Source organism: Bos mutus, chromosome 2 (assembly GCF_027580195.1).
Source record: "Bos mutus isolate GX-2022 chromosome 2, NWIPB_WYAK_1.1, whole genome shotgun sequence".
Taxonomy (NCBI): Eukaryota; Metazoa; Chordata; class Mammalia; order Artiodactyla; family Bovidae; genus Bos; species Bos mutus.
In genome coordinates this window covers 57,714,827-57,786,915 of record NC_091618.1, presented here as the reverse complement: position 1 = coordinate 57,786,915, position 72,089 = coordinate 57,714,827, and the positions used below count along the sequence as shown (strand labels likewise).

Genomic DNA, 72,089 nt, shown 5'->3' with positions numbered 1-72,089 from the left:
ATATTTCATCAGCTCCCCTGGTCTTCTGAATTTTCATCAACAGAACATACATCATGCAATCTTCCAGTGTGGGGGAAGGTCATAACAACACCTTCCGGCGAGTTCTGTGGTGATGACATTAAAATCTGAAGATACATTCATTTCCTGAGATATGCTGTTCCCTTGTGAAATGAGGAGAGACCAAGGGTTCATCCTGAAGAAAATAAGACCAGTCTTTTTCGGTCTGCCCTTAAATCATGCAGAACTTGTCACTGCCTTCTGTATTCACTTTGCATAATACTATTTTCGTTTCCTCCTATGCATTTCCCCTCCCCACTATATTCACTGTATTCAGACATTGATCAGGCAGGATAAGTGAGCCCAACATATATCTTAAAAAATTATGACTGTGCTCATTTCTTTAAGACCTTGAGTTTATATCTAGAAATAGCTAATTCACCCCAAGAGAGAAAGCTTCACTGAGTTTATCATTTAAAGGGCACAGGTAGAGGTGAAGCACAGAGAGACAGCAGGAGCTCCATGGAAAATGGTCTGGGATGGAGCAGCTGCATTTGCGTTTCAGCTCTGTCACTTTGCAGCTGTGGGACTTTGGCAAACTAATCCATCAGAACCTTTGATTATTTATCTTTACATTAAGGAGTATGGAAAATAAAAGACAAAAATTTATGATGTGTAGAAAACATCTTAAATTGTCAGTATTATTATTATAAATGTAATCCTAGGCATGAAGTTTATTTTAAGGGTAAGGATTATTAAAGGTAAGGATTCTATTATTGACTTTCATATTTTTTTAATGTAAACATTGGTTAATGAGTGTAATTTACTATTGAACTTAGCATTAGAAAGTGTGCTGGAAATTTGATTCTATTATCTCCCTACTACATTTCTCTAAGCAAGAAGAAACTGATTTTTAACTTTGCTATTTTTAAAATGTGGAATTAATATCTGCTTCAAATGTATAACATCAGCATGAAATGAGACTCATGTAAGACTGTGAGCAGCAAGTGTTTGGTACATGATAGGGATATTTTGAAATATATATATATATTTTTTCTCCTAAATTGAATTGGCTTTAGATAAATTTATTACTATCAAAATCAAGGTATTTAAAATATTATAAATTTTTAAAATACAGGATGAAAGGTAAAAGTGACAATTACAATGATAGATAACTTTTTATCACTGACTAAAACCAATACAGAATATACAATATCAATGCAATCAGAATCAAAATCCCCACATAAGTTCCTAATACGTATGCAACATCTAATCTTAACACGTTGGCCTTTAAGTTTTATGGCTGATGATATCTATAGATTGATTCTCAAAAAGCTTTATACTTTTCTGTTTCTTACATTCTAAACCGAAGATAAATATTATTATTTGCAACCTGTGAGGAAATGGGGAAAATTTAATATATGTGATTGGGTCAAGATGTGGAATTATAGAAAGGCATTTTGATTAGAAGTCATGCAGTGTAGATCTGACCTCTGAGTCAAAATCATAAAATCACCAATCTGTAGTAGCAACTGTTCCTTTTGCAAGATTCTCAAGATATATGTTCTACAAAGTACTCATTTCTTATAATATTAATAGTCATCATAAGGGGAAAATATCAATGAGAAATGCTTTGAAAAAGAATTAACCCCCTTTATGGATGAAATTTGGTATTTTGGTATGCTGACATGATGATGATATAATTGAAATGCAAAAAAAAAAAAAATCATCATGTGCCTGGATCTACAACCACCTGCTCAAATTACTATTCTTTCCCCTGTTGCTCACAAAAATCCATCTGCCCTTGCCTTCCAAATGTCCTACCCTTTATCTATGAGCAACAAACCCTCCCTCAAAGCTTTGTATTGTTTTGTTTATCTTTGTTTATCTTCTTCCACGTGTAACCATGCTTCCTTCACTTTATTCAAGTGACTGTTCAAAGGGCACATATTCAGAGATACTTCACTGTCCATGCGACATGAAATGCTACTCCGGTCAATCTTTAGTGCTGCACTTGCTCTCTCTCCCTTCCCTCCTCCTCTTCTCTATCCTTTCCTCTCTCCCTCCTTTTTTCCTTTTTCCCTTCTTCCTTTTCTTTCTACCTTCCTTCCTTCCCTCCTCTCTTTCTTTTTCAAATTTACAGGTACTTAACCTTGATCATTGAACTATCTATGCTTACTTAGACACTCAGTCATGTCTGACTCTTTGCAATTCCATGGACTGTAGCCCACCAGACTTCTCTGTCCATGGAATTCGCCAGGAAAGAATACTGCAGTGGGTTTCCATTTCTTATGCCAGGGGATATTCCTGATTCAGTCTCTTTTGTCTTCTGCACTGGCAGGCATATTCTTAACCACAGTGTCAACTGGGAAGCCCTGAACTATCTATATTGTTTCTTAATTGTCTGGTAATTGTCTTGTTCTCCAACTGATCCATAAGAACAGGACAAAAGCCCTTTGGCTCATGCCAAATCCTGAACGTGAGCTCTAGAACAGTAGTCTTTACAGAGTACATGCGCAAGGAGCATTGTTGATAAGCAGTCTGTGGGAAAAAGTACAAACGTGCCATTAGCAGACCTTCATACATGGAGAAGAATTTCCAAATTTAGAAAGCAAAACAAGCCAAATACATAGATAAATCCAGGTAACAGCACAGCTTAAAATGCAATAAAGAGAAGTCCTGGGAAATTTCTTACCACCAGACAAAAGTCAGGAAATAAAAGGTTTGTACTGAGAGAAGTTAAACCTTCACGTGCCTCTGCTTACGTTGCTCACATGAAGGAGCTATCTGCAAGGGCTTTTGCTCAGAGGTCATACCGGTCGTAAGCTGCTCCCTTAGCCTACTCAAGGCAAGAAAAGAAAGAATATTCTCCACATCCTTAGGAAAACCTGCTATCACCTGCAGCATACACCCTGCCTACCACCACCTCAGCTGGCAGGTTTTAGCACATAACACAGACAGTTAAGCAGGAATTTGACAAAACAGAATAATTAAAATTCACTATGAAAGGAGCCAAAATCAACAGAAAAGAATGTCTCATATTTGGGGAGGTCACATCTTCCTAGAGGTACCAAGAATATGCCTTCTGGTTTACAAATTGTTAAATAAAATCATTAGAATTTGAGTATTTATTTCCAAAATTAAGAGTTAGAAAATTTAACAGACTGGTTGTTGAATAGAATGGGTACAGATAAAGAGGCCATGAGTTGGAAGATGAATCAAAATAATTTTGTCTAAAATTTAGTTGTTGCTGTTATCAGTCACCTATGTGTGTCCAGCTCTTGGTGACCCCATGGACTGCAGCACATGAGGCTTCGCTGTCCCTCACCATCTCCCGGAGTCTGGCCAAGTTCATGTCCACAAATTGGTGATGCCATTCAACCAGCGTATCCTCTGTTACCCTCTACTGTTTCTGCCTTCAGTCTTTCCCAGCATCAGGGTCTTTTCCAATGATTCACTGTTCACATCAGGTGATCAAAGTATTGGAACTTCAGCTTCAGCATCAGTCCTTCGAATGAACATTCAGGGTTGATTTCCTTTAAGATTGACTGATTTGATCTGCTTACAGTCCAAGGGACTCTCAAGAGTCCTCTCCAGCACCACAGTTCCAAAGTACTGGAATTCCAAAGAACTGGAATTCCAAAGTTCCAATTCTTTGGCACTCTGCCTTTGTGGTCCAGCTTTCACAACCATACATGACTACTGGAAAGGCTATAGCCTTGATTATACAGACTTTTTTCAGCAAAGTAATGCGTTTGCTTTTTAACATGCTGTCTAGGTTTGTCATAGGTTTCCTGTCTGTATGTACAGACAGACTAAGATATGGTATGTCAGAAAGCAAATTTAGAAAGAATAAAGCCTAGCATATTATCTGGATGCAAAAATAAATGAGACTTATTTTGCCAGATTTTTGTATCTGAGAAAGTTATCATTTAGATGAGAAAATAGGATTTTCTACATACAAACACGTACAAAAGCACATACCATAAATCTCTGAAATATCTTCAAATGGCATGGGGTCTTCAAGCCCTAAAATGGTAGTTATACATAAATTGGGGTCTCTTCCCAAGCACAAGGGACATTTTAATGTGCCTGAAGAATTTGAGGAAGAGAAGTCTTCCTCAAAATAGACTTCATGGAATGCAGTCTATTAGGTGTATCATGAAGGTGTCATTAGTGGTTTATTTTTAATGCACTATCCCATGAACACAAAATATATTTCATTCCTGTACATATTCACAATAGCCAGTGATAAAGAAATATAAGTAAACACTGAATACAAGTTTTGATATGGTGATACATTGTTTGGGAAAAGTGAATGGGAGAGGCAATAGCAGAGAAGAATAATAAAGAGAAACATCTTCCCAGAGTAAGAATGTCTGATCTCGGGGACATCAGACAACCACTCACCAGAATTACTTTTCTATACCCCTGTCTTGGTCAGAATGTAGACATAATTTGGTGATGCCATTTGTGTCTTGATGTGCTATCCTAAGAACAATCAGTTCAGTTAAGTTCATTTCCACAGTTTTGCCCAACTCTTTGTGACCCCATGAATCACAGCACGCCAGGCCTCCCTGTGCATCACCAACTCCCGGAGTTTACACAGACTTACGTCCGTCGAGTCAGTGATGCCATCCAGCCATCTTATCCTCTGTCATCCCCTTCTCCTCCTGCCCCCAGTCCTTCCCAGCATCACGGTCTTTTCCAATGAGTCAACTCTTCACATGAGGTGGCCAAAGTATCGGAGTTTCAGCTTCAACATCAGTCCTTCCAATGAACACCCAGGACTGATATCCTTTAGGATGGACTGGTTGGATCTCCCTTGCAGTCCAAGGGACTCACAAGGGTCTTCTCCAACACCACAGTTCAAAAGCATCAATTCTTTGGCTCTCACCTTTCTTCACAGTCCAACTCTCACATCCATACATGACCACAGGAAAAACCATAGCCTTGACTAGACAGACCTTTCTTGGCAAAGTAATGTCTCTGCTTTCGAATATGCTATCTAGGTTGGTCATAATTTTCCTTCCAAGGAGTAAGCATCTTTTAATTTCATGGCTACAATCACCATCTGCAGTGATTTTGGAACCCCAAAAAATAAAGTCTGACACTGTTTCCCCATCTATTTCCCATGGAGTGATGGGACCAGAAGCCATGATCTTTGTTTTCTGAATGTTGAGCTTTAAGTCAACTTTTTCACTCTCCACTTTCACTTTCATCAAGAGGCTTTTTAGTTCCTCTTCACTTTCTGCCATAAGGGTGGTGTCTTCTGCATATCTGAGGTTACTGATATTTCTTCCAGCAATCTTGATTTCAGCTTGTGTTTCTTCCAGCCCAAAGTTTCTCATGATGTACTCTGCATATAAGTTAAATAAGCAGGGTGACAATATAAAGCCTTGACATACTCCTTTTCCTATTTGGAACCAATCTGTTTTCCATGTCCAGTTCTAACTGTTGCTTCCTGACCTGCGTACAGATTTCTCAAGAGACAGGTCAAGTGGTCTGGTATTCCCATCTCTTAAAGAATTTTCCACAGTTTATAGTGATCCACACAGTGAAAGGCTTTGGCATAGTGAATAAAGCAGAAGTAGATGTTTTTCTGGAACTCTTGCTTTTTTGATGATCCAATGGATGTTGGCAATTTGATCTCTGGTTCCTCTGCCTTTTCTAAAACCAGCTTGAACATCTGTAAGTTCACGGTTCACGTATTGCTGAAGCCTGGTTTGCAGAATTTTGAGCATTACTTTACTAGTGTGTGAGATGAATGTAATTGTGCAGTAGTTTGAGCATTCTTTGGCATTGCCTTTCTTTGGAATTGGAATGAAAATTCACCTTTTCCAGTCCTACGGCCACTGCTGTTTTCCAAATTTGCTGGCATATTGAGTGCAGTACTTTCACAGCATCATCTTTCAGGATTTGAAATAGCTCAACTGGAATTTCATCACCTGCACTAGCTTTGTTCATAGTGATGTTTTCTAAGGCCCGCTTGACTTCACATTCCAGGATGTCTGGCTATAGGTGAATTATCACACCATCATGATTATCTGGGTCATGAAGATCTTTTTTGTACAATTCTTCTGTGTATTCTTGCCACCTCTTCTTAATATCTTCTGTTTCAGCCATTAAAAAGAATACATTTGAATCAGTTCTTATGAGGTGGATAAACTGGAGCCTATTATACAGAGTGAAGTAAGCCAGAAAGAAAAACACCAATACAGTATACTAACACATATATATGGAATTTAGAAAGATGGTAACAATAACCCTGTATACGAGACAGCAAAAGAGACATTGATGTATAGAACAGTCTTTTGGACTCTGTGGGAGAGGGAGAGGGTGGGATGATTTGAGAGAATGGCATTGAAATACGTATAATATCATATATGAAATGAGTCACCAGTCCAGGTTCAATGCATGATGCTGGATGCTTGGGGCTGGTGCACTGGGATGACCCAGAGTGATGGTATGGGGAGGGAGGAAGAAGGAGGGTTCAGGATGGGGAACACGTGTATACCTGTGGTGGATTCATTTCAATATTTGGCCAAACCAATACAATATTGTAAAGTTTAAAAATAAAATAAAATTTAAAAAAAAGATAGCTATAAGAATGAAATGAAAAGTCACAGACTAGAGAAAATATTTGTAAATTATATGTCTGAATTAGAACCTGTATTTAGAAAGTTAATAAAGAACTCTTGAAACTAAAAAAAAAAAAAAAAAAAATCTTCTGTTTCTGTTAAGTCCATACCATTTCTGTCCTTTATTGAGCCCATCTTTGCATGAAATGTTCCCTTGGTATGTCTAATTTTCTTGAAGAGATCTCTAGTCTTTCCCATTCTGTTGTTTTCCTCTATTTCTTTGCATTGATCATTGAGGAAGGCTTTCTTCTCTCTCCTTGCTATTCTTTGGAACTTTGCATTCAAATAATCCAAGAGAAATTTAACCTGCTGTGTCTGATCACTTTAACTCACTAACAGAGTCTGTTCTCTGAGGGTTTTCATGCCTACAAAGCTGACAGAACCTTTCCAATCAGTGAGCAGGGAGCATACTTGTTCTAGAAATCACACAAAGACAACTTCAAAGGATTCGTGTTAAAGTAGAATATTAGGTCTTAAGATATTTGAATAGTGCCTTAGCCAGAGTCAATGGACCATTTTCTCCCTTGCTTTATATTTTGTGCAGCACTCATTTGTTGCATATCACTGAATACACCCAACAGCTCTTTAGGAGATCAAATGTCTGAATGGGAAAGATCATTAAAAAGTGATTTGTATCTGTTAAGCCCAGGAAATAATCCTGCTAAATAGAAAGAAACCACATGGGGTGAGAAGAATACATCCTCATTCATTTTGTAATGTGGGTTGTTAGGGACTTTAAAAATTTCCTAAAATGATGTGTAAAAACTAATCTGCAGACCTTATAACCTTAAAAATTCTCCTTCAAACGGAGCTCAAATCTTTTTCCCCCCTGTGGAGTGTGATGACAAGCCAGGAGCTGTAAGAGAAGCTAGATCTAGCAGAAACCTATTTCTTGGGAATTTTCAAGTAGTTTAAGAAACAAAACTCTGGGAAATGTTAGTTTCCAAATAAACAGTGTTTGGTTGGTTGGTTGTTTTTTTTTTTTTCCCTCAAGGTTATCATAGATGATACAGTTCTATCTTCTGCTAGGTGTAGGTACTGCTAGGAGACTAAGGCAGCACCCAGTGAAGTAAAGTTCTTTTTTATAAGATCATGGATATGAATTTAAATGTAATTGGAAATGGATTCTATACCCCCATCTCATCCATCTAGGTCACTATAGAGCACTGAGCTGAGCTCCCTGTGCTATACAGTAGGCTCCCATTAGTTATAAGTTTTACATATGGATTCCCTGACAGCTCAGTTCGAAAAGAATCCACCTGCAATGCAGGAGACCCCAGTTCAATTCCTGGGTTTGGGAGATCTGCTGGAGAAGGGATAGGCTATCCACTTCAATGTTCTTGGGCTTCCTTGGCTCAGCTGGTAAAGAATCTGCCTGCAATGAGGGAGACCTGAATTTGATCCATGGGTTGGGAAGATCCCCTGGAGAAGGGAATGGCTACCCACTCCAGTATTCTGGCCTGGAAAATTCCATGGACTGGATAGTCCATCGGGTCTTAAAGAGTTGGACATGACTGAGCGATTTTCATTTTGGGCTTCCCTCATAGCTCAGTCAGTAAATCATCTGCTGGCAATGCAGGAGACCCAGGTTCAATTCCTCAGTTGGGAAGATGCTCTGGAGAAAGAAATGGTAACCACTCTTCAGTGTTTTTGCTTGGAGAATCTCATGGACAGAGGAGCCTGGAAGGCTCCATGGAGTCATAAGAGTTGGACAAGACTTAGTGACTAAATCACCAAACACCACCATTCTTGCTCTGCAAATCAGTTCATCATTTTCTAGGTTCCATATAATGTGTTAACTTATGATGCTTGTTTTTCTCTTTCTGACTTACTTCACTCTGTATGACAGACTCTAGGTTTATCCACATCTCTACAAATGATCCAATTTTGTTCCTTTTTATGGCTGAGTAATATTCTCTTGTATTTATGTACCACATCTTTATCCATTCCTCTGCTGATGGACATTAAGGTTGCTTCCGTGTCCTGGATATTGTGAATAGTGTTGCAATGGACATTGGGGTGCATATATCTTCTTGAATTATATCTTTCTCAGGTTATATGTCTAGGAATGGGGTTGCAGTGTCATATGGTAGTTCTACTTATATCTTTTTAAGTAACCTACCTACTGTTCTCCATGGTCCCTGTACAAATGTACATTCCCACCACCAGTGCAAGAGGGTTCCCTTTTCACTACACCCTCTCCAACATTTATTATTTGTAGATTTCTTGATGATGGCCATTCTGAGTGGTGTGAGGTGATACCTCATTGTAGTTTTTATCATGTCTCTAATAATTAGTGATGTTGAGCATCTTTTCACGTACCTCTTGGCCATCTGTATGTGTTCTTTGGAGAAATGTCTATTTAGTTATTCTGACCATTTTATATTATTGGTTTATCTATTTATTTTTATATTGCGCTTTATGAGCTGTTTCCCACTGCATTTTTGGCACTCAGCTTGGAAGAGATGACATCCTCCAGGGCAATGGTATGAAAGACATGCTAAAGTTGCATCACTTGGAAATGTTTCAGCCTGAACAAACAAAAGGTCCTTCAGTCCCAATTAGAACCAGTCCTGGGAGCATCCCTAACTGCAAGGGATGAGAACCTGTTGTCCTCCCAACTTCCTGGAAACAGAAACCATTGAATATGAGTGACTAAAAGTTACTCTCAAAGTGGCACGCTGAAATCACCCACTGTTTCCTTTAAGTTAAAACAGAGCTGGGCATTGGGGTCTGAGAGTTTGAGGGGCTTTCTCCATGTTAGGGTCCATAAATCCCCCTCAGACAGCTTGGTTGGGGGGGGTGGGCGGTGCCTGTACAGTAGCTGAGAGAATTGCCCTGTATGGGGAAGTGCATGGTCAGTAGTGTCAGATGGACTGGGCTTTAATCCTAGCTCTTGTGCTACAAGCAGCATGGCTGTGGACAAATCACAGACCTCTATGTGCCTTAGTCTCTTGTCAGTGCAATGAGAGCCATGGCATTAATTTCCTAGGATTGTAAGGATTAAACTAACATATGTAAATTGTACTAACTACTCTAGCATACAGCAAAATTTATATAATAATAAACTATAATAATGATTGCTATTATTTAAATTAGCTATATAAAGCTACTATATCAAGCACCTGGTGAATATGGTTTAGCAAAAGCTCTCTGGGAAGAAAGAATACCTCTTTCTGCAAGGTAGTAGCTGTCTTATGTCTGCAGATCACTTTTACTGAATCAGGGTGCCAATATGTTGATAGAGCTCATGACAGTGGGGTTCTCAGGCTGCTCCGTTTACATCCACAGTGTAAAGAGACGCTTGACTTCGGACATGGTGACCGGAATCCACTAGGGCTGAATGGTCTGGTTTTCACTACTGACACCTTGTGGTAGGGAGAGTAACTGCAATGTGAAAAGTTCCAACATGAGATGAAAGCAGTCTCCTTGTTCCCCTTTTCCCTGTATTCTGACCACGGCTGAATCCTTTGATAGTGGTCTCAAGGACAATTTTAAACCAGAGCAAAGATTTTTGAAGATGGGAAGAAAACATTCTTGCAGGGTGTTGTTCTGGGCCTCCAAGACATTTAGTTTTAAAATAGAAAGGCCTGTGTCTTTATATTTCTTGGCAATAAAATGGGATATACAAATTAATTATATATTCAACCGTATATATTTATTGAAATGGATAGATGCAACACTGCTTATGTTTATTTTTAGGTCTTATTTTATATTTTGTTGTTTCACACCTTTTGATGAACAAAACTGAGTAACTCAAAAGGTTAGAATAATTAAAATAAAGTTTATTCAGCAAAGCTTGGGGGGAATATTTGTTAAAACTAAATGGTATATTGAGGGACTGTTTGCTCACATAAGCTTATGTGTCAGTCTTAGGCAGGCATCTCTCCCTGCAGGAGGGTTGTGCTCAGCTGAGTTCTCATTTTAACATTGTATTGCCTTCTTCAATCCTTCCAGACCCTGGCTTTTCTCTCAGCAAGTTTCTCCTGCTCTTGTCTAACCTAATCCATCAAGAGCATTTCACAGTCAGACAGATTAGTGAATATTTTCACTGTTGTCTCTGAGTTTCCTCTTTAATAACAGCTGGACAATCTGCAAGCACTATTTTTTTTTTTTTTTTAAAGAAATAAAGGATGTTTCTCATCTGATCTGCTTTGAGCCACTGTTCCTCAAATTTCTTAAAGACATAAAAACAAAAGTTCAAATAAATTGTAATTTTCCATTGGCTTCTTCAAAGGCATGAAGCATCATCTCTGATTTCTACTGTCATCATTCTAATCCCCAATTTCTATTAATCCAGGATTAAAAAATCAATCAGCAGGAACTACAGGGATGATTACTGGAGCTCAGGATTAGGCATTATGGGGCTGAAAAGTAGATATAACGTTAAGTTTTAAAATCAGCTGTTGCCCTACAATGGTGATAGTTCTTGTGATCACTTTAATATAGCAAACTGAAAAGGCAGCAGAATTAACCATTCAGTCACACCACCCTTACATTCATGTCTTTGTTTATATTTGGCCAGATTCTTGATCCAAATGATCCATTAACCAAGATGTATTTTTGTTCACTTTGCAGAAAAAAAAAAGGAATCTGGTTGCTTCAAAATATTTTTTTTCTTTTTGGAATTCAACTGATAAATATCAGCAGTGAAATAATTAATAAGTATATATATATTTATTTTACAATATTTGTCATGAACAGTTTCCTAGTCATAAAAGTGAAGTTTAAAAATGTGAGGTTTTGTTTTTACCTTTAAACCTTTAAAAAAAAAAAACTTATTGAAATATAGTTAATTTGCAATGTTGTATTAATTTCTGCTGCATAGCAAAGTGATTTAGTTTTATATATACATACAAATTTAGTTGTGTGTGTGTGTGTATATATATATATATATATATAGCCAAAAATTTCATTTGAATTTTTGTGTAAGTTCACCAGAATGTCCTTTTTGGCTAATCCTATATATGTATTCTTTTTCACATTCTTTTTAGTTATGCTTTATCACAGGGTATTGAATAATGTTCCCTGTGTTATACAGTAAGATTTTGTTTTTTATCCATTCTATATAAAATAGTTTACATTTGTTAATCCTAAACTCCCAAACCATCCATCCCCCACCCCTCCATCCCCTTTAGCACAAGTAATGTTATATAAGTCTGTGAGTCTGTTTCTATTTCATAGGTATATTCAATTGTGTCACATTTAAACTAGTGAAAGCACCTAAAAATTCAAGGAGGGACTTGTTTTACAAAGATATTCAAACCATTAAAAAAAAAAAGGCAATTTGAAAACTATTCAATCATAGGCTTAGCATAGTAATACACATTTTCAAGTCAAAAGAAATACCAGGAACTCTCAGAGTTAGCTCCTTTCTGCTCAGTTTTTTTTTTTTTTTTTTTTGATTTGTTGAAACCTTTTTAATGGGTAATTTTGATGTGGCAATGGAAAATAATTTAAATGATAATGTGTTCTGCAAAAATGACTCTTTTCCTTAGCCATGTCTATGAAAGATTTTCATCCAAATCATGTTTTACTCACAACACTCATGAATGCCCTGTCATTTTCAAAGAAGACATTGCTGGGAGTTTGAAATTACCTGGAATTTTGGTGATATGTTGATCAGGTTAGCAAAATTCTTAGATTATTTTTCTACCTTCAACACTCACTTTGAATCTGTAATTGTATACCTAGAAAAAAATGTTGTATATCTAGCAAAAGCCTTTCATTTAGGTTTAAAGAAACTGACATAGAACTTCCGTGACTTACTCAAGGTTACTCAGAAACTCAAGGGCTAATAATGGTGTTCCCCTGCCCCTCAGTTCTGCCTAAGACCTAATATCATGGCCTCACTGTAGCCGATTCTGTGGTCATGGAGGGAAAGAGTGAAGACGCTCAGTCATGTCCCACTCTTTATGACCCCATGAACTGTAGGCTGTCAGTTTTCTGTCCATGGAATTTTGGGTTGCCATTTCTTTCTCCAGGGGATCTTCCCAAATCACTGTGTCTCCCACAGTGCAGACAGACTCTTTATCTTCTGAGCCACCAGGGAAACCCCTTCTATGGTCATATTCCTGTTTAAAAACAAGTATCTCTTTGGTTATCTGGTAAATCAAAGTTATGGCCTGTTGTATAGAACTAGATGGAACTGAAAGGTAAGATGTGCTTTATTAGCATTTTTATTATTCATTAGGATTTTTAAATTTTGGTTTTAGTGATTATTTCTTCAGGTAAGTAACGTTATGGGAGTTTTGGGTATAATTCTGGGAGTTTTGGAAGGGAGTGATGGAGAAGGGAATGAAATTTTTCATTTCTAATTTTATTAGGAAAGATGATAATAGAGAAGAGATGTTAGCAAAGTGAAAAAAGAAGAGAAATGAAATCCCTCATGTCCATAATGCCCCCCATGTCAAGTGCAAGCTCCCACTCCATATCTGGTTGAATTTGTAAAGTTTTGTCAACTTTAACATTTTTATTATACAAGCATATCTCCAGTACTAGAAGAGAGGTGATTAAAGAAACATTTGTTCTCACAGAAATTTCCTTAGCATCAGCTTTGAGGAATCTGTCTCAAACTGTCACATCTCTTTCTACTTGGTATGAAAATATGATTCATACCCCATTAAATAAACTATTATATTATAAATGGATCAGTGTTTTCTATATTACTTTTTTGAGCTACGAGAGGATCCACAGAAGTCTTTTCCATTGAGCCATTGAGTTTGAAATGTGTTTTATGTAAAGAAAGGCGAAGAAAACATTTTCATCTTCTTGGGAAACATAAACATTTTTTTAATTTATTTATTTTGTTTATTTATTTTTTTAAATTTTTACTTTATTTTTAAACTTTACATAATTGTATTAGTTTTGCCAAACATCAAAATGAATCCATCACAGGTATACATGTGCTCCCCATCCTGAACCCTCCTCCCTCCTCCCTCCCCATACCATCCCTCTGGGTCATCCCAGTGCACCAGCCCCAAGCATCCAGTATCGTGCATCGAACCCGGACTGGCATCTCGTTTCATAATTATTGTACATTATGAGCTAGATATCTTAAAGAATTGAAACAGATTCATAGATGCCTTTCTGTCAATAATCTTCCATGGGGAAATGTAGGATGAAGGATAGAAAATAACTTAATGCTGATGGTACCTCCACCAATGAAAGGACATCATTTTCAGTATCTAATGTCTACTTCCTTTACCTGGGTGTACAACCTGACCTCTTCTATTTCTTCCATGGACTTTGCAAGTGGAAGTTTGCTGAAAGAATGAATGTGGAATGCCTTGAGGACAAATGGGATTGTGAAGCAAACTTCCATCTTATCCTTCAGGGAAATATCAGCAACAACTGTGGAGCGGGGAGAACAGTGATTATTGTATAAAGGATAATGCTGAGGCAAACAAAGACATATATCCAATCCGCCTACCATAACTCATGGTAATGATACATATGCACCCATTTTCACCTGCTGAAATGTTGTTCTTGGGCAAATGTATCGTGTCATTGTCAGGTGTCACTTTCTTTCTTCACTTGTCTTCAACACTTAGCTACATTCCCCAGTTCTGATACATCATTTAAAACTGAAAATTATTTCTAAGTGTAACTAGGCACCAGTAGTCTTTTAATCATGGGCTTGAATTCCTTTTTTTATATAATTAAATCACCCATTAATCTGTTGATATCATAAATATCAATATTTAATATAATTTGTCTACAATTTCATTGAAAAGTGAAAGTTGCTCAGTCCTGTCCTCTTTGTGACCCCACAGACTATACAGTCCATGGAATTCTCCAGGCCAAAATACTGGAGTGGGTAGACTTTCCCTCCTCCAGGGGATCTTCCCAACCCAGGGATCGAACCCAGGTCTCCCACATTGCAGGCAGATTCTTTACCAGCTGAGCCACAAGAGAAACCCACAATTTCATTGAGCAAAGGTACGAATTATGATAATGCAAATATATAAGACAAGTTTGATAATAATATTGATATAGGGAGTACATTTTATTATTAAAGTTTTGAGCAACTATTGAAAATGTGTAGTATAAACCATATTTATATCTGATATAAATATATAATAATAAATATTCTAGCACTGTACACTTTCATTTTATAAAAAATTTTGATGTAAAAATTGAGATCTAGACAATACTTTTATATTTTCAAGATAAATAACATTTTGTTGGTGAAATCAAACCCTAATATTGTTCATATTTTTTAAGAGCTTTTGATGAAGCAATACTATAATTTTTCATAATAAACTATTTCAAAAAGTAAAAGAATTCTAACTTAGAATTGTAATTTTTAGTTTTCAATACCTAGTAAATTTCATTTGTACAACCTGAGTATTTAAAAGCACTTCTTGACTTTTACTGAATTTCTAAACTGAATTCAGTAAATAACATTTTGTTAAACTTCCAACCTCTATTCATTCATTCATTCATCACTATTTATTGAGCATTTGCATGCTGTAAGGAATTCTGTTTGGTCTTATGGGTTTAAATGTGAATAAAACAAGGTCTGTGCTCAGTTCTTTCAGATGAGTAGAGGGTGGAAAAACAAGTCTGCAAAACACAGTAGTTTGTCAAGTTCTCTGAAAGTGTATTTCTGCCACCAGGAAGTCTCAGGAGATGCTTTGTGGATCAAATGAGAAAATGATGTTAGGACCCATGATGTCTCAGATTTCCTGGATTCCAGAATCAAGATTAAACAAACAAAGAAAAGACATGTAACTGTAATAGCAAGAAGAATGAAATAAGTATAGTGATACTAAACAAATGAACATAAAGTGATAATATAGAGACATAGAAACTCAATATAATTCTCTGTATTAGGGTCTATTTTACAAAAGATCTGGCATTTGAGCAGGGCATAAATAGAATGTTGTCTGTGATATAGTAATGAAATTATTTTGTACCTGGGACAGAATTATTATTATTTATTTTTATGTACAAAGTTTTCATTTTTAATATCTGGTTAAAATATATATTTTGTAAGCAAACCCATTACAGGCCAACAACAAGGAATAAAAGCAAGAAAAATAAAAAGCCTACAATTACCCCTTACTGAGCATAAAGGTCAGGCCTGCTTCTTTCCTTAAAGGCAGTGTCTTTTTGCCCTAAAGTATCAGCTTAGGTCCCTGCTCCTAAGCACCAGAATTGGATATGAACAGAGAAACCAGCCCTGAAATGTGTGTCTTTGCATAGCCCATTGGCTCATGGACTCCAAGTGCAAAGGGACTCCTTTGAAGCACCATCTGCACAGGCCCAAGCAGACTCGTGGTGAAATGTTTTCTCTTCCTCCTCCCAGGAAATGGTTTACGTTACTGACAGTGCCAATGGACCCAAGGTCCTGCTTGGTTGCACAATTTGTAATAACAAAGGCACAGAGAAATCCAACTGGATGGCAAGTTGGTTAAAGGGTTGCTTTCCTATGAAACTGGAAGACTGTGTTGCATGTAGGATAGACCAGGATGGAGAAGCAACCCCAGGGATCTAAGTTTCAGACCGCTTTTATCATAATTTGCTCCAGGTCAGTGTCACTTCAGAGTATATGCAGAAGAGGCTATAGAAACAGATTGACTGGGATTTTAGATTCCCATACTATATTATCTTGAATAAGGGAAAGGTCTTCCACCTTAGTTTCACAGTTTCTTACTGGTTTTTCTAAATGAGACCCTGCTCTTTTCTGACTCTGCTTCTCTGTGCCTTTCCTGATGTTCATGCCACTAGAGTGTCACATCCTTCTTGTTCACCTTTAAAGACAGCCTTCCTCACTCCAGGTCTTTACACATGCCGTTGCCATGGCTTTTGTTTGACCACCTTCTCACTGGTCTCCCTGAGAAATCGTCCCAAGTCCATGTTCATCAGTAGCCTCATCTTCCAACCCCTGTTGTTGTTATTTCTCCACAGACCTCCTTAATCCATTTTCATAAGTGTTTCACTGTGTGAAATTACATAATTTATTGGTCTGTGTGCATGTTCATTTTTCTTTGTGATATTGACTCCCTGTGGGTGTTCAGTGCTGCATGACCAAGGTGTGGCACAGAGTAATCTCTCACTAAATTCACGTGAGATGAGTGATGCAATCAAAATCAGCTGACTTCAATCGTCTCAAACCATCTCTACTCACCAACCAGAGAATTTAGGCCAAGAGAGTCTCCTCTAGCCCAACACACCACTGGGAAATAAAAATATATGAATGATAATTTTTAATAACATTCCAAATATGTAGTTTTTAAAAGTAAAGTTGGACTAAGAAAGAAAGGCCAACATAATGCTTTTATCCTAAGACAAATAGCAAACTAAGGTTGAACTTTGATGGGAGCCAGTGAAATATTCTCTTAGGCAATCAAAATTTAGAAATGAAGAAAGTGGTTCAGCTGTCTGCTGTCCAGTGACTTTTTTATGCAGTAACTTGTTTAAGACATTGCTGAACTCCATACCTTGAGCTTCACCCATGGGGCTATGCTCTTCAACAGTCTTACTGTCTGAAGCCAGGATGGAGGCAGCCTTGCTTCCAGGCCTGTGCAGTATGAGTCTGTGGAGAAAATGTCAGTCCTTGATTACCTTTAGGTTCCTTCTGTACTTTTCTTAAAGGATAGTGCACTGTTCACAGCCAAATAGCCCTATGGTCCCATCCAATAAATTCCAAGAAGTCCAGCTATCTTCATTCCATCTCACTTTGTCTGTCCCTTTTAGTTCTAGCTGCCAGTGACTTTGCTCTTATGATCTTATCTCTACTCTTAGCTTCTGTTGAAATGAATGATTGAGTTCATGATCCCTTTATTGAATGATTGTTTAGGCACATCCTTAGTGTTTTCTTCAAAACAAGACTCCTTATTTTTTGCTGTTTGGATAGACATAATTTTATAAATCTTCATGCTCTGCTCCTTTTTTCATAATATATATATTTTTTTTTTTCTTCATCTCTCTCTCTTTTGGAATTTTTCTTTTTTTTTTAATTTAATTTTATTTTTAAACTTTACAATATTGTATTAGTTTTGCCAAATATTGAAATGAATCTGCCACAGGTATACCTGTGTTCCCCATCCTGAACCCTCCTTCCTCCTCCCTCCCCATACCTTCCCTCTGGGTCGTCCCAGTGCACCAGTCCCAAGTATCCAGTATTGTGCATCGAACCTGGACTGGTGACTCATTTCATACATGATATTATACATGTTTCAATGCCATTCTCCCATATCTCCCCACCCTCTCCCTCTTCCACAGAGTCCATAAGACTGATCTATACATCAGTGTCTCTTTTGCTGTCTCGTAGACAGGGTTATTGTTACCATCTTTCTAAATTCCATATATATGCGTTAGTATACTGTATTGGTGTTTTTCTTTCTGGCTTACTTCACTCTGTATAATAGGTTCCAGTTTCATCCATCTTATTATAACTGATTCAAATGTATTCTTTTTAATGGCTGAGTAATACTCCATTGTGTATATGCACCACAGCTTTCTTATCCATTCATCTGCTGATGGGCATCTAGGTTGCTTCCATGTCCTGGCTATTATAAACGGTGCTGTGATGAACATTGGGATACACGTGTCTCTTTCCCTTCTGGTTTCCTCAGTGTGTATGCCCAGCAGTGGGATTGCTGGATCATAAGGCAGTTCTAATTCCAGTTTTTTAAGGAATCTCCACACTTTTCTCCATAGTGGCTGTACTAGTTTGCATTCCCACCAACAGTGTAAGAGGCTTCCCTTTTCTCCACACCCTCTCCAACATTTATTGCTTGTAGACTTTTGGATCGCAGCCATTCTGACTGGCATGAAATGGTACCTCATAGTGGTTTTGATTTGCATTTCTCTGATAATGAGTGATGTTGAGCATCTTTTCATGTGTTTGTTAGCCATCTGTATGTCTTCTTTGGAGAAATGTCTATTTAGTTCTTTGGCCCATTTTTTGATTGGGTCATTTATTTTTCTGGAGTTGAGCTGTAGGAGTTGCTTGTATATTTTTGAGATTAGTTGTTTGTCAGTTGCTTCATTTGCTATTATTTTCTCCCATTCTGAAGGCTGCCTTTTCACCTTGCTAATAGTTTCCTTTGTTGTGCAGAAGCTTTTAAGGTTAATTAGGTCCCATTTGTTTATTTTTGCTTTTATTTCCAATATTCTGGGAGGTGGGTCATAGAGGATCCTGCTGTGATGTATGTCGGAGAGTGTTTTGCCTATGTTCTCCTCTAGGAGTTTTATAGTTTCTGGTCTTACTTGAGATCTTTTATCCATTTTGAGTTTATTTTTGTGTATGGTGTTAGAAAGTGCTCTAGTTTCATTCTTTTACAAGTGGTTGACCAGTTTTCCCAGCACCACTTGTTAAAGAGATTGTCTTTAATCCATTGTATATTCTTGCCTCCCTTGTCAAAGATAAGGTGTCCATATGTGCGTGGATTTATCTCTGCGCTTTCTATTTTGTCCCATTGATCTATATTTCTGTCTTTGTGCCAGTACCATACTGTCTTGATAACTGTGGCTTTGTAGTAGAGCCTGAAGTCAGGTAGGTTGATTCCTCCAGTTCCATTCTTCTTTCTCAAGATAGCTTTGGCTATTCGAGGTTTTTTGTATTTCCATACAAATTGTGAAATTATTTGTTCTAGCTCCGTGAAGAATACCGTTGGTAGCCTGATAGAGATTGCATTGAATCTATAAATTGCTTTGGGTAGTATACTCATTTTCACTATATTGATTCTTCCAATCCATGAACATGGTATATTTCTCCATCTATTAGTGTCCTCTTTGATTTCTTTCACCAATGTTCTATAGTTTTCTATATATAGGTCTTTAGTTTCTTTAGGTAGATATATTCCTAAGTATTTTTTTCTTTCCGTTGCAATGGTGAATGGAATTTTTCTATAAGCAGCCAACAGGGTCAAAGCTGTTTCTTCAACACCTCTTGCTTGGGAATTTCCTTAACTAAAGATCTAATTTCCTTCTTCACTAGTTCTACCTTCCAAAAAACACTAGAACACTGTTTTGTAATGTCTTCATCACTTTCTAACAAGGATTGTTTTTATTTGAATAACACATTTCTCATTTTTGTCTGATACTTCAGCAGAGTTACTCATAATGTCTATATTTCTAGGATGCACCCCAAGATGCTTCCAGCATCTACCCATTACCACTTCCAAAGCTGCCTCCACATACTCAGCATACAAATATACATATTCAAATACAGGTGTATTTATTAGAGCAGCACCCCACATCTCTATACCAAAATGAGTCCCAGTCAGTTCTGTATGCCATAACAAAATACAAAATATGAGGTGGCTTACACAACAGAAAGTTTCCTTTTCACAATTCTGGAAACTGGGAAGCCCAAGACCAAAATTTCAGCATGGTCAGGTGAAGCTCTCTTCTTGGGTTGTGGATCACTGCCTTCTCATTGTCTCCTCTCATGGCACAGAGAAAGAGAGCAAATTCTCTTGTGTCTCTCATTATGAGGTTAACAATTCCTCACAGATAAGCATCCTTCTCTTACGATTTCCTCTTACCCCAAATTTCTACCAAAGTCCCCATCTCCAAATGCTATAACACTCATGAGTAGACCGTAAACATATGAATGTGGTGAAAAGATACATTCAGTTTATAACACTCCTGAAATTCAACGTCACTGTCTTCTCTCTGCCACAAAATACATTTGCCTTTTTGTGCCTTTTGTTACACTCTGAACTAGATTGTAAGGATTTAATAGCAGAGAAAGAACACTCTCATCAAATTATCAAACATTCAAATTCTACTTTTGCCATTCACTAGTGTAGTATTGTGTGAACTGCTCATGTTCATCAGTATCCCATTTCTTCTCCTAGAAAATGGGAAGGCTCCCAACTACACCATACCATTGTTTAAAAAATTAAGAAATAATATATCTCACATGCATAGAATAAATGATAAATATATCTATATCTATCATTATTAATAATAGCACAACTCATGGCTATTAGTATATCCCCATTTCAGAATAACAATGATTTGAGATCAGGGATTTATATTCATCTACAAATATGATTTGAAATAGCTCAGCTGGAATTCTATCACCTCCATGAGAGGCAATGCCAAAGAATGCTCAAACTACTGCACAATTGCACTCATCTCACATGCTATTAAAGTAATGCTCAAAATTCTCCAAGCCAGGCTTCAGCAATATGTGAACCGTGAACTTCCTGATGTTCAAGCTGGTTTTAGAAAAGGTAGAGGAACCAGAGATCAAATTGCCAACATCCGCTGGATCATGGAAAAAGCAAGAGAGTTCCAGAAAAACATCTATTTCTGCTTTGTTGACTATGCCAAAGCCTTTGACTGTGTGGGTCCCAATAAACTGTGGAAAATTCTGAAAGAGATGGGAATACCAGAGCACCTGACCTGCCTCTTGAGAAATGTGTATGCAGGTCAGGAAGCAACAGTTAGAACTGGACATGGAACAACAGACTGGTTCCAAATTGGAAAAGGAGTACCTTAAGGCAGTATATTGTCACCCTGCTTATTTAACTTGTATGCAGAGTACATCATGAGAAACACTGGATGGAAAGAAACACAAGCTGGAATCAAGATTGCCGGGAGAAATATCAATAACGTCAGATATGCAGATGACACCACCCTTATGGCAGAAAGTGAAGAGGAACTAAAAAGCCTCTTGATGAAAGTGAAAGTGGAGAGTGAAAAGTTTGGCTTAAAGCTCAACATTCAGAAAACGAAAATCATGGCATCCGGTCCCATAACTTCATGGGAAATAGATGGGGAAACAATGGAAACAGTGTCAGATTTTATTTTGGGGGCTCCAAAGTCACTGCAGATGGTGACTGCAGCCATGAAATTAAAAGACACTTACTCCTTGGAAGGAAAGTTATGACCAACCTACATAGCATATTCAAAAGCAGAGACATTACTTTGCCAACAAAGTTCTGTCGAGTCAAGGCTATGGTTTTTCCTGTGGTCATGTATGGATGTGAGATTTGGACTGTGAAGAAGGCTGAGTGCCGAAGAACTGATGCTTTTGAACTGTGGTGTTGGAGAAGACTCTTGAGAGTCCCTTGGACTGCAAGGATATCCAACCAGTCCATTCTAAAGGAGATCAGTCCTGGGTGTTCATTGGAAGGACTGATGCTAAAGCTGAAACTCCAGTACTTTGGCCACCTCATGCGAAGAGTTGACTCATTGGAAAAGACTCTGATGCTGGGAGGGATTGGGGGCAGGAGACGTGGACGACACAGGATGAGATGGCTGGATGGCATCACTGACTCGATGGATGTGAGTCTCAGTGAACTCCGCGAGTTGGTGATGGACAGGGAATCCTGGCGTGCTATGATTCATGGGGTCGCAAAGAGTCAGACACGACTTAGCTACTGAACTGAACTGAACTGAACTGACATATATGATATCCATCTAGCTAACACATAACAATCAGGCTCAGGCAACACTTGTGCATATAAAGGGCAGGGGTAATTGTGGAAGATTCTCTGAAAGAAAGTGGCTTTATTCTTGTTGACATGTGTGTATATGGATCAAGACTATTGGCCATGGGAAAAAGCTGAACTGGCCCAGAGCATGAGTAAGACTAGCTGATAGTAAGCTTTCTTTGAAGATAAGAGCATATGCGATAGTGCAATTAAGAAACAGAGCAAATATAACAAAATAAATCTTCACTTTTAAGAAGTGAAAAGGAGGCTAAAGCCTATGTATCTGTGACTAGAGAGGTGATCAAGATGACAGTGTGGAAGGTAACAGAATGATGCCTGATGTATCCCATTTTTGCCTCCATCCAGCAGATCTTTTCTCTCTCTCTGCTCTCTGACCAATGAGGCAGATTTGTTTAGATAATATCAAGGTGCTCCTGTGGATTCGACCATCAGGATCCCAGCAAAAGATTGGATAAAGAAGAAAAATTAAATCAAGGTATTTATTCCTCTGGCTTCTACTTCTTTTGGTTATTTTGGACTGATTGTGTACATCATCATGGTTTCTGTAAATAAAGGTCGATCTACCAAACTACCTTTCAGTTCAGTTCAGTCACTCAGTCATGGCCGACTCTTTGCGACACCATGAATTGCAGCATGCCAGGCCTCCCTGTCCATCACCAACTCCTGTAATTTACCCAAACTCATGTCCATCAAGTCGGTGATGCCATCCAGCCATCTCGTCCACTGTTGTCCCCTTCTCTTCCTGCCCCCATTCTCTCCCAGAATCAGGGTCTTTTCCAATGAGTCAGTTCTTCTCATGAGGTGGCCAAAATATTGGAGTTTCAGCTTCAACATCAGTCCTTCCAAAAAACACCCAGGACTGATCTTCATTAGGATGGACCGCTTGGATCTCCTTGCAGTCCAAGGGACTCTCAAGAGTCTTCTCCAACACCACAGTTCAAAAGCATCAATTCTTCAGCGCTCAGCCTTCTTCACAGTCCAACTCTCACATTCATACATGGCCACTGGAAAAACCATAGCCTTGACTAGATGGACCTTTGTTGGCAAAGTAATGTCTCTGCTTTTGAAAATGCTATCTACGCTGATCACAACTTTCCTTCCAAGAAGTAAGCATCTTTTAATTTCATTGCTGCAATCACCACGTGCAGTGATTTTGGAGCCCCCCAAAAAATAAAGTCTGACACTGTTCCCACTGTTTCCCCATTTATTTCCCATGAAGTGATGGGACAAGATGCCATGATCTTCGTTTTCTGAATGTTAAGCTTTAAGCCAACCTTTTCACTCTCCACTTTCACTTTCATCAAGAGGCTTTTTAGTTCCTCTTCACTTTCTGCCATAAGGGTGGTGTATTTGCATATCTGAGTTTATTGATATTTCTCCCAGCAATCTTGATTCCAGCTTGTGTTTCTTCCAATCTAGCGTTTCTCATGATGTACTCTGTGTATAAGTTAAATAAACAGGGTGACAATATACAGCCTTGACGAACTCCTTTTCCTATTTGGAACCAGTCTGTTGTTCCATGTCCAGTTCTAACTGGTGCTTCCTGACCTGCATATAGGCTTCTCAAGAGGCAGGTCAGGTAGCCTGGTATTCCCGTCTCTTTCAGAATTTTCCACAGTTTATTGGGACCCACACAGTCAAAGGCTTTGTCATAGTCAATAAAGCAGAAGTAGATGTTTTTCTGGAACTCTCTTGCTTTTTCCATGATCCAGCGGATGTTGGCAATTTGATCTCTGGTTCCTCTGCCTTTTCTAAAACAAGCTTGAACATCTGGAAGTTCGTGGTTCATATATTGCTAAAGCCTGGCTTGGTGAATTTTGAGCATTACTTTACTATTGTGTGAGATGAGTGCAATTATGTGGTAGTTTCAGCATTCTTTGGCATTGCCTCTCTTTGGGATTGGAATGAAAACTGACCTTTTCCAATCCTGTGGCCACTGCTGAGTTTCCAAATTTGCTGGAAATGGTTTCCAAGGCAAACCCTCAATATCACAGTAATCCAAGCCTATGCCCCAACCAGTAACACTGAAGAAGCTGAAGTTGAACGGTTCTATGAAGACCTTTTAGAACTAACACCCAAAAAAGGTGTCTTTTACATAGGGGACTGGGATGCAAAAGTAGGAAGTCAAGAAACACCTAGAGTAACAGGCAAATTTGGCCTTGGAGTACAGAATGAAGCAGGGCAAAGGCTAATAGAGCTTTGACAAGAGAACACACTGTTCATAGCAAACACCCTCTTCCAACAACACAAGAGAAGACTCTACACATGGACATTACCAGATGGTCAACACCGAAATCAGACTGATCATATTCTTTGCAGCCAAAGATAGAGAAGCTCTGTAGAGTCAGCAAAAACAAGACTGGGAGCTGACTGTGGCTCAGATTATGAATTCCTTATTGCCAAGATCAGACTTAAATTGAGGAAAGTGGGGAAAACCACTAGACCATTCAGGTATGACCTAAATCAAATCCCTTATGACTACACAGTGAAAGTGAGAAATAGATTTAAGGGACTAGATCTGATAGACAGAGTGCCTGATGAACTATGGATGGAGGTTCATGACATTGTACAGAGGTCAGGGATCAAGACCATCCCTGTGGAAAAGAAATGCAAAAAAAAAAAAAAAACAGAATGGCTGTCTGAAGAAGCCTTACAAATAGCTGTGAAAAGAAGAGAAGCGAAAAGCAAAGGAGAAAAGGAAAGATATAAGCATCTGAATGCAGAGTTCCAGAGAATAGCAAAGAGAGATAAGAAAGCTTTCCTCAGAGATCAATGCAAAGAAATAGAGGAAAACAACAGAATGGGAAAGACTAGAGATCTGTTCAAGAAAATTAGAGATACCAAGGGAACATTTCATGCAAAGATGGGCTCGATAAAGGCAGAAATGGTATGGACCTAACAGAAGCAGAAGATATTAAGAAGAGATGGCAAGAATACACAGAAGAACTGTACAAAAAAGATCTTCATGACCCAGATAATCACGACGGTGTGATCACTGACCTAGAGCCAGACATCCTGGAATGTGAAGTCAAGTGAGCCTTAGGAAGCATCACTATGAACAAAGCTAGTGGAGATGATGGAATACCAGTTGAGCTCTTTCAAATTCTGAAAGATGATGCTGCGAATGTGCTGCACTCAATATGCCAGAAAGTTTGGAAAACTATCTTTCAAGGTCCCAGTAATTATTCCCACTTTGCTATCTGGCCTTGGGTCACTGGACTTTGGGTGTGCGTGTGTTCATCTACATTCTGTCTATGTCTTTGTAAATTGATTCTTTATGAGTAAAACCTCTTTAATAAGCCTAATTTGACCATCTGGCTATTTCTATCTGGGACTTTGATAGAAGTGAGGTGATAAAGGTTAAGGAGGAGGCATTGAATAGAAGCTGGCCACAGAGACTCTATCCTCTAGGGGAGGATGGTGAGCAAGTGATTGGGCAGCTTATGATCAAAGCATCAAAGAGACAGATAGACTCTTGCTTCACTTTTCAAAAAGCTACATGATTTTAGACAAGTTATCTGGATTATTGAACATCAGATATAAATAAAATATAATGAACAGTACTATCTTCCCATGAAGTGTATTAAATGTGAAAAGAAATAGTGTCTATTCAATACCTAAATTGGCACTGTTAATGACCTCTTGGTGATCCCCAAGAAACCTCATTTTGCTAAAATGATCCAAACTCTTTTACAAACTTGTTTCACCAGGGTCAGTAAGAAGCAGGTGTCCACTTTCTTTCTTCTCTTACTCTAAAAGTATTGGTTGAAAGTGAAAAAATACTTAAAAAAATATTTTCCTTCAGTTCTAACAGTGCAGCAAAGACCTGGTGCAGTTCCAACTACTATAAAAACATTTTCTTTCACAATGATAAATCCTTAGGAGGTCTATGTTTCAACTAGTGAAAGCTTCATGTTGATTTGAAATGTAATAGTGGGTAACAAGAGAGAGTAGAAGCACTGAAATGGAAGTAAAGCCTCAATATGGAATATACAGAATCTAAATAGGAACAAATGTACAGGATAATGAAATTAAAATTGCCTTTGCCACATGCTTTTTAAGCAATGGTAAGACATAATTTCTAAGGCAATTTCCACAACATCAACATCACCAGTTATCAGAGAAATGCAAATCAAAACTGCAATGAGGTACTAACTCACAATAGTCAGAAGGGCCATCACTAAAAAGTCTACAAATAATAAATGTTGGAGAGGTTATGGAGAAAAGGGAACCTTCCTATACTGTTAGTGGGAATGTAAATTGGTGCAAGCACTATGGAGAATGATATGGGAGTTCCTTTTTTAAAAACTAAAAACAGAGTTGTCATATTATGCGGCAATTCCACTCCTGAGCACATATCAGGACAAAGCTAAAATTCAAAATGGTATATGTATTCCAATGTTCCTTGCCACACTATTTACAATAACCAAGACATGGAAAAAGCCTAAATGTCTGTTGACAGATGAATGGATAAAGAAGATGTGGTATACATATAAAATGAAATAGTACACAGCCATAAAAAGAATGAAATAATGCCATCTGAAGCCACATGGATGCACCTAGAGTTTATCATACTAAATAAAGTCAGGCAAAGACAAAAACCATATGATATCACTTAACATGTGAAATTTAGAATGTGACACAAATGTACTAGAATATAGAGAATGGATAAACAACAAAATCCTACTGTATAGCCCAGGGAACTATATTCAATTCCCTGTGATAATAATGGAAAAGAAAAACAATGAATGCATATATATGCAGGGCTAAATCACTTTTCTGTAACAGAAATTAGTATATTTTAAATCAACTGTACATCAATAAAATACATTTTTTAAAAGTTAATATAATATAAATAAATCATAAAACAGAGTTGAGATGTAACTTAATAGACTCTCAGGGGAAAACCACTCACATCATCATCGACTATATTGCACCATTCACCCATATCTTACCTACAGGATGACATTTAATACTCATAATGAGAAAGGTCATAGGAAATTATGAACTTTATTATAGATGTTAAAAATATTAGTTTAGCCGGTGCTTTACTTAAATTTGCTTAGCACAAGTGTGTGTTTAAGGAAAGGGTTATTATTATTGTGTCTTTGCAAATATAAATATCTACTTAAAGGGTCAGATCAGCCCTAGATCACTTTATCACCTTGACCTTTATCTTAGTCCCCTGACCAGGCATTGAACTTGGGCCCTAGGCAATGAAAATGCCAAGGCCTAATCACTGGACCATTAGGGAATTCATGAAAAATACCCATGCTGTGCCATGCAGCATATGGGATCTTGGTCCCCTGACCAGGATTGAATCTGCAGTCTCTGCAGTGGAAGTGTTTTAGCATTTTAGCACTGGACCACCAGGGAAGTCCCCAAACATGTTCTTCTTCTTTTGAAAATTTCATCTGTAAAGAAAACTAACCTATTTCATCTGGAGGTAAATTTAAAAAATTCATCTCTCTATTTGTGTTTACTTGGTCAGTAACTTGAGGCTCAGGAATCTCCTGGGAAGGCAGTCCAAGCTATAAATATACTAACAGCTCCTGTTACATGAGTAAGCTCAAGTAAAGGAGCGTAGAACCTTTGTAAAGAGGCTCAGATTTCAGGGAGACATTATTCAGAGAAATCAAAGAGATTAGAATGGCAAACAGCTGAATTCAGAACTAGAACATGAAATTTGGATGTGGTTTTGGGAGAGAATGGTGAGATCATATATATTCATCCTCATCTGGTCACCACTGTCACTCAGCTTATATAAGCGCACTGGGGACAAAAGAGCTGAACACACAGGTGAGACCTAAAGCAAAATGCCTCTTTCCTGCAACTTGCAATACATTGGTTCTAAAGCCTCCCTCTCTTTTATTTGTTTCAAATTTTCTTACTGAAGTATAGTTGATTTACACTGTTTCAGATATACAGCAAAGATTTACAATGTTTTAGACATTCATATTCTATTCCATTATAGGTTATTACAAGATACTGAATATAGTTCCCTGTGCTATACAGTAGGTCCTTGTTCACCTATTTTATACATAATAGTGTGTGTCTGTTAGTCCCAAATTCCAAATGTGGCCCTCCCCTGATTTCCTCTTTGGTAACCACAAGTTTGTTTTCTATGCCTATGTATCTATTTTTGTTTTGTAAGTGAATTTGTATCACTTTTTTAGATTCCACATATAAATGATATATTATTTGTCTCTTTCTGATTTGCTTTACTTAGTATAATAATCTTTAGGGCCATCTCTGTAACTGCAAATGATATTCTTTTATTATTTTTTATGACCAACTAGTATTCCATTATATATATAATGGAATATTTTCACTTATCTGTCAATGAACATTTAGGTTGTTTTCATTTCTAAGCTATGGTGAATAGTGCTGCTATGAACATAGGAGTGTATGTATCTTCAAATTATGATTTCCTCTAGATATATGCCAAGGAGTGGAAATGTTGGATCATATGGGAACTCTATTCTTAGTTTTCTAAGGAACCGCCACACTCTTTTCCATAGTGGCTGCAACAATTTACATTCCTATCAATAGTGTAGGATGGTACCCTTTTCTCCACACCCTCCCCAGTATGTATTACTTTTAGGCTTTTTACTGATGGCCATTCTGACTGCTGTGAGGCGATACCTCACTGTAGTTTTGATTTGCATTTCTTTAATAATGAACAATATTGAGCGTATTTTCATGTGCCTGTTGGCCATCTGGATGTCTTCTTTGGAGAAATGCCTATTTAGGTCTTTTTTCCATTTTTTATTTTTTTTTATATTGAGCTGTATGAGCTGTTTGTACATTTTTGAAATTAATCTCTTATTGATCACATCATTTGCTAATAACTCCCTCTGTTAACAAATGGGTACAATTTTACTTTTCTTTTGAATACTGAAAGTCAGAGAACTAAGATAGCCTGAGCTTTTGTCTGAGTGAGGGACAGAGCAGGAGACCAACTGTGGAAGGAGGAGGATGTGTGACCAGAATCAAATGTTGGTCCCAGTGAGTCTAAGCAGCCCCCCTCAATATACCTGCCTAGACACAGTCACCCCTGATGCTTGTGCACATAACTAGCTAGTTGATGATTAACTCTCTATCAGGAATAGGTAAATAAATTCTATAAAGGGCCCAGTGGTAAGGTTTTTGTGCTTTGCAGGCCTTATAGCTTTTCACAATTACAAAGCTCCACCATTTTAATGCAAAATTTACCACAGATAACATAGACAAACAAGCATCACTATATCCTCCCAAAATCTAACTGATAGTGAAATTTTCCTGTCACATATTTTTTCTATTGTGAAAAATTATTCTTCTTGTGCTATTTCTAAAAATTATTTTAAAATGTAAAAACTATTTTTAGCTCCAGCACCCTACAAAAACAGGGGGTAGGCTGGATGTGAACCACTCCCTATAATTTTCTGAAGTTTCCTATATGTCATCCAGAACATCTCATTATAAATCTTTGTAATGACCCTTCAGAAACAAACACAATGATCATAAAGGCCTCTCAGCTTGTGGTGCATTTTTTAAATTTTGTCTTTATAGTCCTACTCAGACCTGGGGACCATACTCCCTCAGTAGTCAGTCACTCCCTAAAAACAGGGGAGGGCTATTTGATTCCTATGAATGTTCTCTGTGTGGACATGTTGCACACTTCTTAAATTACAATAAACAATGGGAAAATAAATAGATTTATGCTTTTGAGACTTCTTTCTTAGTTTGTAAGAATGTCTTCCCACCAAGCCAAGTTCCTTCTGGAAAGTTCTTTCAGACCTCCATTCCTCCTACAATCATCACTTGCATAGCACAATCAGATGAAGAACATCAGGGTGTGGTGTCTGGCTACAGTTCCAAATGTTCTCCTCAGACACAGTATATACGTTTAAACTCTTCTATTTATGTTTTCCAATATAATACCTGTGCATCCCCAGTTCTTTGGCTTTGCTGATGCAAATTTTTATGCCTAAAGTGCATCCCTACTTCTTTTTTTCTTCCTTTACAAATTCTCACCAAGTTATTAGGAATAGTCCCCTTTCCTATAAGCTCTGTAAACTCCCTGACTTCTAATACAACATGTTAGCCAAGCATCAGGTAAAAGCTTGTCATAAGATGCTCAAGGAATATTTGTTGAAAGAAGTATTGAATTAAAAAAGGACTGTTTCTTATGTGTTTGTATCCCTAGTATATAACATAGCATCCTGATCATAATAAGTATTAAGTAAGGATGATTACGACAGTGTGATCACTGACCTAGAGCCAGACATCCTGAAATGTGAAGTCAAGTGGGCCTTGGAAAGCATCACTACGAACAAAGCTAGTGGAGGTGATGGAATTCCAGTTGAGCTATTCCAAATCCTGAAAGATGATGCTGTGAAAGTGCTGCACTCAATATGCCAGCAAATTTGGAAAACTCAGCAGTGGCCACAGGACTGGAAAAGGTCAGTTTTCATTCCAATCCCAAAGAAAGGCAATGCCAAAGAATGCTCAAACTACCGCACAATTGCACTCATCTCACACACTAGTAAAGTAATGCTCAAAATTCCCCAAGCCAGGCTTCAGCAATATGTGAACCGTGAACTTCCTGATGTTCAAGTTGGTTTCAGAAAAGGCAGAGGAACCAGAGATCAAATTGCCAACATCCGGTAGATCATAGAAAAAACAAGAGAGTTCCAGAAAAACATCTATTTCTGCTTTCTTGACTATGCCAAAGCCTTTGACTGTGTGGATCAAAATAAACTATGGAAAATTCTTCAAGAGATGGGAATACCAGACCACCTGACCTGCCTCTTGAGAAATGTGTATGCAGGTCAGGAAGCAATAGTTAGAACTGGAATGGAACAACAGACTGGTTCCAAATAGGAAAGGGAGTTCATCAAGGCTGTATATTGTCACCCTGTTTATTTAACTTATATGCAGAGTACATCATGAGAAAGGCTGGACTGGAAGAAACACAAACTGGAATCAAGATTGCCGGGAGAAATATCAATAACCTCAGATATGCAGATGACACCACCCTTATGGAAGAAAGTGAAGAGGAACTCAAAAGCCTCTTGATGAAAGTGAAAGTGGAGAGTGAAAACATTGGCTTAAAGCTCAACATTCAGAAAACGAACATCATGGCATCCGGTCCCATCACTTCATGGGAAATAGATGGGGAAACAGTGGAAACAGTGTCAGACTTTATTTTTCTGGGCTCCAAAATCACTGCAGATGGTGACTGCAGCCATGAAATTAAAAGGTGCTTACTCCTTGGAAGTAAAGTTATGACCAACCTAGATAGCATATTCAAAAGCAGAGACATTACTTTGCCAACAAAGGTTCATCTAGTCAAGCCTATGGTTTTTCCTGTGGTCACATATGGATGTGAGAGTTGGACTGTGAAGAAAGCTGAGTGCTGAAGAATTGATGCTTTTGGACTGTGGTGTTGGAGAAGACTCTTGAGAGTCCCTTGAACTGCAAGGAGATCCAACCAGTCCATCCTGAAGGAGATCAGCCCTGGGATTTCTTTGGAAGGAATGATGCTAAAGCTGAAACTCCAGTACTTTGGCCACCTCCTGCGAAGAGTTGACTCATTGGAAAAGACTCTGATGCTGGGAGGGATTGGGGGCAGGAGGAGAAGGGAATGACAGAGGATGAGATGGCTGGATGGCATCACTGACTCGATGGAAGTGAGTCTGAGTGAACTCTGGGATTTGGTGATGGACAGGGAGGCCTGGCGAGCTGCGATTCATGGGGTCGCAGAGTCGGACATGACTGAGCGACTGATCTGATCTGATCTGAAGGATGATTAAAGCTAATATTTGATTTGAAAGTAAAGTGGACCTCAAACCTGGTTAATAAGAAAGGAATAAGAACCAGTTAAAACAAGTTATTCTTAAGGAATTCTAAAGTTATTCTTAAGGAATAATGAGTTAATTTAATGTTCTAACCAATGTCCCAAACCACTTCCTCAAGCATGGATTATATGTCATTTTCAAATTTGTTTTGATGCTTAAAGAGCTTATATTTTACTCTAAAAACATATTGGATGAGTTTACAGATCTATGAATTATAGCTCTACCATACTAAGTAATATGTTACCCAAGGAGCTGGGCTCTATTGGGTGATAAAGGGCCAACTGAAACTTAGAAAGAGACAAAGGTCATCAGATTTTCATATGTAAGTTTCATTTATCCACTTGAGAAATTAAAATATTAACATTCATGCTTGCTTTGGCAGCATATACACACAAAACTTCCTACTATGTGTGTACTGAAGGCCTTTATTAACAATTAAGGGGAGACTGAATTAACAAAATTTTACAACCAAAGGACATTTATTGTTTAAATAACAAGAAATGTAAAGTTTGGTGGTCTCATGAATGATTTGATGACTCACCAATGTTTGCTTTGAAGCTGCTGAAATTTTGTTGATCTTTCCTCATGATCCTGAGTCAAAATGAATGGAGTCCTAGGTAACAAGGAAAAGTGAAAGTTTAGTCTCTCAGTCATGTCCGACTCTTTGTGACTTCATGGACTGTACTCACCAAGCTCCTCAGTCCATGGAATTCTGCTGGCAAGACTACTGGAGTGCATAAATCATTCCCTTCTCCAGGGGATCTCCCTGACCCAGGGTTCAAACCCTATTCTCCAGTATTGCAGGCAGAATCTTTACCATTTGAGCCATAGGGCTAAAACAGTTTTTTAACAACAATTTATGGTGTTTTCTTCTGGAAAGGGAAGTAAACACTCAGTAGACCAATCACAACTCATCCTTTGAATGCTGAGGGAGGGAACAGGGTTGTGTTAACAGTGGGAACTGGCTTTCTGATTTAGGCAGTTAGAGTGTCAAAAAATAAGAAATTTAATGTATATCAAAATCACAGATTAAATGAACATATATATATATATATATCAGATCAGGCGCTCAGTCATGTCCGACTCTGCGACCCCATGAATCACAGCACACCAGGCCTCCCTGTCCATCACCAACTCCCGGAGTTCACTGAGACTCACATCTATTGAGTCAGTGATGCCATCCAGCAGTCTCATTCTCTGTCGTCCCCTTCTCCTCTTGCCCCCAATCCCTCCCAGCATCAGAGTCTTTTCCAATGAGTCAACTCTTCGCATGAGGTGGCCAAAGTACTGGAGTTTCAGCTTTAGCATCATTCCTTCCAAAGAAATCCCAGGGCTGATCTCCTTCAGAATGGACTGGTTGGATCTCCTTGCAGTCCAAGGGACTCTCAAGAGTCTTCTCCAACACCACAGTCCAAAAGCATCAATTTTTCAGCATTCAGCCTTCTTCACAGTCCAACTCTCACATCCATACGTGACCACAGGAAAAACTATAGCCTTGACTAGATGAACGTTTGTTGGCAAAGTAATGTCTCTGCTTTTGAATATGCTATGTAGGTTGGTCATAACTTTACTTCCAAGGAGTAAGCGTCTTTTAATTTCGTGGCTGCAGTCACCATCTGCAGTGATTTTGGAGCCCAGAAAAATAAAGTCTGACACTGTTTCCACTGTTTCCCCATCTATTTCCCATGAAGTGATGGGACCGGATGCCATGATTTTCGTTTTCTGAATGTTGAGCTTTAAGCCAACCTTTTCACTCTCCACTTTCACTTTCCTCAAGAGGCCTTTGAGTTCCTCTTCACTTTCTGCCATAAGGGTGGTGTCATCTGCATATCAGAGGTTATTGATATTTCTCCCGGCAATCTTGATTCCAGTTTGTGTTTCTTCCAGTCCAGCCTTTCTCATGATGTACTCTGCATATAAGTTAAATAAACAGGGTGACAATATACAGCCTTGACGAACTCCTTTTCCTATTTGGAACCAATCTGTTGTTCCATGTCCAGTTCTAACTGTTGCTTCCTGACCTGCATACACATTTCTCAAGAGGCAGATTAGGTGGTCTGGTATTCCCATCTCTTTCAGAATTTCCACAGTTTATTGTGATCCACACAGTCAAAGGCTTTGGCATAGTCAATAAAGCAGAAGTAGATGTTTTTCTGGAACTCTCTTGCTTTTTCCATGATCCAGCGGATGTTGGCAATTTGATCTCTGGCTCCTCTGACTTTTCTAAAACCAGCTTGAACATCAGGAAGTTCACGGTTCACATATTGCTGAAGCCTGGCTTGGGGAATTTTGAGCATTACTTTACTAGTGTGTGAGATGAGTGCAATTGTGCGGTAGTTTGAGCATTCTTTGGCATTGCCTTTCTTTGGGATTGGAATGAAAACTGACCTTTTCCAGTCCTGTGGCCACTGCTGAGTTTTCCAAATTTGCTGGCATATTGAGTGCAGCACTTTCACAGCATCATCTTTCAGGATTTGGAATAGCTCAACTGGAATTCCATCACCTCCACTAGCTTTGTTCGTAGTAATGCTTTCCAAGGCCCACTTGACTTCACATTTCAGGATGTCTGGCTCTAGGTCAGTGATCACACCATCGTGATTATCTGGGTCATGAAGATCTTTTTTGTACAGTTCTTCTGTGTATTCTTGCCATCTCTTCTTAATATCTTCTGCTTCTTTTAGGTCCATACCATTTCTGTCCTTTATCAAGCTCATCTTTGCATGAAATGTTCCTTTGGTATCTCTGATTTTCTTGAAGAGATCCCTAGTCTTTCCCATTCTGTTGTTTTCCTCTATTTCTTTGCATCGATTGCTGAAGAAGTCTTTCTTATCTCTTCTTGTTATTCTTTGTAATTTGCTATTTCCTACTCCAGGGGATCTTCCCAAACCAGGGATTGAACATGAGTCTCTTTCATTGGTAGGCAGATTCTTTACCAGAACATGAATCTCTTTCATTGGCAGGCAGATTCTTTACCACCAGGTGGCATAGTGGTAAAGAATCTGCCTACCAATGAAAGAGACTCATGTTCAATCCCTGGTGTGGGAAGATCCCCTGGAGTAGGAAATAGCAAATTACTCCAATATTCTTGCCTGGAAAATTCCATGGACAGAGAAACCTGGTGGGCTACAGTCCTTGGGGTTGCAAAAAGTCAGACATGACTGAGTGACTGAGCACAGAACAGTATATACATATAGTAAAATTATGAAATTACCTAAATGTCTATCTCGATTGATATCATTGTTCTACAAGGATGTCGATAAAATTAAAGCAAGCTGTTAAAATGAAACAAAAACAAGAACAGATATCCCAGATGCGTGTAATTTTATTTGTATGTGCTCAGAGAGAGTTGGAAATCATCATTCTAACTTGTTACCATGAATTACTTAATTAAGAGGCAAGAATGTAGGTCTATAATTAAGTTTTTCTCCATGTACTTTTAGATTGGTTCATCACTTGCAATAGTTTTATGCTTGCTTTACCAAATAATAGAACTTTTTTTAATTAAGAAAGGAACAATAAACAATAGAACAAATAACATATTCAAAGTAATATGAAATGCTAATTAGCATAAGGATTGATTGCTAAGAATGAGTACAAGGCCAGAAGAGGGTGAAGTTAGAAACTGAAATTTAATGAGGACTTATTATATGCAAGAAATCACCTGGAGAAATGTGTAAATGTAATATTATTTCTATGATTATTGGGAAGGTAAGTGCATTATTATTTCATTTTGATAAATAAGTAAACTGTGCTTCAGAGAAATAAACAAACTTCTCCATGTCACAAAGTGGGGAACTAGATTTCAAACCCTGGTCCAATTGACTTCAAGTGCCTCCAACAAGCCATAGCCAGTGACTTAGAAATTAAAGATGATATCAGGAAATAGTGGTGGGGTTTATGATGAGTCTTGATAGAAAGCAGAATGTTAGAGACTGGTAACACATTTGTACAGGGAATGAGTTTGGAACAGTTAAGTTAGCTAGTTTGAGGACCAACTTGAGAAAAAAATACATAAAATATGGAAGAAATATAACTTAAAGGTCACTGCTAGAGGCAGATGCTAGATCTTTCAGGCTTAGTTTAAAAGGAAACTTAGTTTGGATTAGTTTCTTTTTGTGGAGAAATATTTAATTGGCAAATACATTAAAAGTGAATACTCATAAAACTTCTCTGCCTCTTTGTGACCCTGTAGATTGTAGCCTGCCAGGCTCATCTGTCAGTGAAATTCTCCAGGCAAGGATACTGTAGTGGGTAGCCATTCTCTTCTCCAGGGGATCTTCCCTACTCAGGGATTGAACCTGCGTCTGCTGCATTGCATGTGAATTCTTTTCCATTTGAGTCATGAGGGAAGCCCATCTTAATTTTTTAAATGTTCTAATAAAATAACATAGTCAATGTATGTAGTCAATGGATGTAATTTAGAAAATGCCAAAAAATGAAAACTATTTATTAGTGATTTCTACCTTATACCAATATTATGGTGAATATGTTTTCAGCACTTTCCCTAACCCAATGTATTTGGGATAAATCTGAGTATTCTAAGTCATAAGCTACATGTTTTCCCCTTATATACCATGACCATTTTTTATGCCATTCAATATCTTTATACAACAGCATAATTTTAATACATACTCTACATTAGATGCTGTGCAGTCCAGGAAACTGATATACCTTGATTTATTTATTTAATGATATATTTATATATATATATATACATATTTTATTCTTCATACTTATATAGATATTCCAAATTTTCATTTTCTGAATAAATCAAAGTAGATGTAAAAAGCTAAAATGAAATAAGAATAAATAACAAAAACAGCAAAAGGTAGAATATAATGCTACAAATATTTTATGGTTGGCAAAAAATTCCTTTAAAGCATTAAAAATTAAAGATAAATAAAACTGATAGTAAAGAATGATTACTTCTTTATTATATCAATCAAATGTCTAATCAACTAGCTTGATTTTGACCAAATTTCAAGCTAATATTATTAAATTCATAATATGTTAATATATACTTATGTATATATATCATCACTTCAGAATAAGTGAATTAAGCCAAATTTGAAGGAAGATTAGTAAACAATATGCTGGTTTTCAACAATTTTTACTTTGAAATAACATTAGTGCAGGTGGAGTAACAACAGTGTGAACAATGATAATAAAATGATGAAAATATTTAAAAGTAATAGCTCAACATTCAGAAAACTAAGATCATGGCATCTGGTCCTGTCACTTCATGGCAAATAGATAGGGAAACAGTGGAAACAGTGGCTAACTTTATGTTTTTGAGCTCCAAAATCACTGCAGATGGTGATTGCAGCCATGAAATTAAAAGATGCTTACTCCTTGGAAGGAAAGTTATGACCAACCTAGATAGCATATTAAAATGCAGAGACATCACTTTGCCAAGAAAGGCCCATCTAGTAAAAGCTGTAGTTTTTCCAGTAGTTATGTATGGATGTGAGAGTTGGACTATAAAGAAAACTGAGCTCCAAATAATTGATGCTTTTGAACTGTGGTGTTAGAGAAGACTCTTGAGAGTCCTTTGGACTGCAAGGAGATCCAACTAGTCCATCCTAAAGGAGATCAGTCCTGGGTGTTCACTGGAAGGACTGATGCTGAAGCAGAAACTTCAATACTTTGGCCACCTGATGTGAAGAGCTGACTCACTGCAAAAGACCCTGATGCTGGGAGGGATTGAGGGCAGGAGAAGAAGGGGATGACAAAGGATGAGATGCTTGGATGGCATCACCGACTCAATGGACATGAGTTTGGGTGGACTCCAGGAGTCGGTGATGGACAAGGAGGCCTGGCATGCTGTGGTTCATGGGGTCACAAAGAGTCAGACACCACTGAGTGACTGCACTGAACTGAACTGAATCTAAATCCCTCGAAGACAAACCATTAATTAAAAATAAGGAGGCTTCCCTGGTGGCTCAGCTAGTAAAGAATTTACCTGCAGTCCAGGAGACCCCAGTTTGATTTTTGGGTCAGGAAGATCTAGAGAATGGATAGGCTACCCAATCCAGTATTCTGGGCTCCTGGTGTCTCAAACGATAAAGAAGCTGCTTCAGTGCAGGACACTTGGGTTCAATCCCTGAGTTGGGAAGATCCCCTAGAGGAGGGCATGGCAATCCACTCCAGTACTCTGGCCTGGAGAATCCTCATGGACAGAGCACCCTGGCAGGCTACAGTCCATGGGATCGCAGACAGTTAGACATGATTGACTAACTAAGCACAGCACAGCACAACACACAAGGAAGCATTTCCATTATGTAGATGGAAAAATCAAGCTCTTAGAGTCTGCTATTTTTTATTATTTTTTTATCTTTTAGCCACCCTGCATGGCATGTGGGAACCTAGTTCCCTGACCAGATATTAAACCTATGTCCCTTGCATTGGAAATATGTAATCTCAACCACTGGACTTTCAAGGTCATCCCACTCTCGTTATTTATCTAAGGAAGCAGAAAGTGACGCATGTAGAATTTCAGTCAGTGACTTACTAATTTCAAGAGCTTTATAACTTTGTACTCACAATTGCTCTATTTTAAAACCATATTTAGAACTTTAAGACTGGTGGTGGCTGTGTGTGTGTGTGCATGTGTGTATGTTGGGCAGACGGTGCATCATTGGGAAGGAAATGTCTGAACTGGATTTGGCACCTCATTGGAATAGCGAGGAAGTTCCTAATAAAAAGTGTTCCTGGGGAAAACCTACATATCTCAGTCAATACATCTCATTGCCCTATAAATGGTTAAAGATTCATATATTATCGAAAAATTTTACCAGATGGTGTCCCATCTCCTAGTTATTGTGACTAGTGTCTGATAATAACTCATGCTTGTCCCTGTCTCACCACACGATCCCACCCACAGTCTGAACCTCAGCTAAGGACTAGCCCTGAGGAAAACGTGGCTCCATTTTCCCAAGTTGGGATAATTCGGGTGCAATTTGTAGTCTAGAGCTTTCCATTTCCAAGAATATCTGTTTGACCAGCTCCCACACCCACAGTGCATTGTCTAGCATATGCAATATTTACATCTGGTCAAGAACATGCAAATATGGAAAACTAATAGAAAATGTCATTATAGGCTCATCTTTTTATTCTTGTATATTTATGTATCTGTTCACCTACTTGACCATTCATTCGACTATTATTTTATTCAAAATATTACCTAATTGTTTTTTCTTTGTTTATTCATTTTAAAAGTACACATATTTAATATGCTAAGTTCTGTGGGTGCAAAGAGAACTGACACAGAATCCATTCATTCAGGGACTCCTGGTGTGATGAAGGAAACACATCCATAAGTATGCCAGTGTATTACAGAGTTGTTTTTTGTAGGAGAATCGATGTCTGATCAAAGAGCAGTATGGCTAAGAGGACAAAATACCATTAGAAAGGCTTTATAAAGGAGGGAATAACTGATGTACTTTTTATTAGGGGCAAGAGATGGTATAGTTGTTTCTCAAAGAAGAGAAAACAGGAAGGAGCAGGCATTCTAGATAGGTAACAGTTGATGACACAGAAGTTAGGGCTTCCCAGGTGGCTCAGTGTTAAAGAATCTGCCTGCCAATGTCAGAGAAACAGGAGATGCCAGTTTAATCACTGGGTCTGGAAGATGTCCTGGAGGAGGAAATGACAACCCGTTCCAGTATTCTTGCATGGGAAATCACATGGAGAGTGTAGCCTGGTGGACTACAGTCCACAGGGTTGCAAAGAGTTTTGGACACGACTGAGCACCCACTCACACATGACACCAAAGTTAATGAAAATTGGGACAGCCAGAGAGATTAAAAAATGGGAAGAAGAGACAGGAGAGAGGTGTCTGGAAGGAAAACTCCAGTTAGAGGCACCGAGTGCTATTTCAGAGCTGAGAATTCACAACACTCTCAGCCAGCCATCAGGAGCTTACATCAAGGGGCTGAGACAGGCTGGGATCCAGAATCCTATGCTGCAGGGCATGCTCCTGGAAAAACCTCTCCTTGAACAACAAAATACAAAGAAATTGTTGTATGGGACTGAAAATAACTGCATGCATTGGAACAAACACTGGATGAAAAGACACAAAAAGACCAAAAAACCTAACTGTCACTCTGTAGTCAGGAGCAAAAACCAGGTGTTGGGAGCAAAAGCAGAGTACTGTGCATGCTCCTCCAAACTCAGCACCACAAGTTCAGTTCGGTTCAGTTCAGTTGCTCAGTCTTGTCCGAATCATTGTGACCCCGTGGACTGCAGCACGCCAGGTCTCCCTGCCCATCACCAACTCCCGGAGTTTATTCAAACTTATGTCCGTTGAGTCGGTGATGCCATCCAACCATCTCATCCTCTGTTGTCCCCTTCTCCTCCCACTTTCAATCTTTCCCAGCATCAAGGTGTTTCAAATGAGTCAGTTCTTCACATGAGGTGGCCAGAGTATTGGAGTTTCAGCTTCTGCATCAGTTCTTCCAGGGAACAACCAGGACTAATCTCCTTTAGGATGGACTGGTTGGATCTCCTTGCAGTCCAAGGGACTCTCAAGAGTCTTCTCCAACACCACAGCTCAAAAGCATCAATTCTTCGGCACTCAGCTTTCTTTATAGTCCAACTCTCACATCCATACATGACTACTGGAAAAACCATAGCCCTGACTAGACGGACCTTTGTTGGCAAAGTAATGTCTCTGCTTTTTAACATGCTGTCTAGGTTGGTCATAACTTTTCTTCCAAGGTGTAAGTGTCTTTTAATTTCATGGCTGCAATGACCATCTGCAGTGATTTTGGAGCTCAAAAAAAAAAAAGAAGAAGAAGAAGAAGTCAGCCACTGTTTCCCCATCTATTTGCCATGAAATGATGGGACTGGATATCATGATCTTAGTTTTCTATATGTTGAGCTTTAAGCCAACTTTTTAACTCTCCTCTTTCACTTTCAAGAGGCTCTTCAGTTCTTCTTTGGTTTCTGCATAAGGATGGTGTCATCTGCATATTTGAATTTATTGATATTTCTCCCAGCAATCTTGACTCCATGTTGTGCTTCATCTAGCCCAGCGTTTCTCATGATGTACTCTCCATATAAGTTAAATAAGCAGGGTGACAATATACAGCCTTGACGTATTCCTTCCCCAATTTGGAACCAGTCTCTTGTTCCATGTTGGTTCTTGACCTGCATACAGATTTCTCAAGAGGCAGATCAGGTGGTCTGGTATTCCCATCTCTTTCAGAATTTTCCACAGTTTGTGGTGATCCACAATGTCAAAGGCTTTGACATAGTCAATAAAGCAGAAGTAGATGTTTTTCTGGAACTCTCTTGCCACAAGGAGGTGCAAAAAACCACCTAACCCATCCCTCAGGCCCAATCCCAGATACATCCCTACCCTTGCCCCATATACAGAGCCAAATCACCGCCCCCCCACTCCCAGCTCAGGTAAAGAGCCAAGGAAACTTTTACTTGTTTTCCCTCGCTCATGTGGGTGCATGGGCCACAATAAAGCATTCCCTGGATTTCTTGTCTTGCCTCTAGTCAATTTCTATTGATTAAGGAGGCCAAGAACCCTCTTTGGTATCAGCACCAGGCAGCCATCCCAGAGGCCTCGTGTCTCTTGCACTGTTGGAGTGGGCTGCAGGGTGAAACAAGGTGGTTGCAGTTGTCAGAGGGAGAGAGGACCCTTCATCTCCTTCTCTTGGGAGAGAGGAAATTAGGGAAAAAATTAACAAGATAAGGTCCCCATTTGGAGGTGGGGCCAGGAATCAAAGGATGAGGAATAATTCAGGTAAAAGAAAAAACTCAGGGTCTCTGTGAGGGTGGCTGGAAGAGGCTTAGTGAATGGACATTATCATCACATATGCTTTAAAACCTTCTCTACTGAAAGAAAGGAACTGCTTAAATTTAAACATTTGTTATATAATAAATGTTTGATAATCCATTATGCAGAACAATCCCTATCTTGAGAAGCACTAGACATCTCCCACTTCAACTGGTTTTCCATGAATTTGATCACAGAATACAAATATCTGCCTTTGTGCATTTTATTTTTGAATAGGGTGGCAGTTTTGAAACAGATTTTTCTACCCACTCAGGCTTAATTAAATCTGCAAATATAAAAGTGGGGTATTTCTAAAGATTGAGTGATTACATCTAAACACCATAGCTTAATGTTCTTTTGGCTTATGGAATAATAAGTGTCTAGAGATAAAAATGTATAAAGTTTTAATAGATCTGAGATGTACCAATAAGGAAAGTTGGAAATCTGATGGTTCACTTAGTCTAAAATCATATCTTTTTTCCTTTAGACACAAAAAACTAGTATTACAATCTGTTTTTGTTGTTGTTGTTGTTGCTGTTGTTGTAAATAGGTTCTATTATTAATGATAAATTGAGAAATACTTTGCAAATTCACTCCCCCTGAGTCATATTTCTGGACATCTTTGTTGAAGAAACAGGAACTATGTGCAGATTAAATGGCTTTCTCAAAGCTTCCTCTTCCTCTCTAGGCAAAGGTATATTATTTATAAATGGTACTTGCTGCAAAATAAGCAAACAAAATAAACATATCTTTAACATTATTAGAGAAAAATTTCTTTAGAGTGTGGGTTCAGGACAGAGGGCTGACATAACTGTCCATCTGTCATCATATGAAAATATTCAAGACATTGATACATGCACTCAAAGCGTTAACAGTTACTTTTAACAAGCAATTATTTAGCTTTTCTTCATTCTTAGTAATTGTTTCATATATTCAGCTTACCTTTGATGGTATTAAAGGGAGAGAAATAAATATTTGTAAGTACCCACTAAATGTCAGATTTAATCACGCACAGCTTTGCATGAGACACTTCACCTAATCCACACAACAGCTCAATGTGCTCTAATCTTGCAGACGAGCACACAGAGACTCAGATAGGGAAATGCTACCCAAGGCAGTGCCAGGACTCACAAGGAAATTCCCAAAACATTTCTCTCTCAGACCAAGGACCATGTTCTTTGTTTATCCCCCTTGTGTGTATATGCTAAGTCATGTCTAACTCTTTGCAACCCCATGGATTGTAGTTCACCAGGCTCCTCTGTCCGTAAAATTCTCCAGGCAAGAATACTGGAATGGGTGGCTGTGCCCTCCTCCAGGAGATCCTCCCAACCCAGGGATTGAACCTGGGTCTCTTATATCTCCTGGACTGGCAGGTGGGTTATCACTAGTAAAGGGGGATGCCACCTCATTCCCCCTTATCATGTCACATTTCAATGTATCCTAAACTAGTTTTTCAGAATTAGATGAAGTTCTCCTGCTAAAATTCTACAAGTGAAACATATCTTTTCCTTAAAATCAGACAGTTTAGAAATAAATTAAAAAAACAAAAACTAAAACTAAAACTGAACTTTTGTCCTTGTCTCAGTTCAGCTCAGTTCATTCACTCAGTCGTTTTCGACTCTTTGCGACCCCATGAATCGCAGCATGCCAGGCCTCCCTGTCCATCACCAACTCCTGGAGTTCACTCAGACTCACGTCCATTGAGTCAGTGATACCATCCAGCCATCTCATCCTCTGTCGTCCCCTTCTCCCCTTGCCCCCAATCCCTCCCAGCATCAAAGTCTTTTCCAATAAGTCAACTCTTCTCATGAGGTGGCCAAAGTACTAGAGTTTCAGCTTTAGCATCATTCCCTCCAAAGAAATCCCAGGGCTGATCTCCTTCAGAATGGACTGGTTGGATCTCCTTGTAGTCCAAGGGACTCTTAAGAGTCTTCTCCAACACCACAGTTCAAAAGCATCAATTCTTCCGTGCTCAGCCTTCTTTTTTTTTTTTTATTTTATTTTTAAAACTTTACATAATTGTATTAGTTTTGCCAAATATCAAAATGAATCCGCCACAGGTATACATGTGTTCCCCATCCTGAACCCTCCTCCCTCCTCCCTACCCATACCATCCCTCTGGGTCGTCCCAGTGCACTAGCCCCAAGCATCCAGTATCGTGCATCGAACCTGGACTGGCAACTCGTTTCTTACATGATATTTTACATGTTTCAATGCCATTCTCCCAAACTTCCCACCCTCTCCCTCTCCCACAGAGTCCATAAGACTGTTCTATATATCAGTGTCTCTTTTGCTGTCTCGTACACAGGGTTATTGTTACCATTTTTCTAAATTCCATATATATGCGTTAGTATACTGTATTGGTGTTTTTCTTTCTGGCTTACTTCACTCTGTATAATAGGCTCCAGTTTCATCCACCTCATTAGAACTGATTCAAATGTATTCTTTTTAATGGCTGAGTAATACTCCATTGTGTATATGTACCATGGCTTTCTTATCCATTCATCTGCCGATGGACATCTAGGCTACTTCCATGTCCTGGCTATTATAAACAGTGCTGCAATGAACATCAGGGTACACGTGTCTCTTTCCCTTCTGGTTTCCTCAGTGTGTATGCCCAGCAGTGGGATTGCTGGATCATAAGGCAGTTCTATTTCCAGTTTTTTTAAGGAATCTCCACAATGTTCTCCATAGTGGCTGTACTAGTTTGCATTCCCACCAACAGTGCAAGAGGGTTCCCCTTTCTCCACACCCTCTCCAGCATTTATTATTTGTAGACTTTTGGATTGCAGCCATTCTGACTGGCATGAAATGGTACCTCATAGCGGTTTTGATTTGCATTTCTCTGATAATGAGTGATGTTGAGCATCTTTTCATGTGTTTGTTAGCCATCTGTATGTCTTCTTTGGAGAAATGTCTATTTAGTTCTTTGGCCCATTTTTTGATTGGGTCATTTATTTTTCTGGAGTTGAGCTGTAGGAGTTGCTTGTATATTTTTGAGATTAGTTGTTTGTCAGTTGCTTCATTTGCTATTATTTTCTCCCATTCTGAAGGCTGCCTTTTCACCTTGCTAATAGTTTCCTTTGATGTTGCAGAAGCTTTTAAGGTTAATTAGGCCCCATTTGTTTATTTTTGCTTTTATTTCCAATATTCTGGGAGGTAGGTCATAGAGGATAGGCAAAACACTCTCTGACATACATCACAGCAGGTGCTCAGCCTTCTTCACAGTCCAACCCTCACATCCATATATGACCACAGGAAAAACCATAGCCTTGACTAGACGGACCTTTGTTGGTAAAGTAATGTCTCTGCTTTTGAATATGCTATCTAGGTTGGTCATAACTTTCCTTCCAAGGAGTAAGTGTCTTTTAATTTCATGGCTGCAGTCACCATCTGCAGTGATTTTGGAACCTCAAAAAATAGTCTGACACTGTTTCCACTGTTTCGCCATCTATTTGCCATGAAGTGATGGGACCGGATGCCATGATCTTCGTTTTCTGAATGTTGAGCTTTAAGCCAACTTTTTCACTCTCCTCTTTTACTTTCACCAAGAGGCTTTTTAGTTCCTCTTCACTTTCTGCCATAAGGGTGGTGTCATCTGCATATCTGAGGTTATTGATATTTCTCCCGGCAATCTTGATTCCAGCTTGTGCTTCTTCCAGCCCAGCATTTCTCATGATGTACTCTGCATAGAAGTTAAATAAGCAGGGTGACAGTATACAGCCTTGACGTACTCCTTTTCCTATTTGGAACTAGTCCGTTGTTCCATGTCCAGTTCTAACTGTTGCTTCCTGACCTGCATATAGGTTTCTCAAGAGGCAGGTCAGGTGGTCTGGTATTCCCATCTCTTTCATAAATTTCCACAGTTTATTGTGATCCACACAGTTAAAGGCTTCAGCATAGTCAATAAAGCAGAAATAGATGTTATTCTGGAACTCTCTTGCTTTTTCCATGATAAAGGAAGACAAAAAAAAAATTAAAACTGCAAGTACCAATTCTATTTTTCTCTTGAGTGAGATCAGAATTCTTTACTTGAAACCAAAAACCAGAAATGATACTCTGTTAGTTTGATCTATGATGTTTTCATATCTTCCTGAAGTTTCAGCTCTGAAATGGGCAGTCTCTTCCTATGTGACTGCTGGATTTCTATGTGGATTTCTTCTCTTGTTCTGCACGGTCATCATCCTCCTAGTAGACGTTCCCAGAAAGGGCAGATCTTGTCCACTTGTGTGAGATTTTAGGCATGACTCTGTGATTCAGTGGATCAAATATCCACTTACAGTCGATGTCTGAGCAACTTAATTTCACTTCAAATGGTCACTCCAGTGGGATTCCTCTAATGACTGAAATGTGGGATGACAGCTTATTTATTCTTTTTGCCTTCTCTCTTTTTAATTAAGATATTAAAAGGATAGACTCATATCAGCCATTTGTATGCTCATTGTAATAAAGCTGGCAGCAATCAAATAACCTTTAAAATATCTAATTAGGGAAACACAGTCCCTAATTCATAAGTTCAAGACAACTTAAATAGGAGCCACCTGCTTGCATAATAAAGATAGTTAGTTACTTTCACATTTTTTTTTATTTAGTAATACTTAGAGATATTGTTCTACATGCTTTATGAATCTTAGCTCATTTAGCTCCTCTGATAGTCTCATTTTTATAGCACTTCTAAATTATCACCCATTTTATAGGTGAAGAAACTGAGTCACAAGAGAGTAATGTGATTTGCCAAGGTCACACAAAGGAATGGATCAGAGATTTAAAGCCAGACAATTTACCTTACCTCCCCCATTTGTTCTGCTTTGTATCCATCAGTGAACTGTGGTATTTGTTTCAGTCCTTAAATGCCTTTATTTCCTCCTTTTCCCATGGTCATGCCAGGAGAGGTGGACTACATTAGCAGGAGAGAGAAAGCGAAGACTAACTTATGTGCAGTTGACCTACACTGCAGCGTTTATGGTCCAAGTGAAATTCTACCCAAAGATATAATAATGCCAGACTCAGGAGAGAGCCATGGCCAAGGAACATAGGAGGAAAGTTAAGGGAGATGATGCCATTTTTAGTATCTGTATTGGGCCTGACTGAAAGGTCATGAGTGCTAGCAATAAAAACGATTTCCATCATAGCCTGGAATCCTTGCCTACTGGGGAATAAAGTTGCATGCATACTTTCATTCTACTGAAGGAATGAGTCATTACACCTTTCCATTCATTGCAGAGCATAGAAGTAGTGTTACATGAGGGACTTCATTATTTATTCACCAAATGACCTCATAAAGTAGATTTTTCATGACTGTCTTCCAGATGGGTTTACTGAGTGTTAGAGATAGGATGCTGTTGCTTAAAAGTTCACAAACTCTAAGATAAGACTGAAATTATCATTTAAATGTACTGCTTCATTTTGGGGAGATACCTCTTTCTAGGTTGATTTGAAAATAACCAACCCACCCTAAAAATACAATTGTGTGAGGAGAAGATGATTTTCCATATAAAGTCCAGTGATAGATTGTCTTTGGATATCTCTCAAGGCTTCTTCTTTTATTTCTGTAATTATAAAACTGAAGACATTATGTTTAAAATTGATTCTCGGCCAGTTGCAACCATTCTGTGTCTTTATTCAGTTCTGAATTACCCTAAAGGGAGTGTGGGTCAAAGGAATAATTTTTCCCAAAGTCTTGTAATTTAGTCAGAAGCATATTTTCAGAAAACCTGTTATTTATTTATTTTCTTTTAATTTAATTTTATTTTTTAACTTTACAATATTGTATTGGTTTTGCCATATATCAAAATGAATCCACCACAGGTATACATGTGTTCCCCATCCTGAACCCTCCTTCCTCCTCCCTCCCCATACCATCCCTCTGGGTCATCCCAGAGCACCAGCCCCAAGCATCCAGTATTGTGCATCGAACCTGGACTGGCGACTCATTTCATACATGATATTATACATGTTTCAGTGTCATTCTCCCAAATCATCCCACCCTCTCCCTCTCCCACAGAGTCCATAAGACTGTTCTATACATCAGTGTCTCTTTTGCTGTCTCGTATACAGGGTTATTGTTACCATCTTTCTAAATTCCATATATATGTGTTAGTATACTGTATTGGTGTTTTTCTTTCTGGCTTACTTCACTCTGTATAATAGGCTCCAGTTTCATCCACCTTATTAGAACTGATTCAAATGTATTCTTTTTAATGGCTGAGTAATACTCCATTGTGTATATGTACCACTGCTTTCTTATCCATTCATCTGCTGATGGGCATCTAGGTTGCTTCCATGTCCTGGCTATTATAAACAGTGCTGCAATGAACATTGGGGTATATGTGTCTCTTTCCCTTCTGGTTTCCTCAGTGTGTATGCCCAGCAGTGGGATTGCTGGATCATAAGGCAGTTCTATTTCCAGTTTTTAAGGAATTTCCACACTGTTCTCCATAGTGGCTGTACTAGTTTGCATTCCCACCAACAGTGTAAGAGGCTTCCCTTTTCTCCACACCCTCTCCAACATTTATTGCTTGTAGACTTTTGGATCGCAGCCATTCTGACTGGCATGAAATGGTACCTCATAGTGGTTTTGATTTGCATTTCTCTGATAATGAGTGATGTTGAGCATCTTTTCATGTGTTTGTTAGCCATCTGTATGTCTTCTTTGGAGAAATGTCTATTTAGTTCTTTGGCCCATTTTTGACTAGGTCATTTATTTTTCTGGAATTGAGCTGCAGGATTTCCTTGTATATTTTTGAGATTAGTTGTTTGTCAGTTGCTTCATTTGCTATTATTTTCTCCCATTCTGAAGGCTGTCTTTTCACTTTACTTATAATTTCCTTTGTTGTGCAGAAGCTTTTAAGTTTAATTAGGTCCCATTTGTTTATTTTTGCCTTTATTTCCAATATTCTGGGAGGTGGGTCATAGAGGATCCTGCTGTGATGTATGTCAGAGAGTGTTTTGCCTATGTTCTCCTCTAGGAGTTTTATAGTTTCTGGTCTTACTCCTAGAGCTTTAATCCATTTTGAGTTTATTTTTGTGTATGGTGTTAGAAAGTGCTCTAGTTTCATTCTTCTACAAGTGGTTGACCAGTTTTCCCAGCATCACTTGTTAAAGAGATTGTCTTTAATCCATTGTATATTCTTGCCTCCTTTGTCAAGGTGTCCATATGTGCATGGATTTATCTCTGGGCTTTCTATTTTGTTCCATTGATCTATATTTCTGTCTTTGTGCCAGTACCATACTGTCTTGATGACTGTGGCTTTGTAGTAGAGCCTGAAGTCAAGTAGGTTGATTCCTCCAGTTCCATTCTTCTTTCTCAAGATTGCTTTGGCTATTCGAGGTTTTTTGTATTTCCATACAAATTATAAACCTGCTATTTAGTAAAATATTCCTCTCTTTTCATGTATTTTCCTCTTGACATCCCTCTGTGCCTTAAAAGTGAAAGTGAAAGTAGCTCCATCATGCCCCACTCTTTGAAGCCCCATGGACTATACAGTCCATGAAATTTTCCAAGACAGAATACTGGAGTGGATAGCCGTTCCCTTCTTCAGGGGATCTTCCCAACCCAGGGATCTAATCCAGGTCTCCCTCATTGCAGGCAGATTCTTTACCCGCTGAGCCACCAAGGACACCCAAGAACACTGGAGTGGGTAGCCTACCTAGACTATAAATGCAGCATCTACTTTGAGACTCTGGTTCTCGATTAGGTCTATGCTACTAAAAAAGGAAAAAAAAAAAAAAACTCATTATAAAGCTTCACTTATAATTCTATCATTATTTGAAAATTATGAGTAATGTTATAACGAATTTCAGTTAGTGTTATAACCAATTTTCTTTTATCCTCTTGAATGTATAGTTAATTACAGCATCTGAGTTATACAAAAATTGAGACTTCCATGATTTTGTCAGGTTTTGTAAGCATAGATTACTCAGATCCAAGTATAATAATGCCTATCTTTAAGAGATCGACTTGCAATTTGATCAAAAATTTCCAGTTGTGATCCATAATGAAAGGAATAGGGGGTTACTAAATGGCAGATAAAACTGTTTACTTCATTTGTCTTTTAGAGCCTATATGAATCTTTTCTGGGTTGATAGGTATTTAAAAATATTAGTTCAGATAAACATATTGCCATCCTGTCTTTCATTCTAAATGAATGCCATTTCTTCTGTTTGCATTTAAATTTACTTTAAGGAGTCACAAATAAAATATATTATATCATAAGAATCATAAAATGCAGGTGTTGGGATGAAAGAGCATCTTAGCACCTGCGTTTTATGGGGACATAAAGGAGATATATATTACAGTTAAAAGAAATTTGTTTTGCCTTTGTTTCCTCTGAGAAAGAATTCAAAAATACTTGGTCCCTCTAGAAAGAAACATGTAAACTAGCAATGTGTTTAAAAATGAAAAAGAGAAAAAGAAGAAAGGATAAAGAAAGTGTTGCTTCAGAGCAGGAATGCCCATGTGTGCATGCCATAAATATGATACTTTAATAAATGACATTATAAATATAAAATGTGCAAATAAATAAGAATGTGCATAGCATCACAGCCACTTATTTCACTTGTATTTCTGAAAGATCTAAGTGGAATACATATGTAAAAGTAATCACCAAACCCAGAATGTGTGCCTTCACTTTGTACACATGAGTCGCATATATACTTGTAAACCTTGCCAGAAAAAATGACAGATTAGTCCTGGGTCAGATTTGACATCTTCCAAGATCCAAACAAGAAACACCTGGAGTAACAGGAAAATTTGGCCTTGGAGTACGGAATGAAGCAGGGCAAAGTCTAATAGAGATTTGGCAAAAGAACGCACGGGTCATAGCAAATGCCCTCTTCCAACAACAAAAGAGACGACTCTACACATGGACATCACCAGATGGTCAACACCGAAATCAGACTGATTATATTCTTTGCAGCCAAAGATGGAGAAGCTCTATATAGTCAGCAAAACAAGACCGGGAGCTGACTGTGGCTCAGATCATGAACTCCTTATTGCCAAATTCAGACTTAAATTGAGGAAAGTAAGGAAAACCACTAGACCATCCAGGTATGACCTAAATCAAATCCCTTATACAGTGGAAGTGAGAAATAGATTTAAAGGACTAGATCTTATAGACAGAGTGCCTGATGAACTATGGACTGAGGTTCGTGACATTGTACAGGAGACAGGGATCAAGACCATCCCCATGGAAAAGAAATGCAAAAAAGCAAAATGGTTGTCTGGGGAAGTCTTAAAAATAGCTGTGTAAAGAAGATAAGTGAAAAGCAAAGGAGAAAAGGAAAGATATAAGCATCTGAATGCAGAGTTCCAGAGAATAGCAAGGAGAGATAAGAAAGCCTTCCTCAGTGATCAGTGCAAAGAAATAGAGGAAAACAATAGAATGGGAAAGACTAGAGATCTCTTCCAGAAAATCAGAGATACCAAGGTAACATTTCCTGCAAAGATGGGCTCGATAAAGGACAGAAATGGTATGGACCTAAGAGAAGCAGAAGAAATTAAGAAGAGGTGGCAAGAATACACAGAAGAACTGTACAAAAAAGATCTTCATGACCCAGATAATCACGATGGTGTGATCACTCACCTAGAGCCAGACATCCTGGAATGTGAAGTCAAGTGGGCCTTAGAAAGCATCACTACGAACAAAGCTAGTGGAGATGATGGAATTTCAGTTGACCTATTTCAATCCTGAAGATGATGATGTGAAAGTGTTGCACTCAGTATGCCAGCAAATTTGGAAAACTCAGCAGTGGCCACAGGACTGGAAAAGGTCAGTTTTCATTCCAATCCCAAAGAAAGGCAATGCCAAAGAATGCTCAAACTACCGCACAGTTGCACTCATCTCACATGCTAGTAAAGTAATGCTCAAAATTCTCCAAGCCAGGCTTCAGCAATATGTGAACTGTGAACTTCCAGATGTTCAAGGTGGTTTTAGAAAAGGCAGAGGAACCAGAGATCAAATTGCCAACATCTGCTGGATCATCAAAAAAGAAAGAGAGTTCCAGAAAAACATCTATTTCTGCTTTATTGACTTTATTGACTGTGTGGATCACAATAAACTGTGGACAATTCTGAAAGAGATGGGAATACCAGACCACCTGACCTGCCTTTTGAGAAACCTATGTGCAGGTCAGGAAGCAACAGTTAGAACTGGACATGGAACAACAGACTGGTTCCAAATAGGAAAAGGAGTACGTCAAGGCTGTATACTGTCACCCTGCTTATTTAACTTATATGCAGAGTACATCATGAGAAATACTGGACTGGAAGAAGCACAAGCTGGAATCAAGATTGCCAGGAGAAATATCAATAACCTCAGATATGTAGATGACACCACCCTTATGGCAAAAAGTGAAGAACTAAAGACCCTCTTGATGAAAAAAAAAAAAAAAAAAAGAGCTTCTTGATGAGAGTGAAAGAGGAGAGTGAAAAAGTTGACTTAAAGCTCAACATTCAGAAAATGAAGATCATGACATATGGTCCCATCACTTCATGGGAAATAGATGGGGAAACAGTGTCAAACTTTATTTTGGGGGCTCCAAAATCACTGCAGATGATGACTGCAGCCATGAAATTAAAAGACACTTACTCCTTGGAAGGAAAGTTATGACCAACCTGGATAGCATATAGAAAAGCAGAGACATTACTTTGCCAACAAAGGTCCATCTAGTCAAGGCTATGGTTTTTCCAGTGGTCATGTATGGATGTGAGAGTTGGACTGTGAGGAAAGCTGAGCGCTGAAGAATTGATGCTTTTGAACTGTGGTATTAGAGAAGGCTCTTGAGAATCCCTTGGACTGCAATGAGATCCAACCAGTCCATTCTAAAGGAGATCAGCCCTGGGTGTTCTTTGGAAGGAATGATGCTAAAGCTGAAACTCCAGTACTTTGGCCACCTCACGCGAAGAGTTTACTCATTGGAAAAGACTCTGATGCTGGGGGGGTTTGGGGGTAGGAGGAGAAGGGGACGACAGAGGATGAGATGGCTTGATGGTATCACTGTCTTGATGGACGTGAGTCTCAGTGAACTCCTGGAGTTGGTGATGGACAAGGAGGCTTCGCGTGCTGCAATTCGTGGGGTCGCAAAGAGTCGGACAAGACCGAGGGACTGAACTGAAGATCCATGCAAATGCGAATTTGCAGATCAAAGACAGTCAGCATCAATACATGTCTGTTACTGGCAGCCAAGTCATCAAAGGAAAGTTAAGAGAATGTCTCTATCAAAGAAAAATCATACAGTACCACCAGAGGGGGAAGATCTATCTGTCCTTGAAGGGGGTTGATGCACAGAGTTGGCTTCCAGGACCGCATATATATCTATAAGCCTTTTAAGTGGATGCTTCTTTTCTGGTTTGTATTTATTTGTACCTAGATTTCAAATGGTTCCACAGGCTGACTCATCTTTTCCTAAGATAGGACAGGTGAAAATGAGCTGACATTCTGAACTTCCTTTAGCACCTGGGAGTGGTGCCTTTGCAAATGGCTTAACTTTAAACCCAACTCTAACTCTGCTCTTAGCCTCCAAGTTTTCTGCTAAAAAGCTGTTAGCATCACTCATGTCCAAGTTCACTCATCAAAGGAGCACTTCCCAACTTGATGCTTAAAAATGTTCAACCAAAAATTCCTCTGCTAGGCTATAGATTTTCTTAGGCAAAACAGAGTTCACTTACTAACAGTACAGATTCAAGAGCAAAGTAGCGATGCTCTGCGTTTGTTCAGTAAGTCTGTTGTGCAAAGATGTTGTCACTGGGGGACCTCAGATGTACAACATACCATATACAACAAATTGTCAAGTGTCAAAGCTACACTATGGCTATGGGAGAGAGTGGTGGCAAGGGCTGGATCAGATACTTATTTGGATGTGAGAAAAGCAATGGTATACAGTCAGTGTGTTGAACTGACTTTCTGGAGCAGAGGATCATTAGAAGGAAAGTGACATTACAAGGGCTGAAGTTTACTGTCTCTAAAAAAGTCAGTGGAAGAAAATGGGGAGAAGACCACTCAAAGAAATGAGAGTAATTGTGCAACCAGGATATGCCCAACGATTCTCTGTGGTTTGCTTGTTTCATCTTCTTTAATACTCATAGCCAGCCTCCAAAATAGAACTGTTACCTTCACTTACAAATGACCAAACTCAGGTTCAGTAATATATATTTTAATTTCAGCTGAAATTAAAGCTCTGAAAGAGGATTGCCTACCCCTTCGGATTTGCTACTCTTTCCACATTGCTCTTTTTTGTGTTTATACATCCAAGACCTTGTGGGAGTGGGAAAAATGGCTCATTCTCATGTAGCTTATTTTCACCTCATGTAGAGACGCTCACACAATTCTTATTTTTAGTTCATGATGATGTTCATATTTGGGTAATAACTGGCCTCAGATGACTCATGATGCTTGTTCACAAAATAAAAATAAAATAAATGCAATCACATGATAGTTACTGACTGAACATTTCCAGTGCATCAAATTATGGCAATTTTTAATGTAAAGACAAGAAATCTGTTCTTGAACAGATTTGTGTTTGCCAAGGTGAAGGAGGAGTAGAGGAGAGGCAGATTAGAAGTTTGAGTGTTAGCAGTTTCAAACTATTATGTATAGAATGAATAAACAAAAAGATCCCATTGATAAACCATAATGGAAAAGGATGTATATGTGAGTATAACTGAATCACTTTGCTGTATAGTAAAAATTAACACAACATTGTAAATAAATTACACTTCAATAAAATAAAACAAAATATCTTCTTAAGGAAGTTCCAGCTATGTGATTCAGTATTCAGAGTGCATTAAAAAATTAATATTAACTAGGTGTTCTCTGAAGTCCTAAAATTTTAATTTGAAGTCTGATATATTTTATATTTATATGAAATATAATTTATAGTGTATATTATATACAAACTATATATTTACATTTTATAAATATAAATACAGTTTATATTTTTGACATATTATTCTAAATATACTCTCCAGATTTACTTAGAACCTATTAATCTGTTCTCATTTAATACGGTAAGAAATGAATAGACATTAAGATAGAAACATACTTTTATTTCTATCTTTTGGCATCAAAACTTTCCAAGACAATAAAAATTGCCCAGGTTAATTTACATAAAATAAGGTAAGATCTTTTATTTTGATTCTAAGGAAGAGGAGAGAGAAGAGACGGATAACACTTAAAAGTGGAGTAAAAGAGGAAAAGACGAGGTGAAGGGGAGAAAAGGCAAGTCCCCACTGGGAATGCAAAGGCTTTTTAAGCTGGGTGTGGATAAATGTTCTGCTTGAAGCTGCTTGTCTTGCTTTCTGGTTACTGCCTCCAGCTGTGATAGAGGGTTCTGAGCTACTGAGAGAATGTTTAATTAATGTCCCTCGGAGGCCTTTTTAGCTCAGGGGCTACAAGACTTCCACTGCTATCTTGATTACATATATATTACATGCAACTACTCATACACATATGCATTTACACACATATACATGCATTATGTGTAAAAGGTATGTCTTTTACATGGTTTATTTAATCCCTCCTTTTTTGTTTTGGCAGGGGACTTAATGGGAAGCATACAAGATCTTAGTGCCTTGATCAGGGATTGAAATCGACTTTGGGAGTGTGAAGTCTAAAGCCACTGACTGCCAGGGAAGTCCTGTAATAATTTTTGAAGTAGTTTTTGTTCCTATCCTCTTTTTCATACATGAAAAACGGTTTAGAAACAACAGATACTGCCTTGAAAATACATATAGTTAGAGTAATAATAGATTAGAATATAGATGTATCTGTTAACAAAGCCCAACACTCCAAAATGTCATAATATTTACCTTTTTCTGATTAAAATAAACAAATAACAATGATCATAACAAACTTTTTAGTGTGTTTTCTATACTTAATATGTGCCAGAAGACTTTAAAAGCATTTGCTAACTCATTAAGTCTCAATAATCATGATATATTATTAATATCCTCCTGTTACACAATATGCAGAGGGATTCAGGAGCCAGTTCAAGGTCACAATGCTAGGAAGAGGAGAATCTAGGATATCAGCATAGAAAGTGCCTCAGGAGTCTGTGTCCTCTATCACTTGGCTTCACATCTCCTGGATGTCATAGAAACCACTTCAAAGTTGTATATAACATTAAAATGTCTGTTATTTGAATACAGAATGACAGTCTCAGACTTCAAACCAGAGTCTAACACCAAAATCAGTGCTTTTTCTACAAAACTAGTGGCTCTCAGACTTTTGATTTCAAGGGTTCATAAAAGATTTAAATAATACCATCTAATAATACTGTATGCATAGCTGAAAGTTGCTAAGAATCTATCTTAAAAGATATCATCACAGGAAATAAAATGGATAATTCTTTAGTGTGAAAGATATTGACTAGATTTTTTGTGGTGATCATTTTTTAATATACACGAATATTAACACATTATGTTGTATTGTTGTTTAGCTGCCAAATCACGTCCAACTCTTTTGCAACCCCATGGACTGTAGCCCACCAGTTCCTCTGTCCATGAGATTTCCCAGGCAAGAATACTGGTGTGGGCAAAAATACTGCAGTGATTGCCATTTCCTTCTCCAGGGGATCTTCCTGATCCAGGGGTCAAACCTGTGTCTCCTGCATCGGCAGGTGGATTCTTTACCACTTAGCCACCAGGGAAGCCCATTATTACATTATATACCTGAAATTAATATGATTATGTCAACTAAACATCATTTTACAAAAAAAAAAAAAATTAATCTTGAGGCTACCACTAAATGTTGATTTTAGAGGTCATTTCCAACAGGCTATCTGGTTAGCAAGTAGCAAGAAATCAATATTTTTACAAAACTTCATACTTAAAATTCATAGCAATTCACATTCTGAAACTTCTAAACTATGTTTACTCCAATTAATTCAAATTTAGTCTCTTAAAAGTAGTTAAGAGGCCTCTGACATAGTAGGAAATAAAATTCTTAGAATGTTAGTATCAATAATTCCTTTAATGCTGCCAGTCTCTTCAAAAGTAATGAAAGAGTCAATAATTTTTAAATCAATATTTTCCTTCCAAAGCATAGTTCTGTAGCATAGCTGGCTACAAGACAAATATAAACTTAATAGAAGCTTGAAAAAGGTTTCTTATCAAGGTTTTTCCCTTCTGGATTATAAATAGGAAATTTAAAATAAACTCTAAAAGTAAATTTATAGGAAAATTAGCCATAGAGCACAATATACAAATGTTCCTCCTACCCTCTAATTGGGATATTTAAACAACTTCGCTCAAGAGTCCATAAACAAATCAAAGTACTATATAGTAAGTACAATTAAAATGAAAGGAAGTCTCTCTTTAATGCAGCCTTCTGGAAACACTAAAACAGGAACACTTCATCTCAGAAGCAGAAATTCTAAACCTTCCACAGCCGATATATTATTTTAATACATAGATTTAGGTCAGAAGGCTTTTTGGAACCTGAAATAAATAATAAAGATCACCATCTCTCCTACTCATTATGTAAAAGAAGATCACTTGAACACTAAAATATATTAAAAAGCATCCTGTTTTATTTTTATTTTTCTCATTTTATTACACAGTTGTATTCTTTAGCATCATCGAGGAGCGTTCTTTATAAGAGTCACTTAATTACCATCTGCTGATTGGAAGACTTGGTGACAGATGATCCTGTGATATATTAAGAAGCACAAACAGCAGCTTAGCCTTTAGAGAACCCTCTCTGAGACTAAGAGGACAAAGGAATAGTATGTGAAAAGTAAACTGTGCCATGGTGGTGAGAACAGCATTCCCTCGTAGGGAGCCAAGTTCTGCCCCTGTGGCCCAGGCCACAGGCACCAGGAAGAGGCTCTGAACCCTGAAGGACAGGCGTTCTAAATATCTCCTGATCATTCATTTAATAGCCCTCCCTTTCATGTGCTTTAAATCAAAATGTGGTTTAAAACCCCAGTGGTAAACAAACATCATCCAGCTACAGCTCTTTTCCTGGAGAAAGCAAAGTGGCTAGTTAGTTCATCTGTCTCTTTTGCACGTATCCAAAACGAGTCCTTTGAAGGCAAACAGGATATTGGTTCCTCTTCAGAGAAGATTCATTTGTTACTCTGTGGGTCTGATTATTAGACTGATACTGCATTTACTGGCTTGTTAATTAATTTTTAAAAAGAGAATTTCAGCACGGCTTTAGAGTTGAGAAAATTCATTTCACTAAATGTCACATGAGAATGGGAAGAAAGAGGCTCAATTTTTAGTCCTCATTGCCATAATTAACTTAGATTTCTTACCAAAAAATTGCATGGAATTTTTTTCTTTTATATTTATATATTATATATATATATATATATATATATATATGTTTTTCAGAAACACTGAATTTAAAGAATTAAAAGGAAGTGTGAATTTAAACATTTTTCATTGAACTACAGAAGTGATCACCTATAAGTATTTAATTTGTGCTTTCCTGATAACTCGTTGGTAAAAAATCTACCTGCAATGCAGGAGACACCAGTTCGATTCCTGGGTGAGGAAGATCCACTGGAGAAGGGAAAGGCTACCCAATCCAGTATTCTGGCCTACAGAATTCCATGGAACACAGTCCATAGGGTCGCAAAGAGTTGGACATGAACAACTTTCTATCTATCTATGAATAACAATATTTTTATGATTTTTTTTTTGCTTTTACACATATATGTATATTTTATACATATACTTTTTACTCAAAAGTCTTTACTAAAGATTGCTAGAAACACTGTTCTCTCAGAAGCACATTCCATACTAATTGTCTGCCTTTGTCTTAACATAGGGACAGACTCCACTACCCCTTATTTAGGAACATTCTTTGTTTTTTCCTAGATCTCTACTATTTTGTACACTGTGCTGATGATGTTATGCAATTAACTGCTTTTGAAAATTACAATCACTTTTTGATCTTGCTAACAACTGAAAGAAATTATTTTATTAGCAAGTCCCATGACAGTGGATCCTTACAACTGCCAGTACTCAATTCTTGTCAAATACCTGATGGGAATTCATTAGGTATATTTATATATATTAATATATATATTATATATCATTTAAGGATATATCTGTAATATATATATATATCATTTAAGGGTCGCTCTTAAAAAAATCCTGTGGCCACTTTGACCATCTTTCCCTTGTTTCAAGCTTTAAGACAGAATTAAATGACAACTAGAGACTTCAGTTCAAAGTCAGATTTGTGGGAGAATTGTCGCTACAATAAACTGTCTCATTTTACTTATTTATTCTCTGTTCATCAAAATTTTCTTCCACCCATCCATCTGTATATCCATTATTCATGGTAATAACATTTGATTTCATTTTCAAACATAGAAGAATCACAGTAAAAAATAGAGAAGTCCAACTTTATTATTATTTTAAAAATATTTATTTTATGATCAGAGCAAAAATTTGAATTAAAGTTCTGCTTTTAAAGTGGAATCAATGTTGTCAGAATCATTTAGCTTTATGACCCAGAAAGAAAGTGTAGGAACTACTCAAAGAAGTGCTTGAAGAAAAGAATAGCTCATTGACCTGAATTCTAGAAGCACAGAATTTGAGGGAATTGGGATACGGAGTGTAGTGGAGGCAACTAGGGGTGTACATCCTTGTGCAGATGATGAAGACACATGGATTTATTGTGTTGTCAAATATAATAGGAGAAAAGGACATGAGGGGATCAATTTCTTGACAATGTATTTACGGGTAGAGGGCAGGTTGTTGTGTGCAGAAAAATCCTAGTTTTCCACTAGTTTTCCCTAGTTTTCCACAGTTCCTAGTTTAACTCCTACAAAACTATGTTTCTGGAAGTGAGAAGTGGGAAGCAAAGTCCCATAAAAGGATGAAACATTGTGTGTACCCCTTCAAACATGTGGTTGGTGGTGTCAGGGCAGTAAAATAGTGTACCTATCACAGGAATATACGTGCCTCAAAAATAATACCAGCAGGAAACATTTTGCAGGAACATGTGCTAATCTTTGAAAGAATCTTGCTCAATTTCTGATGTGCATGGAAGATAAAAAATGACTCAGCCTATTTTTTAGTTTAGCTCAAAGGACGAAGGTCTCAGGCAGTGCCCTGTGGCAATCGTGTTTATGAGACATTCAGAAGACATAAGCACTCTCAAAATGCCTTTTCCCCACTTTTGGCTCTCAGCAAAGTCAAATTAAAAAGAAAAACATTTTGGAAATCTTATCAAATTTCCATCAGCTCATTAATATTCTTTTAATCTTCCATGTTCAGCAGTTTAATTTAGTTGATGTTTCTAATTTACATACAGACAACACTCTTAATTGATTTAATCCCAGCTTCTGTCTTTCTAGCAAAACTATTACTATTTATTGATTTTCATTAATATATACAGACCTCAAATTTCAGCTTTGAAAGCCAGAAGTTCTCCTTTTTTGTGGTCTTGCCTTCTGAGCCAGATTATAAGAGTTTAATCTCTATGCCTACTTATAGTATCCTAATCTTATTCATCTATTTATTAAATATATTTATTAAGTACTTATTCTGTCCTAAGCAATCAGTTCAGTTCAGTTCAGTCACTCAGTCCTGTCCGACTTTTTGCTATCCCATGGACTCTACAGGCCAGAATATTGGAAGTGGGTAGCTTTCCCTTCTCTAGGGGATCTTCGCAACCCAGGTCACCTGCATTGCAGGCGGATTACTTACCAGCTGAGCCACAAGACAAGCCCAAGAATACTGGAGTGGGTAACCTATCCCTTCTCCAGAGGATCTTCCAGACCCAGGAATCAAACTGGGGTCTTCTGCATTGCAGGTGGATTCTTTACCAAATGAGCTATCAGGAAAGCCAATGCAATAATTCCATTCACCAGTTGATAAACATGTGGGTTGTTTCCAATTTGGGATTATTTTGAATAAATCTGTGTGTATGTATGCTGACACTTTTGTCATGTCCAACAGACCATATGGACTGTAGCCCTGTAGACACCAGGCTCCTCTGCCCATGGGATTCTCTAGGCAAGAATACTAGAGTGGGTTGCCATTCCCTCCTCCAAGGGATCTTCCCAACCCAGGGATTGAACCCACATTTCTTACATCTCCTGCATTGGCAGGCGGGTTCTGTACTTTCCAAAATTTGCTACTTGATGTACTTTATCTATAGTGAGAATAGAGTCCTCCATTAACAAAGACAGACTAATATGCTTTCTGCTCTCACCTGACTAATCGCCCATCCTCAGACTTATTAAACTCATACCAGGTTGGCTGGACAATTTGAGCCAATGCCTGCCACTTTTCTTCTTAATGATAGATCAACCTATTCATGGGGAAAAGAAAAAAAAAAAATAGCATGGAAAATCTTCTTAAAGTCTGTTAAAAAAAAAAACTGTATAACCACAATAAATCAAATGTATAGGAAAATCTGCATTGAATCAGACAGATTAGGCTGAAATTACAAACAACTAGCAAATTCAGTGCCTTATAACAAATATTAAAGTTTTTTTTTCACATTAAATAATGACTTCAGTTTAGTGTGCTTCTGTTCCCCATAATTTTTAGTCTGTAATCCAAACCCACATCTGGAGATACTCATATCTGGATATAGCAGGGGAAAAGATGAAGAGAAGATCTGGCATTAGAGTGAGAGAAAAATCTTGCAAGGGCTGCTAAAACATCCGCTTAAAAATGGTCCTGACAAAGTTATTATGCTAACATTCCTTTTACTTTCATTTTATTGACTAAAATCAAAAGAGAAACTCCATCAAAAAATAGATTTTCCAACAGCCATAGGCCTGGAGAATATGGGAGTGTTTGAGAGAACAGTGATTATATTGAATGAATAGTCTAACACACACACACACACACACACAACTTCAAAATTCAGTTTGTTTTTTTTTTTCTTTGTGCAGTGGAGATGGATCCAAATGGAAAGGATCTTTTCAATTGAATTTTTTTAACTGGAAAAAAAGTAATCCTGAGATCCTAAAACATAACTGCTACTGCTAAGTCACTTCAGTCGTGTCCGACTCTGTGCGACCCCATAGATGGCAGCCCACCAGGCTCCCCCGTCCCTGGGATTCTCCAGGCAAGAACACTGGAGTGGGTTGCCATTTCCTTCTCCAATGCATGAAAGTGAAAAGTGAAAGTGAAGTCGCTTAGTCCTATCTGACTCTTAGCGACCCCATGGACTGCAGCCTACCAGGCTCCTCCATCCATGGGATTTTCCAGGCAAGAGTACTGGAGTGGGGTGCCATTGCCTTCTCGGTAAAACATAACTACTATCACTGAAAGGCTATCTATTATTAAAAAAAAAGAGGAAAAAACTAAAAATACCACCTATACTTCTAGTTTGGAGGGGCACATACAAAGCAGAAAAGAATTTTAGGACCTATTGAGATGATATCCTTTGAAACAGACTTAGCTATTTGCTAAGAAGTACTGCTTTTTTTCTGACTAGAATTCTTAATATAGGAGCCAAATACACTGACCCTAATGAGGAATATTTTCTAACCTAGAAGAACAAAAAAGGGGAGGGAGGGAGAATTCTTCTGTATGTAAAGTCTTTTTCACCTCTACTAAGTCAACTGATGATAATACAGGGATATTCAATCTTCAACAGACAACTGACTGCTAATGGACTTTCTAGCAAGAAAACCACACAAAGTTCTCTTGTGGAACAACTCGTGCACCTTGTCATCCTTCTTCTAGATTGATAAATTTAATAATATAAATCTAAATCATTCAAGCCTTAGCACTGAGGGCGTAGTTTGAGAGTTTGAGGTCAAGGTGCATACACTGTTATATTTAAGATGGATAACCAACAAGGTCTGGTTGTTGATAACCAACAACAGCACAGGGACCTCTGTTCAATATTATGTGGCAGCCTGAATGGCAGGGGAGTTTGTAGGAAAATGAATACACATATACGTATGGCTGGGTCCTTTAGCTGTGAACCTGAAACTATCACAACATTGTTAACTGGCTATGAAAGAAAGTGAAAGTCGACCAGTCCTGTCCGACTCTTTGTGACCCCATAGACTATACAGTGGAGAAGGCAATGGCACCCCACTCCAGTACTCTTGCCTGGAGAATCCCAGGGACAGAGGAGCCTGGTGGGCTGCCATCCATGAGGTCACTAGGAGTCGGACATGACTGAGCATCTTCACTTTCACTCTTCACTTTCATGCATTGGAGAAGGAAATGGCAACCCACTCCAGTGTTCTTGCCTGGAGAATCCCAGGGATAGGGGAGCCTGGTGGCTGCCGTCTCTTGGGTCGCACAGAATTGGACACGACTGAAGTGACTTAGCAGCAGCAACAGCAGACTATACAGTCCATGGAATTCTTCAGCCCAGGATACTGGAGTAGATAACCATTCCCATCACCAGGGGATCTTCCCAATCCAGGGATTGAACACAAATCTCCCTCATTGCAGGCAGACTCTACCAGCTGAGCCAGTACTTCATTTTATTAAAATGTTTTTTAAAAAGAAAAAAATCTAAAGATGCCCAGGAAAATAGACAGGCAGATCCAAAAAGAAACCAAACAAGGTTTTGAGATGAATAGTAAGTTTTGTTAGGTGTTGACAATAGAATTTTGAATAAACAAAAATGAAAGTGTAGTTCTTATGAAGAAATTTTACATCAAAGAATATATGTGTATATATACATACATACATACACACACACACATACATATATACATGAAATATGCAGATGAAAAAGACTCTTGGAGATTAGCTCCATAAATCAGAGTAAAATTGTACAAAAACTGCTTTATATGTACATCAAAGAAGCGTGGCCTTGATGATTAATGAGACAGGGCAACAAATTGAGATGAATTTGAAGCCAACTGAGTTAAAAGAAAATTGTTCCAGTGAAGAATTTATGACTACCTAAAAAATAGTTAAGGTGGAAATGACATGGCAGAAAATTGACTTACAGATTTGCAGAAGGATGGCTCAAAGGAGGATAGATTCTAAAACCCATGTTAAAGTGCATGGAGAAGATGATGGTGATGATGTCATTGCTTGAGCATTTGCTACATATCCTGGGTGCTAGCATAAGCTTTCTAAATCTAAAAATGTTTTTTATGACTGATATACTGAAAAGGACTTATTGCCAAGGACCAGATATGTATCTGGCAAAAGCTTTCAGGTAACTTTCAAGATAACTTATTATATTGCAATATGCAATTCTATTGAGAAGGAAAACCAATGAATTTAATCTAATAAGAAATGCAAAGTCAAAAATTCTGCAATATGCTGTAATATAAGCTTATCCCTCCTAATATTTTAAAAGAGATCAAGATCCTTTGGCTATGTTTTAAAAGGCAAAGTGCTGTCTTTGTTTTGTGAATAACTGCTCATAGCTTTTTGTGATTCAGAAGACATTTTATACTCTGAATCTGAAGATTTAGAAACCTACACTTATGGTAATATAATTTAAAAAGGTGGTACATAACTATAAGAATATTTTTAAGAGGATATATAATCATAATATAAATGCCCGTTATTAAGGATCATTTAGTAACTTTTTTCCCAGTGTGCATCAAGTATGGTAGAGCATTTTTTCTTTCTTCTTTTCATTCCATTATAAAATTCATGTAATATGAATTGAGAACAGAATATCAACAGCTATAGATTCCTAGGGAAAAAAATCTATAACCCTGAATCCTAGATCGAGCCAATGTAAGTTCTACTCTGAGTTCCAGGCTCATACATCTAACTGTGCATTTGACATTTTCCTCTTGGACATGCACCGAGCATTGCAAACTAAATATGCCAATGCTAAACAAATAATTTTCCCTCCTATACCAGCCCACCCACAGATAATAATAGCTCCATTTCTTGTTTTTTTGGACCCAATCTTTTGGGATATTTCCTGACTCTTCTCTTTCTCTCACGCTTTATATCCAGTAAATCAGAACATTCTATTTTCTTTATCTCCAAGATTAATTAGAAGTCCTGTGTTCTGCCATCTCCACTATTTCCACCATAACCATATTACCATGTGTCTCATCCAGATGAATGCAGTATCTTCCTAACTGTTCTCTGACCTTATACCCTTCTCTCTTCTTTGCTTGGTAGTTAAAGAGATCCCATAAAATGTATCAGATCATGTCATTCCTCTGCTCAAAGCTACCCACTCACGTCTAATTCAAAATAGAACCCAAGAAGTTTACAGTGGCCTACACGACTCCACAGGATACGACCCTGGTTTATACAGTGTCTCTGTGTCATTGCCTATTACTCCCACCATCCCCCATGCTCCTAATACTCCAGCCCACTGGTCTCGTAGGTATCAGTTGGCGGGCCCTGCGTTATTCATGTGAAGCAGGAACTACATATCGTCTCTGCTCCTCCTCTGGAATAATCCACTAAATGACATTGATGACACACTCACTCATCTTCTATAGACATTTGCTGGATGGGAAACTTCTCAGCAGTAATATCCATGACAACCATGTTGAAGATACTGTATTTCAACATTTGCTGAGCAACTTGGCAGCTTTATTTTTCTTCATTAATCTTGTTGGCATCTGCCCTACTTAAATCCTTAATAATTTATTTATGTCATCAGTTCAGTTCAGTCACTCAGTCGTGTCCGATTCTCTGGGACTCCATGAACTGCAGCACGCAAGACCTCCCTGTCCATCACCAACTTCCGGAGTTTACCCAAACTCATGTTCATTGAGTCGGTGATGCCATCCAACCATCTCTTCCTCTGTCATCCCCTTCTCCTACTGCCCTCAATCTTTCTCAGCATCAGGGTCTTCTCAAATGAGTCAGCTCTTCGCATCAGGTGGCCAAAGTATTGGAGTTTCAGCTTCAACATCAGTCCTTCCAATGAACACCCAGGACTGATCTCCTTTAGAATGGACTGGTTGGATCTCCTTGCAGTCCAAGGGACTCTCAACAGTCTTCTCTAACACCACAGTTCAAAACCATCATTCTTCGGCACTCAGCTTTCAAATTTCACATCCATACATGACTACTGGAAAAACCATAGCCTTGACTAGACGGACCTTTGTTGACAAAGTAATGTCTTTGCTTTTTAATATGCTGTCTACTTTGGTCATAACTTTCCTTCCAAGGAGTAAGCGTCTTTTCATTTCATGGTTGAAATCACCATCTGCAGTGATTCTGGAGCCCAAAAAAATTGTCTGACACTGTTTTCACTGTTTCCCCACCTGTTTGCTATGAAGTGATGGGACCAGATGCATGATCTTAGTTTTCTGAATGTTGAGCTTTAAGCCAACTTTTTCACTCTCCTCTTTCACTTTCATCAAGAGGCTCTTTAGTTCTTCACTTTCTGCCATAAGGGTGGTGTCATCTGCATATCTGAGGTTATTGATATTTCTCCTGGCAAGCTTGATTCCAGCTTGTGCTTCTTCCAGCTCAGCATTTCTCATGATGTACTCTGCATATAAGTTAAATAAGCAGGGTGACAGTATACCACCTTGACATACTCCTTTTCTTATTTGGAACCAGTATGTTGTTCCATGTCCAGTTCTAATTGTTGCTTCCCTGATCTGCATACAGGTTTCTCCAGAGGCAGGTCAGGTGGTCTGGTGTTCCCATCTCTTTCAGAATTTTCCACAGTTTATTGTAATCCACACAGCCAAAGGCTTTGGTATAGTCAATAAAGCAGAAATAGATGTTTTTCTGGAACTTTGCTTGCCTTGAAAAGCTTATTTATTTATTCTATTAATTTTTTTGAGTACTGATATATATAAGACATTTTTAAGCTTTGAAGAAAAATGAGTTTAAACTCATTATATAGCAGTACTAAAAAAATTAATAGAATAAATAAATAAACTTTTCAAGGCAAGCAAAGTTAGACCTGCAACACCTCAGAAGAATAACCCTCATGTTATTATCCAAAGAAAAATATTCAAGTTATACTCCCCTTTCTCCCTCAATCTAGTCCACTGTGATCAGTGAGATCTAGGTACCTTAAGACCAAAATTAAAGAGGATGAATAGAGAGAAAAGAGTAGGAAGTTAATTATGTTAATACTAAAAAGATGATAGAACGTTCTTTAGAAATGTGTAGTACAAATGCCAAGTATGAGATAAAGAACAGACATAACAAATAGTCATGAGCTGAAAGAATAGTTTAAAATTACTCAAGCAATGCACATTAAGTTAGAAGGTGGCAAAGTTAACAAGAAACTAAATGTCTCACAAATATTTCATCTTAGATGTTAAAGTTGAGTAAATAAAATATGAACACAGTACATAAACAAAGTATAAATGTAGACATACGGTTATGTTATTATGATCCTATGACCCAAAAAATCATAGGATCACAACTAAACTTTGCAAGCATTGTAGAATTTCAAAGTAAGGGACAGACGCCATGTGCATATTTATGTGTGGAAGAGGTAAGGGAGTGGTTGGTATGTGAAGAGGAAACACTGAAGAGATAAAACTGATCACAGAAAGGGAAGTAAGAAAATTGAAAACAAAGATGCAATTTAAAAGATACAATAAATATCTGCTATAAAATAAGACAGAGAGGACACAGTAAAACATGTTATATTAAATATGAAAGGACTAAAGTATTCCATTAAAGATAGACACACTGGGCTATTAATAAAAATGATTTAAATGTATATTTAAAATGTACATTATATATTAAATGTACAGTATATATTAAATATAATGTACATTTAAAATGTATATTATAAAAATGATAAGTGTAAGATAAAAATAAAGGATACACAAAAGTAGGGTACTATACATGTCCGCTGCATTCAACACCACCACCCCTCCTGCCTGACCCTTGGACATACCCCTACCCTCACCCCATACAAAGAACGAATTCAGTGAGTGACCAAGTAAAAGTACCTGTTACAAAAAATAATATTAATATCATAATTATAGCTCAAAATATTCAAGTAAGAAAAGTAATAAATTATAAGGATAGAAAACAGAATGCATGAAGTTATAGCAATCCTAAATCTGAGGTATGTCATATACAGGAGATCAAGTAAAGGAGACTTTGCTTAAAAAAATAAAGGTAACATTAGTAAATTTTTTCAAATAAGTCTCTAAGAATTTGATAGATCAAGGATGCCCATAAGAAATACTCAAATGAATGTTTATAGGATATATTCTTAATGAAAACAAAATTTATAATAATGAAATAAACAAGGAAAACACTGAGAAACAAACAAGCAAAAGGTAACCATTTGGAAATTAAGAAATGTTTTCCTTAAAACAGTTCAAGGACAAATGTTACTTAGAAAGAAAGAAAACTAGAACATTTTAGGGAAAAACCTTTAAGACAATGCCTGACTTTTTTTCAGGGGAAAAATTCTTTGTCAAAAACATTTTTATTAGTAATATAAAAAAGTAAAAACAAATTTACATTTAAACAAACTGGAAGGTGATTCTAAGCAAGATGATAAATAAAGTCATTGGAAAAAAAAAATTTCAAAGACTAAATAAACCAAGAGCTGTTTCTTTGAAATGACCATTTAACAGATAAATGTCTAGCAAGGCTGCAAGTCTTCTTAAACCATGGAAGGATGAGAAAGGAAATTCAACCATATACTTGGAAGAGATTATAATTACAAGAGATTCCATAGTTCGGGTAAAATGAGAATTAAACCCTAGCTACCAGTGCTGTTTCCACCACCACCCTCAGTCCCATACACACTCAACCCCAGCTAAGTCCAAGGTGCAAAGGAAAACATTCTGGAACAGCATGAACACTGAAATACCAGTAGTCTGAAGAGAAAACACTTCCTGAAATAAGTGAGATGGATTGGAGGGAAGTCTTCTCTTTGATACCTTCCATTTGCTCTTTGTACCATGGGGAACATCACCTGTCCAGGTAAAGGCTAGGATCTGGGCCCTTTGCCGCAATACTTAAATCTGGACAAACATCTCCTTCAGCAACAAAAGACAAAGAAACCATATGAGACTAAAAATAAATGCATGTATATGCAGTTGGGGCAAATTCTGGACAAAAGATATAAAGAAAACAACATCAACAGCACAACAATTGCTGCTTCTGAAGAGCTTGGGACATAAACAGAGTGTTGGGAGCAAAAGAAGGGTACTGTGCATGGCCCCTGCACTCAACACTACCAGAGCAGTGGCCAAACCACCTAAGCTACACGTCCGACATGACCGCTGGACATACCCTTACCCTCACCCCAAATAAAGAACAAGCTCAGTGAGTAAGCCAGCAAGGGAGCCTCTTACTTGTTCTTGCTCCACCTTTCTGCAGCAGGGTTCCCAATAAAGCCTTTGGATTTCTTGTCTGCTATTTATCAATTTTATTGATTAAGGAGCCCAGGAACCCTAGTTGATGTCACTAAGAGATAGAGAAACCACAGCACCTGCTCAGCTTGACAAAGGAAAGTCACCTGCTGCAAGGAGGAACCCTGACTATGTCCTCCTTCTCTTTGACCAGCCCATGTGTCTCCTTCCCATAGGGACCATGTGACTTTCCCTTGGCAAAGGCTTGTATCAGTGAGGCACTAAATAGAAAGCCAGTCACCTTACTGATGGAAGAGCAAATTACATCTGCCCAGTCTGTCTTAATGAGGGCTCTCAGAAGCTGGACATGCTTCTTTCTTAGGTTTCTTGGTACATAGTGCCAGTTGATACAACTGATATTGTAGGTAAATATGAATTTGCATTCAAAGTCATCTACTCATTGGTAAATAAGCAGAAGGAACTAAACACCTTTTATAAAGTCCAATCGAATTAATGCCACTGATAGGCAATTTAGTTAATAAAACATAATGTGTGCATAGTAAATTGCTTCAGTCTTGTCTGACTATTTGTGACCCTATGGAATGTAGCCCACCAGGCTCCTCTATCCATCGGATTCTCCAGGCAATAATACTGGAGTGGGTTGCCATGCCCTTATTCAGGGGATCTTCCCAACCCAGGGATGGAAACTTCAACTCTCACGCCTCCTGCACTGGCAAGCAGGTTCTTCACCACTAACACCACTGGGAAGTCAAACATAATACGTGTACTAAAATAAGCATGTGAAAATATTAGTCATATGAAGCAGAAACACACAGATATACAGAGAAATACCAAATACAATGATAAGAATACCTTTTGTAGATAGTGAAATTTAAGATTAAGCACAATGGTAAATTCTGAATCTTCCAGGCATTAAAAAGTGTATCTTCAGAAAGTTTAAATGACAAGATTTAATCAGACATCTCATCAGCAATATTGAATGTAGAGGGGAAAATGTAATATTGTCTTCATAATTACAAAAATTTTGATCCTAGAATTGCATATTCTTTTAAATGAGGAGAAACAATAAAGTATTTTTAGGAATTCAAGACCTTAGGTTGCTCATAATACAAAATCTCACTTTAACAATAATTTGATGAATCCTTTTCAGCAAAATAAAATAAAACAAAACAAATGATGTAAGAAAGTAAGAATAAATAAATTTGTAAAATATGTTGCTGTTTAAAGGAATAATAATTTTAAATTATGTATTGTGTATCATATAGCAACATATTAAAATCCAGCAGATAATACCAGTTCAATGGAGGAGGCACAGTGCAGTAGGAGTCAGTGCAGACTAAGGAAGAGAGAATTCTAAACTGCATAGCATGTTTGGAGAGAAATACAAACTTTATGAAATCTACAAAGTCAACTAGAAAAAGATAAACAGAAATATCACCAAAGGAAAAAGGAAAAATACAGCTTTCAAATAATGAAGTAAAAAGTTTCTGTCCAGTGAAAGTCAGGAAGGAAAAAGGAAAAGCATGAAAATTCAAAAATATATGAAACAAAATGGTAGAAATGAGTTATGATAGAGAAATTACAGTAAGCATAAATGCATTTAACTTACCCCTCAAAAACTCTTGGTACCATATTGTTTAAGAAAAACAAGACACAATATGACAATATGTGGCCTACAAGGAAACATCGGGGCTTCCCAAGTGGTACCAGTGGTAAAGAACTTGCCTGTCAATGCAAGAGACACAAAAGATACAAGTTCAATCCCTGGGTCAGGAAGATTCCCCTGGAGTAGGAAATGGCAACCCACTCCAGTATTCTTGTCTAGAGAATTCCATGAATAGAGAAGCCTTGTGGGAAATGCAAGAATTTTAAACACAAAGAATTTGAAAAGAAAAGAAAATAACCCAGTAAGTATAAAACAATTTTAATATCTTACAAAATAGAATGAAAGCAAGCATTAAAAAAGTGGACTGATAATTATATACTATTAAAATAACACATATGTACCTAATAATATAACTTTCATATAATGATAAAAGACAGAATATACAAGTAAATAAACTATTTAAATATGACACTAAAATTATGAAAAAACCTCACAAAGGAAGAACATGAACAAAAATAAGCAATTATACATTAAATTGAAATAACAAGTTTAGTAAGGTCTAACAAAAAGCTATAGAAATTAATATACCATAAATAGAGAATACAAGTTCTTTTTGAATACAGGTGAATATGGTGAACATAGTTCAAATGGAGTATATTCTAAGAAAAAAAACAGTCTCATTAATTTGTATAGACTCACCATCAGAGAGAATAAACTTTCTGACCATAATGTACATAAAAAAATAAGTATAAGTCACAAATGCAGAGATAATCTTAATGTCTGGAATCAAAAATTAACTTTTGCTTTAACAAAATTAAAAATAAAACCTTTTCTTATATAGATACCAACCCATAGCTAAAGAAATTTTATAAAGAAAAATATATAATGTTAAGTATTATATTTGTCAATAAATAAGAAATTCTAAAAATAAATGAGCTAATTTTGATGGAGACTGCTACATTTCTAAGAAAAATTGTTCTTGGCTTCATTCATAGCAACAGAGAGGTAGTATGATCATGACTCCCACTGGGACTATAATTCTTGGTTCCTTGTTAGAACACAAATAATAGAATGTGAGTGTGAAGTGTTTGAACAATTAAACTTGTGTTTTTATTACTAATTTTTAACTTACTTTTTTTTTATAATTGAGTATTCTTAGTTTTTTTTTTTTTTTTTTACTTTATAATATTGTATTGGTTTTGCCACACATCCACATGCATTCGCCACGGGTGTACATGTGTTCCCAGTCCTAAATTAATGCTTTTTTTTACTCTTTATTTTCATTTTCATTTTATGTCAAATCCATTTCAATCATTCTTTTGAATGTACATCTCATCCACTGTCACCCCCTTCTCCTCTTGCCCTCAATCTTCCTCAGTATCAGGGTCTTTTCCAGTAAGTCGGCTCTTCACATCAGAAAGCCCAAATATTTATCATCAGTCCTTCCAATGAATATCCAGTGTTTATTTCCTTTAGGATTGACTGGTTTGATCTCCTTGCTCTCCAAGGGGACTCTCAAGAGTCTTCTCCAGCACCACAGTTCAAAGCATCAATTCTTCAGCATTCAGCCTTCTTTATGATCCAACTCTCATATCC

The 72,089-nt window shown here is 37.8% G+C and overlaps 1 long non-coding RNA gene across 2 annotated transcripts; it reads right to left on the bottom strand.

Moving 5' to 3' along the window:
- Nucleotides 1-13,624: 13,624 nt before the first annotated feature.
- LOC138990191 (uncharacterized) lies at nt 13,625-46,617 on the bottom strand. Of its 2 annotated transcripts, none has more exons than XR_011466302.1 (4): nt 46,485-46,617; nt 32,447-32,518; nt 17,087-17,181; nt 13,625-13,991 (listed from the first exon to the last, which is right to left on the bottom strand). It is a non-coding gene; the product is annotated as an uncharacterized lncRNA (long non-coding RNA). The 2 variants fall into 2 exon arrangements; XR_011466301.1 differs by lacking the exon at nt 13,625-13,991 and adding an exon at nt 14,914-15,328.
- Nucleotides 46,618-72,089: the final 25,472 nt, after the last annotated feature.